General features: G+C 43.6%; 2 protein-coding genes and 1 long non-coding RNA gene across 4 annotated transcripts; 1 reads left to right on the top strand and 2 right to left on the bottom strand.

The window, feature by feature from the left end:
• The first annotated feature begins 18,560 nt into the window (after positions 1-18,560).
• On the top strand, positions 18,561-52,009 carry LOC115146472 (phospholipid-transporting ATPase IA-like). Its single transcript, XM_029688572.2, has 34 exons — positions 18,561-18,884; positions 20,640-20,754; positions 20,913-21,012; positions 21,249-21,347; positions 21,602-21,647; positions 21,806-21,846; positions 24,474-24,547; positions 25,041-25,110; positions 25,236-25,363; positions 25,782-26,059; positions 26,912-27,039; positions 27,933-28,099; positions 29,927-29,999; positions 30,103-30,208; positions 31,485-31,567; positions 31,729-31,778; positions 31,890-31,959; positions 34,566-34,650; positions 35,140-35,279; positions 35,649-35,787; positions 35,940-36,004; positions 36,830-37,002; positions 37,973-38,156; positions 38,689-38,799; positions 39,178-39,252; positions 39,382-39,504; positions 39,790-39,868; positions 39,954-40,015; positions 40,239-40,295; positions 40,400-40,507; positions 40,643-40,731; positions 40,843-40,935; positions 45,564-45,643; positions 50,600-52,009. The coding sequence occupies exons 1-34, from the start codon at positions 18,839-18,841 to the stop codon at positions 50,701-50,703; spliced, it is 3,441 nt and encodes a 1,146-aa protein (XP_029544432.1). The 5' UTR covers positions 18,561-18,838; the 3' UTR covers positions 50,704-52,009.
• LOC115146473 (uncharacterized) lies at positions 30,293-36,836 on the bottom strand. 2 transcript variants are annotated; one of them, XR_010459802.1, is made up of 3 exons: positions 35,925-36,836; positions 32,732-32,926; positions 30,293-30,747 (listed from the first exon to the last, which is right to left on the bottom strand). It is a non-coding gene; the product is annotated as an uncharacterized LOC115146473 (long non-coding RNA). The 2 variants fall into 2 exon arrangements; XR_003866161.2 differs by having other exon boundaries at positions 32,732-32,870.
• A 4,934-nt stretch (positions 52,010-56,943) lies between the features above and the next one.
• Positions 56,944-63,158, bottom strand: LOC115146470 (GTPase IMAP family member 7-like). The gene is made up of 3 exons (XM_029688571.2): positions 63,000-63,158; positions 61,326-61,364; positions 56,944-59,295 (listed from the first exon to the last, which is right to left on the bottom strand). The coding sequence occupies exons 1-3, from the start codon at positions 63,037-63,039 to the stop codon at positions 58,373-58,375; spliced, it is 1,002 nt and encodes a 333-aa protein (XP_029544431.1). The 5' UTR covers positions 63,040-63,158; the 3' UTR covers positions 56,944-58,372.
• Between the last annotated feature and the right edge of the window lie 8,931 nt (positions 63,159-72,089).

The raw sequence follows: 72,089 nt of genomic DNA, 5'->3' as shown, positions 1-72,089 counted from the left end.
TCACTACATATTTATGACATGTTCATTACATATTCACTAAATATTTATGACATCTTCACTACATATTCACTATGTCATGACGTTGCCCTCTTTGGGTACAGCAAGGCCCATCCCCCTCTCCCTGTCTCCTACACCCAGGCTGCTGTGGTCAGAGAGAGGTCATAAATTCCTGGAGGAGATTAACTCCTCATGGCCACAGTATAGAGACAGAGTGAATTTTCACAGAAGAGAACAAAGGAATTTCTTCCACCTCACAGAACTGGAGGTCCGAACAATATTTATGTTCTGGAGAAGGTATAAAAGATTGGTGAAGAATCCAGCTACGAACTGGTCCATTTGTTACAATTTTGTGAAACTCATGGGAGACAATATGGCCACATTACCATAACGCTGTTTATATAATAGCCTCAGATATGAGTTTTACATCTAATTGTTGTATAAGATGAATGAGTGAAGATGATACTGTTTGTAAAATGGTGTAATGTGATTTTGGACTGTTTAAAGAAGAAACTCCAATTCCCTTTTGAGTTTAACTAAATCAGAGGACCGCCCATGAGCCTAGTTCGGACCAGGAGTCATGAGACAGCCTTTTTCTGCTCTCCCGAATAAAACCCCTACTTTGAGAATTTCTCAACAGACCATGTTTCCTTCAATTACGAGAGGACAAAGGTTGCAGACCAGCTTACCTTGATAACGAGAGGGCCAAGGTGTGAGTAGATGGCTGAATCTTTTAACCATACCATGTGGTTAAGACAATTGATGTATGGATGATTCATAGTGAAGACTGGGTTTGTGCAGATAACCAACAATTCACAACGTTTGGAATGAGACTAACGTGAGGTAAAATAAATTATTCATTAATTCAGAAGACTATTGATCAGATATGAAAATATCTGAAAAGTTATATTCTGAAAATTATAACTTTGTAATCTGAATATTTTCCTTGGTGCCCCGACTTCCTAGTTAATAACAGTTACATGATTAATCAGTTTAATCGCGTAATACTAATTACAGAGTATCTTTGATAAAAACTAAAAGTCTTCATTTAATGATAGTAAAGACACGACAACTACATGTTCACTACATGTTCACTACATATTCAGTACATGTTCAGTGCATGCTCACTACATGTTCACTACATGTTCAGTACATGTTCACTACATGTTCACTACATGTTCACTACATATTCACCACATATTCACTACATGTTCACCACATATTCACTTGTAACCACACTTTAAATAATCTATTCCAGAACAGAATATGCACTGTTTAATTAGTTGTTAAATTAATCAAAGCAATGGATTGAAACCTTTTACCTCTACAATTCCAATCATGTACAAATCTGTGATTTTTCCAGGAAAGACGTAAGGATCCATTCACATTTAAATACTAGTCATGTAGCGGAAGCTCTTATCCAGATTGACTTAGAAAGTACATACCAGGTTATTGGGTGATTTCAAACGTCAAGTTGTTGATACAGGTAAAGTACCTTTAATAACATATTGTCTCAACCCTGAGACTTCTATGGAGATAAACTACCACTTTAATAGGGGGGAGTTGGCGAACCACAGCTTCACTTGCCAATTGGTATCACAGTCTAGAGAACATGGGGATATGCCAACTAATCAGCTTCTTACCCTTATGGTAAAGAGGACTATGGAGATCCTACAGCAGCACCCCCTAACACACCACACACACACACCACACACACACACACACACACACACACACACACCACACACACACACACCACACACACACACACACACACACACACACACACACACACACACACACACCACACACACACACCACACACACACACACCACACACACACACACACACACGCCACACACACCACACACGCACACAGGCACACACACACACTTTTACATGACCATCTGCCAGGGGAGCCGACTCAGATTCTCAAAGGGACAACCTTGCTGAAAAACACACACCGCATCCAGATTAAGACTCCTTTGATTTGGATGTGGCCAATTTAACAAGTGCCCCATAAACATGTTATTTTCTTGCCAGGTTGTTTCTTATTCCATGTTTTAATTACTTGGACGGTAATGGTTACTAACACATGCTACCCAGCTGCAACAGATCAGCATTAATTATTACATAAGGGTTTGCTAACCTGGGGTGTATTCATTATGTCTCGCAATGGAGACCATTTACTGTTTAAGAACTTAACAGAAGCAAACAGAGCAAACCTGTATTCGTCCAATAGAAGCTCTTGTTTTCATTGCAAAATGTTTTCGGTTTGGAGTAAACGGTTTCTGTTGCAAACCCTTTTTCGCAACAGACTAAACATTTTGCAACTGAATCCTAGTGAATACACCCCTGGCAACCTATACTGTAATACATGTATTACCGCTTTTACATAGCTATATGCTGAAAGGCATGTTTCATGTTGTAATGTCAAAATATTTCTTGTAAATTTTATCACGTCATTAAAATACAGTACGGTATTGATAAACATGATATATTGGCCTGTTATAGCTGATTCGGGATCTCAAGACCCACCATTGCTCAGCATCACATCAGCCCAACATCAACAAGTTTATAAACATACCCCATATAAAAAAACCTGGTGGGGGAACAAACAAGCAATGCAAACAAACAATGCTGAGACTATGCACCTGATTACCTGAAGCTCCAAAGCTGTAGACCTACTGGGACATTTGTCTTTAAATAAACTTAAATATAATGCCTTTCTATCATTAAAAACAATTCAAATAAAGACGCATCTTCTGTGTATGGTCTACATCTTCAACATCTTCTGTGTATGGTCTACATTTTCAACATCTTCTGTGTATGGTCTACATCTTCAACATCTTCTGTGTATGGTCTACCACTTCAACATCTTCTGTGTATGGTCTACATCTTCAACATCTTCTGTGTATGGTCTACATCTTCAACATCTTCTGTGTATGGTCTACATCTTCAACATCTTCTGTGTATGGTCTACAGCTTCAACATCTTCTGTGTATGGTCTACATTTTCAACATCTTCTGTGTATGGTCTACATTTTCAACATCTTCTGTGTATGGTCTACATCTTCAACATCTTCTGTGTATGGTCTACATTTTCAACATCTTCTGTGTATGGTCTACATCTTCAACATCTTCTGTGTATGGTCTACATTTTCAACATCTTCTGTGTATGGTCTACATTTTCAACATCTTCTGTGTATGGTCTACATCTTCAACATCTTCTGTGTATGGTCTACATCTTCAACATCTTCTGTGTATGCTTTGAAATGAACATAGTTGCTTATACAGGAAGGTGGACTGATACAGGAAGGAGGACTGACACAGGAAGGAGGACTGATACAGGAAGGAGGACTGACACATGAAGGTGGACTGACACAGGAAGGTGGACTGACACAGGAAGGAGGACTGATACAGGAAATTGGACTGATACAGGAAAGTGGACTGATACAGGAAGGAGGACTGATACAGGAAGGAGGACTGACACAGGAAGGTGGACTGACACAGGAAGGTGGACTGACACAGGAAGGAGGACTGATACAGGAAATTGGACTGATACAGGAAAGTGGACTGATACAGGAAGGAGGACTGATACAGGAAGGAGGACTGATACAGGAAGGTGGACTGATACAGGAAGGTGGACTGATACAGGAAGGAGGAATGATACAGGAAGGTGGACTGATACAGGAAGGTGGACTGACACAGGAAGGAGGACTGATACAGGAAGGAGAACTGATACAGGAGTGTGGACTGACACAGGAAAGTGGACTGATACAGGAAGGAGGACTGACACAGGAAGGTGGACTGATCCAGGAAAGTGGACTGATACAGGAAGGAGGACTGGTACAGGAAGGTGGACTGACACAGGAAGGAGGACTGGTACAGGAAGGAGGACTGGTACAGGAGTGTGGACTGACACAGGAAGGAGGACTGATACAGGAAGGAGGACTGTTACGGGAACATGGACTGACACAGGAAAGTGGACTGATACAGGAAGGAGGATTGGTACAGGAAGGAGGACTGTTACAGGAAGGTGGACTGGTACAGGAAGGAGGACTGTTACAGGAAGGTGGACTGACACAGGAAGGAGGACTGGTACAGGAAGGTGGACTGACACAGGAAGGAGGACTGGTACAGGAAGGAGGACTGGTACAGGAAGGAGGACTGGTACAGGAAGGAGGACTGATACAGGAAGGAGGACTGATACAGGAAGGTGGACTGACACAGGAAGGAGGACTGTTACAGGAAGGTGGACTGACACAGGAAGGAGGACTGGTACAGGAAGGTGGACTGACACAGGAAGGAGGACTGGTACAGGAAGGTGGACTGACACAGGAAGGAGGACTGGTACAGGAAGGAGGACTGGTACAGGAAAGTGGACTGCAGATGGTGGTCTAAAGCTTCGACATCATGCAACAAGGTAGGTGTGGGGGGAGAATAAGTTGACATTACATTCACCCCTCTTGATATGGTTGTGTTCGAGAGAAAACATGTTGCATTCCATTTTCCGACTGTGTCCGTGACCTATACACGACAGATGTTGGCACTAAATGCTATTGTTTTAACCTTTGGAGTGTTTATGAATCACCTATAAGCAGTACAGTGTGTGGTTCATGTCATCCAGCTCTTTATTATCCCTGGATTTCTGCCCTAGAGATATTAATAGCCATTTTAATCACAAGAGTGGCATTGCTTTTCAAAACTGAGACATTTGATCAAGCCAACATATTACTAACAGCGTATTTCTGGTAGGGGGGTAGGGATTCAGCTGGGGAAAGTGCCCTAACTTAACTTTGCATATGTTTTCATTTAATATAATGGAATGATTTTCAAAGATCAAATCAATTTCATGGTTTCCGGTCCAAGCGAAGTCCAAAAACTATAGGAGCAGTCAGCTTTACGCATATCAAGAATCATTTAGAATTTAACCTTTGGCAAACACCAGAGTAGTGATGCTTGGTGCAAAAGATGATGGAAATTGGAACACTGGTCAGAGTCTGGGTCACACTGTCTGCTGTAGTCCTCGAATGTTCCATTCTTAGAATGACCCATTCTAATATCTAGAATTACCCATTCTAATATCTAGAATTACCCATTCTAATATCTAGAATTACCCATTCTAATATCTAGAATTATTCATTCAAATAGAACAAATTACCCATTCTAATATCTAGAATTACCCATTCTAATATCTAGAATTATTCATTCAAATAGAAAAAATTACCCATTCTAATATCTAAAATTACCCATTCTAATATCTAGAATTATTCATTCAAATAGAAAAAATGACCCATTTTAATATCTAGAATTACCCATTCTAATATCTAGAATTATTCATTCAAATAGAAAAAATGACCCATTCTAATATCTAGAATTATCCATTCATTGTTACATCTAAAAAAGGGATGTGAAAAAGAGCACCAGCATGTCATAGCCGTAGGAAGTAGGGCTGCTGAGGGTGTACACCCCCTGATAAATGTGACTCAGGCCTTTATCACTCCTGTATGAGTGGAGAAAGATACTCCTCAGCACCTCCCCACATCCTTCCGAGGGCCATGCACCAAGTGGTGGTCTCTGAGAGAGGTACCGATTTCCATTGGAGGTGTCCTGGTAAGAGGACTGATAATGACCAGCTTGTGACAGGGGTACAACTCACACTTTACTGCCACACCGAACAGACAGGCACACACACACACAGGCACACACACACACAGGCACACACACACACACACACACACACACACACACACACACACACACAGAGAGAGAGAGAGAGAGAGAGAGAGAGAGAGAGAGAGAGAGCCAACCAGAAGAGGGAGACTAGTAGTAGTGTTAGTGGAAGCGTTGTAGTTGTTTTCTGTAGAACAGAATAAACAGGGAATATACTGTACTACCAGTGTAATAGCAATGTAAGGCTATAGAAAGGGAATTGGCAGTCTGCCGCCTCACGGCCCGTTGCAGGTGCACATGAGCAGCGTCCCAGGTCTCCTCCTTGCGCTAAAACCATTCGTCCACTGCAGGAGCTTCGATCTGGCTCTGATTCCAAGGTTCCAGTACCTTGTGATACCCCAGTACGCACTGGAAGGGGGAGAGGTTAGTGGAGGAGTGAGTTTTGGGCCATCTCTGCCCAGGGAATGGACGCTGCCCACTCCCCTGGCCGGTCATAAGCAGAAACCTACCCACATCCTGGTTTACTCTCTCCACCTGCCCGTTACTCTCGGGTGAAAACCTGAGGTGAGGCTGACTGAGAACCCCAGACGTTCCATGAATGCCCTCCATACTCTGGACGTGTCCTCAGGCACCCTGTAGTGCAGGAAGATGTGAGTGAACAGGGCCTCCGCTGTCTGTAGGGCCGTAGGGAGACCGGGCAAAGGGAGGAGACGGCAGGACTTAGAAAACCGATCCACAATGACCAGGATCGTAGTGCTGCCCTGTGAGGGAGGAAGATCCATCAGGAAGTCCACTGACAGGTTCGACCACGGCCGTTGTGGAACGGGTAAGGGTTGTAACTTCCCTCCGGGCAAGTGCCTAGGGGCCTTGCACTGGGCGCACACCGAGCAGGAGGAAACATAAACCCTCATGTCCTTGGCCAAGGTGGACCACCAGTACTTCCCACTAAGGCAACGCACCGTCCGCCCGATGCCAGGATGACCAGAGGAGGGTGACGTGTGGGCCCAATAGATCAAACGATCGCGGACAGCAGACGGAACGTACAGACACCCAGCTGGACACTGGGGAGGAGTGGGCTCTGTGCGTAACGCCCGCTCAATGTCCGCGTCCAACTCCCACACCACCGGTGCCACCAGGCAAGAGGCCGGAAGTATGGGAGTGTGATCCATGGACCGCTCTTCTGTGTCATACATCCGGGACAGTGCGTCTGCCTTAGCGTTCTGGGAACCTGGTCTGTAGGACAGAGTGAAAACAAAACAGGTAAAGAACATGGCCCATCTTGCCTGGCGAGGGTTCAGTCTCCTCGCCGCCCGGATGTACTCCAGATTGTGGTGGTCAGTCCAGATGAGAAAAGGGTGTTTAGCCCCCTCAAGCCAATGTCTCCACGCCTTCAGAGCCTTGCCAACAGCCAACAGCTCCCGTTCCCCTACATCATAGTTTCGGTCAGCCGGGCTGAGCCTCTTCGAAAAGAAAGCACAGGGGCAGAGCTTTGGTGGTGTGCCCGAGTGCTGAGAGAGCACGGCTCCTATCCCAGCTTCGGACGTGTCCACCTCCACTATGAACTCCACTATGAACGCCAACGAGGGATCCGGATGAGCCAGCACGGGAGCCGAGGTAAACAGAGCCTTCAGGTTACCAAAAGCCCTGCCTGCCTCAGCCGACCACTGCAGTCATACCGGTCCCCCCTTCAGCAGTGAGGTAATGGGAGCCGCTACCTGACCAAAGCCCCGGATAAACCGCCAGTAGTAGTTGGCAAACCCCAGAAACCGCTACACTTCCTTTACCGTGGTGGGAGTCGGCTAATTACACACGGCTGAAATGCTGTCACTCTCCATCTCCACCCCTGAAGTGGAAATGCGGTACCCTTGGAAGGAGACGGACTGTTGGAAGAACAGACATTTCTCAGCCTTGACGTACAGGTCATGCTCCAACAATCTACCAAGCACCCTGCGCACCAGGGACACATGCTCGGCGCATGTAGCGGAGTATATCAGAATATCGTCGATATACACCACTACACCCTGCCCGTGCAGGTCCCGGAAAATCTCTTCAACAAAGGCCTGGAAGACTGATGGAGCATTCATCAACCCGTACGGCATGACGAGGTACTCATAGTGCCTTGACTCGCACTGGCGATGAGAGGCAGCGGGTATCTGCGGGTATCTGTACCTCACAGTGACCTGATTGATACCCCGATAGTCAATACATGGGCGCAGACCTGCATCCTCCTTCTTTACAAAAAATAAACTCCAGGTGGCAGGTGAAATGGAGGGCCGAATGTATCCCTGCCCCAGGGATTCGGAGACATATGTTTCCATAGCCGCCGTCTCCTCCTGTGACAGAGGATACATGTGACTCCTGCGTCTACCAGGAGATTTATCTCACAATCCCCCCGTCGATGGGGTGGCAATTGAGTCGCCTTCTTCTTACAGAAGGCGAGAGCCAAATCAGCATATTCTGAGGGGATGCGCACGGTGGAGACCTGGTCTTTCCTGGGGTCATGACAGGCCAACCAGGGTAGGCCCAGCACCACGGGGAACGCAGGAGAATCAAAAAGAAAGAGACTGATTATCTCCTTGTGACCCTCCTGCGTAACCATGTCTAGTGGAGCTGTGGCCTCCTTAATGAGCCCTGACCCTAGTGGTTGACTATCTAGGGCGTGCACAGGGAAGGACATATCCACAGGAACAAGGAGATCCCTAAACTATGGGCAAAAGAACGATCAATAAAATTCCCAGCTGCGCCTGAATCTACGAGTGCCTTATGCTGGGAATGCGGGGAAAACTCAGGAAATGTAATAAACACATACATGTGAGCAACAGGGGGCTCTGGGTGAGCCTGGTGCCGACTCACCTGGGGTGACACAACTCCCTGAGGAACCCCCCCAGCACCGACCAGCAGTGTGCCCTCTGCAGCCACAGATGGTGCAGGGAATGGCCCCTTCTCTGGTCGTAGCAAGCGCAGCAACTCCCAGCTCCATGGGCGTCAGAGCGGAGGTGCTGGGGATGGAACTGACAGGCCCCAATCAGGACGTCAGCGAGCAGCAGGTAGTCAGCAGGTTGTCCAGCCGGATGGACAGGTCCACCAGCTGGTCCAACGTGATGGTGGTATCTCGGCAGGCCAACTCCCGATGGACGTCCTCGCGCGCTGGCAGCCAGGGTCCGGAAGTCCAATGCGAAATCCTGCGCGCTCCTCGTCCCCTGCCTCAGGTGGAACAGATGTTCACACGCCGCTCGACCCAAAAACTGCCCAAAATTGACGGGTGAACTCTGCGTAATGGGCTTTGCCTGAGAGGTAGGAGACGAGAGCAGACAGAAGGAGCCGGGTGGACGGTCGCCAGGTAGATTTCCAGCAGGAGTAGGAACCCCTGGCATCCGGCAGCCGTCCCATCATACTCCCTCGGGAGCGTGAGCCGAATCCCGCTGGGACCGGGTGAAGGAGGTGTGGACAGTGGGGTCGGCGATAGTGGGGCTGGGTGAGGCGCTGGAAATCCTCCTCCTCTCTCCCAACAATCCATCGTCTGCAGCACGCGATCCATGGCGGTGCCCAGGCATTGCAACATGGTTGCGTGCTGCTGGACGCGCTTCTCTATCGCCAGAGAGTGGGTGTCTGCTCCTGCTGACTCCATTCGTGGGTGAGTGATTCTGTAATCGGCCTGTGTGTAGCTGGTGTGGAGGAGTCAGGCGCAGGACAGCAGATATGAGTAATGAACGTACTTTCCTCAAGACTATCAAATATATACAACACAATAAACTAGCCCACAATAACGAACCGTATACATACAAACAATCACTCCCAAAAAAACATGGGGGAACAGAGGGTTAAATAATGAACAAGTAATTTGGGGATTGAAACCAGGTGTGGAAAACAAAGACAAAACAAATGGAAAATTAAAAGTGTATCGGCGATGGCTAGAAGGCCGGTGACGTCGACCGCTGCCCGAACAAGGAGAGGGACCGACTTCGGCGGAAGTTGTGACATTTATTGAACTTACAGGCAACAGATGATCTAATCATTATGGTAGGAGACTATAACACAGTGTTACGTACCTCAATGGACCATAAAGGTAATCACTCTACAAACTATCATCACCGTGCCCTTAAGGAAATCACACATTTTATGGACACATTAGAAATAGTGAATATTTGGCGACTAAAACACCCTGACCTAGTGAGATATACATGGAGAAGACTTAATCAAGCTAGTCGTCTTGACTACTTTCTTGTTTCTTGCATCAAAGGTTAAAAAAGTTTTAATAGGAGACAGAATGCGATTGGATCATCATCTAATTGGCCTTCACATACGTCTTATGGAATTTCCACGTGGACGGGGATATTGGAAATTTAATCAAAGTTTACTGGAGGACAACTTATTTTTAACTAAGACAAAATAATTTATAACTGAATTTTTCCAGTATAATATAGGTTCAGCAAATCCCCTTATTGTTTGGAATACCTTTAAATGTACCTTCAGGGGTGATTCAATGCAATATTCATGAATAATAAAAAAGCAGTTTCTGGCGAAAGAGACAAGACTAACAAGGGAAATCCATGAACTAATAATACAGGTACATAGCAATAAAAACAATACTACAGAGATACAAAATAAGTTGGAGGAAAAACAAAAAGAACTTGAGGAACTTATTCAAGAACGATCTAATGTAATCTATTACAAAAATAAAGCAAACTGGATGGAATATGGAGAAAAATGCACAAAATTATTCCTGAATCGCCAACACAGGAACGCTAACAAAAATAATTTGCAGAAACTCGTTACTGAAGACGGAGTCATCTATGATTCTCCGAATGATATTTTAAAAGAGGAAGCTAATTATTTTAGGCAGATGTTCTCTTTTCCATCTCATCCTCTCCCAATGAATGAAGATTATGGTAAGGAATTATTTCCAAATAATAAAAAAAATGGAAAACTAACAAATGTACAGAAAGGTCAGTGCGAAGGCCAAATTACAGAAGAAGAACTTGTTGAGGTGATTAAATACTTTCAGTCTGAAAAAACCCCAGGGCTTGATGACATACCGGTAGGATACAGGTATATCAAGTATTTTTTTATATACTAAAAGCTCCATTGTTAGATTGTTTAAACTACTCCTATAGAGATGGTAGTCTGTCAGGTACTCAACAGGAAGGTCTGATTTCTCTATTATTAAAACAAGACAGATGGAAAATACAGTATAAAGACCCAGTCTATTTAAAAATATACTGGAGGTCCCTTACACTTCAATGTTGTGAGGCAGCAGGGTAGCGGCAGGGTAGCGGCAGGGTAGCGGCAGGGTAGCCTAGTGGTTAGAGTGTAGAGGCGGCAGGGTAGCCTAGTGGTTAGAGTGTAGAGGCGGCAGGGTAGCCTAGTGGTTAGAGTGTAGAGGCGGCAGGGTAGCCTAGTGGTTAGAGTGTAGAGGCGGCAGGGTAGCCTAGTGGTTAGAGTGTAGAGGCGGCAGGGTAGCCTAGTGGTTAGAGTGTAGAGGCGGCAGGGTAGCCTAGTGGTTAGAGTGTTAGACTAGTAACCAAAAGGTTGCAAGATCAAATCCCTGAGCTGACGAGGTAAAAATCTGTTGTTCTGCCCCTGAACAGGGCAGTTAACCCACTGTTCCTAGGCAGTCATTGAAAATAAGAATTTGTACTTAACCTGTCTAGGACAGCCAGTGAAAGTGCAGGGCGCCAAATTCAAAAATCTCATAATAAAAATTCCTCAAGCATACAAATATTTTACACCATTTTAAACATAAAATTCTCGTTAATCCAGCCACAGTGTCTGATTTCAAAAAGGATTTACAGCGAAAGCACCACAAACGATTATGTTAGGTCACCACCAAGCCACAGAAAAAAACAGTAATTTCTCCAGCCAAAGAGAGGAGTCACAAAAAGCAGAAATAGAGATAAAATTAATCACTAACCTGAATGAATGATGACGTAAAGGCCTAATCATGAGTGTAACTTGGCGTGCTTCTCTTACCGATGCACTCAATGTCTTAAAACTTATTAGGGTTGCAATCCCATTTACGGGATCGATATGACAACAGCCAGTGAAAGTGCAAGGCGCCAAATTCAAAACAACAGAAATCTCATAATTAAATTCCTCAAACATACATGTATCTTATACCGTTTTGAAGGTAATCATGTTGTTAATCCCACCACAGTGTCCGATTTTAAATAGGCTTTACAGTGAAAGCACCACAAACGATTATGTCAGGTCACCACCAACTCACAGAAAAATTCTGCCATTTTTCCAGCCAAAGCGAGCACTCAAAAAAAAAAGCACAAATAGAGATTAAATTAATCACTAACCTTTGATAATCTTCATCAGATGACACTCGTAGGACTTCATGTTACACAATACATGTATGTTTTGTTTGATAAAGTTCATATTTATATAAAAAATCTGAGTTTATATTGGCGCGTAACGTTCAGTAGTTCTAAAACATGCGGTGATTGTGCAGAGAGCCACATCAAATGACATAAATACTCATAATAAACATTGATAAAGATACGACTATGGAACTTTAGATAAACTTCTCCTTAATGCAACCGCTGTGTCAGATTTCAAAAAAACTTTACGGAGAAAGCAAACCATGCAATAATCTAGGTACAGCCTTTAGACAACAAAGCAGCCAAAAAGATACCCACCATATTGGGTAGTCAACATTACTCAGAAATAGCATTTTAAATATTCACTTACCTTTGATGATCTTCATCAGAATGCACTCCCAGGAATCCCAGTTCCACCATAAATGATTTGTTCGATAATGTCCATCATGTCCAAATATCTTCTTTTGTTAGGGCGTTTGGTAAACAAATCCAAAAACGCGTTCAGGTCGCGCCGAACGTCGGGCGAAAAGTTCAAACATTTCAGTTACAGCCCGTAGAAACATGCCAAACTAAGTATGGAATCAATCTTTAGGATGTTTTTAACATAAAACTTCATTAATGTTCCAACCGGACAATTCCTTTGTCTGTACAAATGAAGTGGAACGTAGCTACCTTTCACGTGAGTGCACCAGACTGAGGCTGTGGGAGGGATCTCAAATGGTGTTGGGACAGCTATTGGGGAACTGTGGGGAAGGGATCTTGGAGGGTTGGGGTTCACGTTTTTTGGCCAGGTGGCAGATTTGTCAACGTGCCCTTGAGCAGGGCATTGACCCTGGATGCTTCTGTGTGTCGCTCTGAATGGGAATCTGTTGGATGACTGGTATGATGTAGTTGTTGGATGACTGGTATGATGTAGTTGTTGGATGACTGGTATGATGTAGTTGTTGGATGACTGGTATGATGTAGTTGTTGGATGACTGGTGTGGTGTAGTTGTTGGATGACTGGTATGATGTAGTTGTTGGATGACTGGTATGATGTAGTTGTTGGATGACTGGTATGATGTAGTTGTTAGATGACTGGTATGATGTAGTTATTGGATGACTGGTATGATGTAGTTGTTGGATGACTGGTATGATGTAGTTGTTGGATGACTGGTATGATGTAGTTGTTGGATGACTGGTATGATGTAGTTGTTGGATGACTGGTATGATGTAGTTGTTGGATGACTGGTATGATGTAGTTGTTGGATGACTGGTATGATGTAGTTGTTGGATGACTGGTATGATGTAGTTGTTGGATGACTGGTATGATGTAGTTGTTGGATGACTGGTATGATGTAGTTGTTGGATGACTGGTATGATGTAGTTGTTGGATGACTGGTATGATGTAGTTGTTAAGCGGTCCTACTGCAAGTATATTGTATTTTTTTATTTTTTTATTGCCCTATGAAACATCAGAATAAAGACCCACACTTTATCCTGCCCTATGAAACATCAGAATAAAGACCCACACTTTATCCTGTCCTATGAAACATCAGAATAAAGACCCACACTTTATCCTGCCCTATGAAACATCAGAATAAAGACCCACACTTTATCCTGCCCTATGAAACATCAGAATAAAGACCCACACTTTATCCTGCCCTATGAAACATCAGAATAAAGACCCACACTTTATCCTGCCCTATGAAACATCAGAATAAAGACCCACACTTTATCCTGCCCTATGAAACATCAGAATAAAGACCCACACTTTATCCTGCCCTATGAAACATCAGAATAAAGACCCACACTTTATCCTGCCCTATGAAACATCAGAATAAAGACCCACACTTTATCCTGCCCTATGAAACATCAGAATAAAGACCCACACTTTATCCTGCCCTATGAAACATCAGAATAAAGACCCACACTTTATCCTGCCCTATGAAACATCAGAATAAAGACCCACACTTTATCCTGCCCTATGAAACATCAGAATAAAGACCCACACTTTATCCTGCCCTATGAAACATCAGAATAAAGACCCACACTTTATCCTGCCCTATGAAACATCACAATAAAGACCCACACTTTATCCTGCCCTATGAAACATCAGAATAAAGACCCACACTTTATCCTGCCCTATGAAACATCAGAATAAAGACCCACACTTTATCCTGCCCTATGAAACATCAGAATAAAGACCCACACTTTATCCTGCCCTATGAAACATCACAATAAAGACCCACACTTTATCCTGCCCTATGAAACATCAGAATAAAGACCCACACTTTATCCTGCCCTATGAAACATCACAATAAAGACCCACACTTTATCCTATGAAACATGTTCAGTTGCTGCCCTCTGAAACCTGATAGATGTGTTGGAGCTCTGCTCTTATGCTACACATGGTGTATATCTTTCTTTTTAGTTCCATTATCCTATTGAGGGGATACATGCACAATGTGATCAAATGCTCTACTTTCATGGTTTTGATATGTTCTATATTTTTCACCATGTTAACAGGCAATTAATAAATGTACAGCCTTTTGAGTGTTGTCTATTTTCTGAAGATGCATATGATTATAGTAGACTATATTTTGTGATATTCTTACTTTATCTGATCATAGGGCAACAGAACATAAGTACTTGCCTATACAATGTTTTACAGACATCAACCATAATGTAAGAGTTACTTAATGGTGTTCAACAGCTCGATAAATTACTTTGCAATGATCCAGTGTCACAAATAGCTTCTATTGATTGTGCAGCTTGGATGTAATATGGCTGGGCACAATGGTAAACTAATGTTAGCTAACCATGCTGCCTCATGCTAGTTGTGTTAAAACCAGCTCTAGATTTGTTTCATTACTGGTAGCTAGCATGTTTTATCCAACAGTGATCATAGCTTTGGTGATTAATTATATGGGTTGTCATGGATACAGCCCACTACTGATTACACAGCCAACGATGTGGGTCTCACCATGCAATAATTACTCCAATTGCATCTTCTCATTATGTATTACATACCTTTCAACATCTGTTGGAAACTGGAAAAGGGATTTTTCTCCCTTTCCATTTTACAATAAACAAAGTATTTATTGATGACAAATGTTTCTTATTGTGAAAAAAAGTTGATTGACAGAGGGAGTACTAGTAGTGGGAAAACTTGAAAATAAATCGATTTCTAGCTATTTAAGCCCAGTACGTTTTGTTTTCGCTTTTTTTGTGTGTGTGTGAATTAACTAGCCAGCTATATATCTACTTGGGACAAGCTAGGTACAGCCAAGAAGAGGATGAAGACCATTTGTGCCTTACGGAATATGCATGACGTTCATTAGGAAAACGGCCACTGTCTCGTGCACTCGTCCTAAACAAAGTAATCTCTATAAGCAATTAGGTAAGTCAAGTCTACCAAATTTAGTGCACTCTGTTTGATATAGATTCTAGTTTTGGAAAAAGAAAACTGTATGGAGATCAAATGTTTTATTTATGAGAATAATAACAGAATCTCGGCCAAAATCCATCTAGCTCAGTCTTCTCCCACTGCCAGACACTGGGCTTCCTCTCACTACCATATTTGGCAGGGAAAAGAAACTTCAACCGGATGTCTCACATTTATACATCCAGTGAATTATCTGTCTCATATATCTGTGATATTAGCGTCATGGCAGCAACATTCATCCATGTAGCAGCATTAAGACTTTCGGTATTCCGGTTTTGCCTTCAAAATAAAAGTCTGCATTAAAAAGCTATGATGAAAAAATATATTTTTGCAACTTAACATAGTTCCTTATGCTGAAATGAAATTATAAAATTATAACGGCATCAGGGAAAAACCTAAACTAAAGATAATTACTACTTTATATAAGATAAATAATATTATCTATCAAATGTATGTATAAAGCCATTTCTACATCAGCAGTTTTCACAAAGTGCTTATACAGAAACCCAGCCTAAAACCCCAAAGAGCAAGCAATACAGATGTAGAAGCATGGTGGCAAGGAAAAACTCCCTAGAAAGGCAGGAACCTAGGAAGAAACCTAGAGAGCAACCAGGCTCTGAGGGGTGGCCAGTCCTTTTCTGGCTGTACCGGGTGGAGATTATAAGAGTACATGGCCATTAAGGCCAGATTGTTCTTCAAGATGTTCAAACATTCATAGATGACCAGCAGGGTCAAATAATAATCACATTGGTTCTAGAGGGTGCAACAGGTCAGCACCTCAGGAGTAAATGTCAGTTGGCTTTTCATAGCCAAGCATTTAGAAGTCGACACAGGACGTGTGGTAGAGAGAGAGAAAGTGGGAGAAAGCGTGAGAGAGGGGGAGAGAGAGGCTCGAAACAAGGTAGCACGACCGGTGAACAGGTCAGGGTTCCATAGCTGCAGATGTAGCATGATGTTGTTCCCCTAGATTATGCACCAAATTGCACACAAGGACCAATTCAAATAGGCCAGGTCAAGAGGGGATGTTAATAATAATAATTCAGTGTGTTTTGTTTTATTACAGCTGCATAGCTAATGTTATTATTTAGTGTACAAACACTTTTTCATATCAATATTGTACATACATGTGATTGTAAAAGTTTTGTATATTTTGGTTTGGTCCATCGCGGGTTCTGTATTTCCATACCCCCTTATTGTTCTCTTTTGCCTGACCTTCGGCATAGCAAGGTATGTTGTCCTTGGCTCCGAAATGGTTCTATATAAAACCGTGGTAATGTTACACAATGTGCTATTATGCAACCATAAGTTTTTTACAATGTGGACAATATAAAGATTTATGTTAACAAGTTTCACCAAGCTCGCTAACTAGGGTATCTATTGTAACTTTTGAGTACTTGGGACAGTGTTTGAGTGAGTGTCCATGTGCTTGCGCAGGTGCCTGAGAGCTATGACTGCGCCAAGGGCTAACATATTGTGTGTTGTCTCTTCGTGTGCAGGGCAAATAAAAAATAATTCAACCAGCAGACCGCCAGTTGTGACAGTGTCTTAATTAAAAAGTACACAACGCAGAACGTACCACGCTACACAGACATAACAGCAGAAACTGGATCAGCAACAAGACCAGGTGGATTGAGGACAGGGACAGCCAGGAGTTGTCAGGCCAGGTAGTCCTGAGGCATGCTCCTAGGGCTCAGGTCCTCCGGGAGGAGAGAGAGAGATGGAAGAATTAGAGGGAGCATACCAAAGATCACACAGGAACCAGATAAGACAGGAGAATTGGATCAGACAGGACAACTACTCTGTCTGATAAGTAGTTGGTGAACCAGGCGAGGCAGTCATTTGAGAAACCAAGGCTCAAGTGTAGATGATGGGTAGGAGACAGATGAAAATAAGATTTTTTTTGCATTGAGACAATTGAGACATGGATTGTGTATGCCATTCAGAGGGTGATTGGGCAAGACAAAAGATTTAAGTGCCTTTGAACAGGGTATGGTAGTAGGTGCCAGGTTCAACAGTTTGAGTGTGTCAAGAACTGCAGCGCTGCTGAGTATTTCACGCTCAGCTGTTTCCCCGTGTGTATCAAGAATGGTCCAACACCCATCCAGCCAACTTAACACAACTATGGGAAGCATTGGAGTCAACATGGGTCAGCATCCCTACGGAACATTTTCGACACCTTGTAGAGTCTATGCCCGGACAAATTGAGACTGTTCTGAGGGCAAAAGGGGATGCAACTCAATTCCAGCAAGGTTTTTCCTAATGTTCTGTACACTCAGTGTAGTGTATTGAGACCAAATGAGTGGGTGGAGTAAAATGTGTTGATGGGAATATAGAACTCAGTCCCTCATGAAATAACACCATATATATATATTCTATAGACCCTACTGAGTAATTTCAATCCCACATTTACTTTGGCACCTAGAATAGTTTTTGCTCTATAATTTTTTTCATTGTAGCTTTATTTTACCAGTTAAGTTGACTGAGAACACATTCTCATTTACAGCAATGACCTCGGGAATAGTTACAGGGGAGAGGAGGGGGATGAATGAGCCACTTGGAAGCTGGGGATTATTAGGAGGTCATGATGGTATTAGAGCCATATTGGGAATTTAGCCAGGACACCGGGGTTAGTACCCCTACTCTTACAATAACTGCCATGGGATCTTTGGTGACCACAGAGAGTCAGAACACCCATTTAACGTCCCATCTGAAAGACATAAGCATTCCATATAAATGGAATCGCATTGTATCGAATCGAATGGGTGGAGTAAATTATTCACTCCGTATTATTCAGTGCCCCATGAAATGACACTATATATACATTCCACAGACCCTACTGAGTATTCCTTACAATACCTTTAATGTGGCACGTAGAATAGTTTTTGCTCTACACGCCAATATGTCTTCCATATACAGTGATGTGCATTGGGGACATTTATTTGACTTTGGAACATTGCAAATGTCACTTAAATATGAATACATTTTAATCATTGTTAAATGTTTATCCAATTATTTTGCATATACCATGAATAAACACAGGTTATTGAAAGTGTTATACTATTACGTGGGGGGGGGGCTTTTATTTTGAACATTTGCGGGAATTCCGTGACACGGAAGTACTTTTTGTTGTTGTTGAGCATTGTTGATAAAATGCTGATATGATAATGCATTTTCACTGAAATCTACAAAATGAAGGGAACGGGGGAAAAAATGATTTAACGGCTCAGGTCGACTTGATATTGTAACGAATGAACTCCTACTAGCTTCATTACCTAAGTTCGTAGTGGTAGTTCAGAAAGGAGTGTTTTTGGCGTAGCTGACGTTAACGTTGCTAGCTTGGCTACCGTAAACAAGCCATCTGGCGCCCTGTCACTGCTGGTTGTGGTCACTGTCAGGTGCTTTTCACTGTGGTGAGATGCCTATCGAAAGAACTCTCTCGGACCTCCGTTCACGGTTGGGGGGTAGGTGTTCTTCGTCTTATCATATACTCCATTGATGCACTACTACTCCTAGACTGGCTAGCTAGTTTTAGGATATGTTAAAAAAAAAAAAATTAAATTAAGATCTCAATTAACATAATGTTCACTGACTAGCTAACGTTAGTTACCGTTTCTCTAGCTAGATATGATTGTGAATTAGCTAGCTGGGTTGATAGAAAATGTTTTTTCATATCACATCATTGTGAAAATTAGTATGCATGGTGTTTGCTAGAGAATTGAACAATATACAGCATTTCAACTTGCACTACACTTTCTGTCTAATGTCTAGCCTATTTCTGTGCTGCTTTTCCAACCCACACCTTAAGGGTCGAAGGGCAAAGGCTCCTCCACTACTGATTACACATTAATCTGAAGGATCATGCTCCTAAACCCTGCTGTCCTTCCCTGTGTTTGTCAGAGACGTAGCTAGTCACTGAACCAGTCTGATGAGGAAATGCAGTTCAGACGGTCATCAGTGCATGTGTCTATATGGACTCGCTCAAGATATTATATCCTGTTAAGGATTTTCTGAACTGAAGCACAAAAACCCTCAGAAGTTATTGGCTGTATTTTATATGGTCATGTTGATGACCGTGATCGTCTATTCAATTCACTCCGTTGTCTCCAAATCTTGCATTCACTAAGAAAGCAAGGGCTGTACCAGCTAATGACAGAGGCCCTTGATTTCTCCCCCAATTTCCTCTTGAAGACAGTGCAGTGACAGAGTAATGCATGAGTAACAGTGGAATCAATTGTCTTTGTCATGGTTATACTGTACTGTATGAGGATTCTGTGTGGGCAAAATCGCTCTTCGTGTCTCATGAGATCACACCATGTTTATGTGGGCATGAGCACTGAATTAAGCTCTTTGTTGTCTGTTGACTGTTAAATGGGCCTAGCTAGGTTTTGAAGGTTCCACAGCCTTTGCAGTGAAAGTGTCGTTGGTCTAACTAAAGATTTGAATTAAAATTATTATGATTCAGGTTTGCATTGATGTCAATGGAAGATTTGTGTGTAGTGTAAGCTTCTGTAGCTCCTGCAGATAGTCAGGATTAGGCCCAATGATTTATATATATACACTAGATGACTGATGGGGGTGCTGTTTTGATTCCACCGTGCCTCCATCTTGGCACTTCCCCAAAATTCATTCATTAATGTCTACATTTGTTTTTGCCAAAAAATTTCTATTGCAAACACCTTAATGCATACTTTAAAATTATATTATATGAGCTAAACATAAAAAAATAAATTTAAAAAAACATTTTCCTTCATGTATATTTTTCTGAGATTACTAATGTTACTGTCCCCGCTACAACAAAAATATTTAAATACTGTACATGTGATTTTTGTCCCTCAAAATTTTAATTGAAATACAGTATAATTCTATTTATTCCTATGACAGACTGCTCCTACTAGGGAGGGCCAATATGGCCGATCGTGCGTTCAAATCCTCCTAATGGCCAATACATAGCAAAATGCAATCTAGGGCTTATATACATCATTGATTGTGTCTAAATGAGTTTACACTGTAGGAGTGCGAGAAGATGCACTGTTTTTCTTAGACACTCTAATCTATTTAGCCTATAGGCCAGTGCCATACAGGGTGGCGATGGTCTTGCAACATGGTTGAATGTGCAGGAGAAAGTAATTACACACAGAAACCTGGTATGTTAAAAGCCTATCAGTTGTTTTAAAGCCTTGATGGGGCAAGATGTCTTTTTTACCGTTATCCCATAGGATATGAGAAGATTGAGGAAGCTACATCGAGGACCTCTATAGCTGACCTTGAGGATGCCAGACTTATATTCATCAATCAGCCTCAACTCACTAAGTTCTGCACCAATCACGTCAGGTAGCCTGAGTGTTTACATTTTATAAGTAAACTAATTTGTAGGCCTGTGTTATTAGTTTGTAATGACCATTTTGCCCAGTCAATTCTAAGTAAACACCTGATAATTTCTCTACCGTGCTGCTGAATATTGTTGTGGGTTTCTCTCTCGCCTTTTCCAGCACAGCCAAATACAATGCGCTTACCTTCCTGCCTCGATTCCTATACGCTCAGTTCAGGAGGGCTGCTAACTCATTCTTCCTGTTCATTGCACTACTGCAGGTGGGTCTAAATAATTACACAGTGTATTTTGCACATTTCAGCACTGTTTAGCAGACAGAAATTCTCACCTATCAGACACACATTGTGGTTGTTAAATGGATAGTTAACTTTTTTTTTTTTTAGGTTTTACCTTATTAAACGACTTAATCGAAATTCGGTTTTGTAAAAAAAAAAAAAAGGGTTAACTATCGATTTAACACACAGACTAACTATGTCTGTTTCCATTCTCCTGGTAGCAAATTCCAGATGTTTCTCCCACAGGACGGTGGACTACCCTGGTTCCTTTGATCCTCATCCTGTTGGTGGCAGCCCTGAAGGAGATCGTTGAGGATCTGGTGAGGACCATAGAACTAGAATGACATTAAATATATCTCTATTTATATAGAGAGGACATCCGTTATGTGGTCTCTGAAAACGTGCCCAAGTGGGCATGGGCATGTCTGAAAGTCATGCTTGTACTCGACTGACCGTGTGGTTTTTGATTTTCTTGAAACTGATTCCATAAAAAGGTCCTTTGGATGAAGGATGCTTGACATACAATAAAACATTGGACAGAGATAATTTCACTTTTGAATGTTCTTCCCAACAGAAACGTCACAAAGCAGATAGGGTGGTCAACAGGAAGGAGGCCCAAGGTAAGAAACTGTTGAAATGATTGATCTTATTACTGCTTTTCAAACAGGTGTAGGTTATTGGACAGATTTTAATATCAGGATTTGCTAACATAGTTTTCTCTCTGTCCCCCCCTCTCCTCTTCCTGTTTCCCTATTTCTCCCTTCTCTCTCTTTGTCAGTTCTGAGAAATGGAACATGGGAGATTGTTCACTGGGAGAAGGTATGTCACTCAATATCAGGCCAGAGTCAGGTCTTTTCTGCTTACGTTCCTCTGCCTTCAGATGGGCTAAACCCTAATTGTTGTTTGATGTCTAGTGATTCAATGGTTAAGTTGAGCAACAGTCTGTCACTGAATAGGGTGTACATTTTAAGTTGTCATATTTTATGTTGTCATATTTTACATTGCCTAGTAGTTTATTCTTCATTAGGGGGAGAGACTTAGGATTTAGACCTAGCTAATGATTTAAACACATGTAAACTCAGGGGAAAAAAGAAACGTCCTCTCGCTGTCAACTGCTTTTATTTTCAGCAAACGTAACATGTGTAAATATTTGTGTGAACATAACAAGATTTAAGAACTGAGACATAAACTGAACAAGTTCCACAGACATGTGTCTAGCAGAAATGGAATAATGTGTCCCTGAACAAAGGGGGGTCAAAATCAAAGTAACAGTCAGTATCTGGTGTGGCCACCAGCTGCATTAAGTACTGTAGTGCATTGCCTCCTCATGGACTGCACCAGATTTGCCAGTTCTTGCTGTGAGATGCTATCCCACTCTTCCACCAAGGCACATGCAAGTTCCCACACATTTCTGGTGGGAGTGGCCCTAGCCCTCACCCTCTGATCCAACAGTTCCCAGATGTGCTCAACGGGATTGAGATCCAGGCACTACGTTGGCCATGGCAGAACACTGACATTCCTGTCATGCAGGAAGTCACGCACAGAACAAGCAGCTTGGCTGGTGGCATTGTCATGCTGGAGGGTCATGTCAGGATGAGCCTGCAGGAAGGGTACCACATGAGGGAGGAGGATGTCTTCCCTGTAATGCACAGCGTTGACATTGCCTGCAATGACAGCAAGCTCAGTCCGATGATGCTGTGACACCCCGGCCCAGACCATGAGGGACCCTCTACCTCCAAATCGATCCCACCCCAGAGTACAGTCCTCGGTGTAACGCTCATTCCTTTGACGATAACGCGAATCCGACAATCACCCCTGGTGAGACAAAACCGCGACTCGTCAGTGAAGAGCACTTTATGCCAGTCCTGTCTGGTCCAGCGATGGTGGGTTTATGCCCATAGGCGACATTGTTGCCTGTGATGTTTGGTGAGGACCTGCCTTACTACAGGCCTACAAGCCCTCAGTCCAGCCTCTCTCAGCCTATTGCGGACAGTCTGAGCACTGATGGTGGGATTGTGCATTCCTGGTAGATGTTGTTGCCATCCTGTACCTGTCCCGCAGGTGTGATGTTCGGATGTACCGATCCTGTGCAGGTGTTGTTACACGTGGTCTGCCACTGCGAGGACAATCAGCTGCCTGTACGGTCTCCATGTAGCGCTGTCTTAGGCGTCTCACAGTACGGACATTGCCATTTATTTCCCTGGACACCTCTGCAGTCCTCATGCCTCCTTGCAGCATGCCTAAGGCACGTTCACGCAGATGAGCAGGGACCCTGGGCATCTTTCCTTGTTTTTCAGAGTCAGTAGAAAGACCTCTTTAGTGTCCTAAGTTTTCATAACTGTGACCTTAATTGCCTACCGTCTGTAAGCTGTTAGTGTCTTAATGACCTTTCCACAGGTGCATGTTCATGAATTGTTTATGATTCATTGAACAAGCATGGGAAACAGTGTTTAAACCCTTTACAATGAAGATCTGTGAAGTTATTTGAATTGTTAGGAATCATCTTTGAACGACAGGGTCCTGAAAAGGGGACGTTTCATTTTTTTGCTGAGTGTGTGTTTATCTACATAATGTCTAGTAACTGCCGTAGTGTTCTTTGCAGGTATAGGTGGGAGATGTAGTCACATTAAATGGGAGAGAATACATCCCTGCAGACTCGATCGTGCTGTCCTCCAGGTAGCGCTAGAATCACAGACGGTAGATTGGTAGTTTGTTGTGGTTATGCCTCTCTGCTTTAGGCTTCAGTAACCTCTGTTCCCTTCTAGCTTCAGTAGGTCACGCTATCTGTGTTAGTGGTTCTGATATCTTGTTTTGAAGTAGTCTCACTCTTTCTTTCCCTTCCTCTCCCCTTCCCGACATTCCCTGTGTTCTGTCTGTCAATGTGTCTCTGTGTGCCCATGTCTCTGTCTGTCTGTCTGCCTGTGTGCCCATGTCTCTGTCCCCACCCCGACCGTTCCCTGTGTTCTGTCTGTCTGCCTGTGTGCCCATGTCTCTGTCCCCACCCCCCACCCCGACCGTTCCCTGTTTTCTGTCGGTCTGCTTGTGCCCCATGTCTCTGTCCCCACCCCCCACCCCGACCGTTCCCTGTGTTCTGTCTGTCTGCCTGTGTGCCCATGTCTCTGTCCCCACCCCCCACCCCGACCGTTCCCTGTTTTCTGTCGGTCTGCTTGTGCCCCATGTCTCTGTCCCCACCCCCCACCCCGACCGTTCCCTGTGTTCTGTCTGTCTGCCTGTGTGCCCATGTCTCTGTCCCCACCCCCCACCCCGACCGTTCCCTGTTTTCTGTCGGTCTGCTTGTGCCCCATGTCTCTGTTCCCACCCCCCACCTCGACCGTTCCCTGTGTTCTGTCTGTCAATGTGTCTGTCTGCCTGTGTGCCCATGTTTCTGTCCCCACCCCCTACCGTTGCCTGCTCGCTCCTGGTACGTTCTTTTGCGGGTAACTTAGGTGACGGTCGGGGACGTAGTCCGAGCCAGTGACGGGGACCACCTCCCGGCAGACCTCGTCCTGCTGGCGTCCAGGTCGGGGTCTTGTAGTCTACTGGCATTGGGGCTGAAATCAAACCCTTTGTACAGTGTTGCACCTATCACCTTTTTACTAGTCCACGTGGTTGTAAAGGACACAAGAGGAAGAAAGGATCCTACTTAATTATTTGAACATGCTAAATGCCAAATGCCCCGTGTCATACTTGAATCCTGCGGAGCGGGACTGCTCCCCTTGTTGGCACGATCTCTGTTTGTACCAGGCATCTCTTCCTCTTTACGTTACTATCTAAAATCAAAGGACTAGCTAGGTTATTGTACTGATAACAAACCTAGTTATTAGACCACAGAGCACACTCATCTTGGAGTTTAGTGCTTTACTGTCTCCCTGTTGCTATGGCTACTGTAGCATTGTTGTTCTCTCCCTGGACCTATTTTCTTACCCATCTCTGTCCCTATTGTTAGATAACTTCTGTGAACACCATTCTAGATGCATTCTAGATTGTTTTGACGGCCACTTTCTTTTCACCAGCGAGCCACATGCTATGTGCTACATCGAGACTTCCAATTTAGACGGGGAGACCAACCTAAAGATACGACAGGTGAAGGTTCTTAATTCATCCACACAGACACACCAAACATACCACTTATTACGTTACATTGTGGCCCAGATAGGAGGAGTCAAGCTCGTCAACTCAACCCCTGCACCTCTTCCTTCCCCAACCAGGGTCTTCAGGTCACAGCGCATGACAAGGATGTTGATAGTCTGTCGCGGCTGAGCGGGTGCATGGAGTGCGAAAGCCCCAATCGCCACCTCTACGACTTTGTAGGCGTCATCCGATTAGAGGGTCATAGGTGAGAGAGATCTACCTGTCTATCAATCAATCAATTATTTATATATATATATATATATATATATATATAGGTCCTAGCCCTTTCTACAGCGACAGTAACCCAGCCTAGACCTCCTAGAGCATTCAACAGCACAGTGCCAAGGAAAAGTTCTGTCTCAGTATTCTTTCATACAGTCCTTTCAGGAAGTTTAATATAATATATATATATATATGTATAGGTCCTAGCCCTTTCTACAGCGACAGTAACCCAGCTAGACCTCCATAGAGCATTCAACAGCACAGTGCCAAGGAAAAGTTCTGTCTCAGTATTCTTTCATACAGTCCTTTCAGGAAGTTTCCACCCTCTGACACAGCTTCGTGTGAATCACTACTTCCTAGGGTTGCAATAAATCTGATATCCACCGATTCGTTCTCCCCAGTCCCGTCCCTTTAGGTCCGGAGCAGATCCTTCTCCGTGGAGCCCGGCTCCGGAACACCCAGTGGGTGAACGGCATGGTGGTGTACACAGGGCACGACACCAAGCTGATGCAGAACAGCACGCGGCCTCCGCTCAAGCTGTCCAGCGTGGAGCACATCACCAACACCCTGATCCTGGCGCTGTTCGGCTGCCTGCTGGCCATCTCCCTGGTCTGCTCGGCCGGACAGACACTCTGGAAGACCCAGTACGGGGACTTCGCCTGGTACATGGACCTCAACTGTGAGTCACGTTACTTTATGTTAAGTTACTTTATGTTAAGTTACTTTATGTTAAGTTACTTTATGGTAAGTTACTTTATGGTAAGTTACTTTATGGTAAGTTACTTTATGGTAAGTTACTTTATGGTAAGTTACTTTATGGTAAGTTACTTTATGTTACGTTATGTTTTATTACTTAAAGTTAAATTCTACTTTGCGCTATTCTACTTATTTTACTTTGCTTTACTTTATTCTATTTGTACAACGTGATGTAGGATGGATATGGTCATGGAGGCACTTTCTATCAGACTGATATATTATTGGATAATACCAATGAATTAATACCAATTATTGGATAATATCAACTGTAACTTGTGTATGATCCCAATTTAGTACCCAGCAAATGTCTGATATATAATAATTTACATGAACCATTACCCTCTCAGTAAATGTAATGACATGTTGTTTTTATTTCTTTACCACTGTAATCTTAGCATCTCCAGGTAACAACCTTTCTCTGAGGCCTGTAGAAATGTTTTTGGTTGTATCCCCCAGACTAGTGACTTTGACCCCGTTGCTCATTAAAATAGAGCTTGTTTAGAAGTAAGAGCTTGTTAAAATAGAGCTTGTTTAGAAGTAAGAGCTGTAGATTATTTTATATGTGAATTCCATGGCCCATGGTAAACAATGTGTCCACCTAGCTAGTCATGTTTTAAAGGCATACTGTAGCAAAACCAAAAAACGAGTGTTTGCACCGTTTTATCCCTAGTGAACATGTCCCAGGTCTAAATAAAGGGTTTTTATGTGGCACCTGTATTCAAATTAGATTAAAGGTAACTTCTCTGTGTAACTTGCTCTAACTCCTTCCTACCAGATGGTGGCGCTGCCAACTTTGGCCTCAACTTCCTCACCTTCATCATCCTCTTCAACAACCTCATCCCCATCAGTCTACTGGTCACCCTGGAGGTCATCAAGTTCATCCAGGCGTACTTCATCAACTGGGTGGGAAAATCACTGCACTACACAGCCTCTTACTTCATCAACTGGGAGGGAAAATCACTACACAGCCTCTTACTTCATCAACTGGGTGGGAAAATCACTGCACTACACTTCATCCTCTTACTTACTTCATCAACTGGGTGGGAAAATCACTCAACCTGGGGGTGGGAAAATCACTGCACTACACAGGCTCTTACTTCATCAACTGGGAGGGAAAATCACTGCACTACACAGGCTCTTACTTCATCAACTGGGAGGTAAAATCACTGCACCACACAGCCTCTTACTTCATCAACTGGGAGGGAAAATCACTGCACCACACAGCCTCTTACTTCATCAACTGGGAGGGAAAATCACTGCACTACACAGCCTCTTACTTCATCAACTGGGTGGGAAAATCACTGTACTACACAGCCTCTTACTTCATCAACTGGGAGGGAAAATCACTGCACTACACAGCCTCTTACTTCATCAACTGGGAGGGAAAATCACTGCACTACACAGCCTCTTACTTCATCAACTGGGAGGGTAAATCACTGCACTACACAGCCTCTTACTTCATCAACTGGGTGGGAAAATCACTGCACTACACAGCCTCTAACTTGGTATCTCAGAGTGGCGGTCTATTTCAATTTAATTCTGGTAGTGAACACTCTAAGTAGACGTTCAAATGGAATAATACCACAGGAGTAAATGTATCTACTTCAAAAGCTTGGTGAGAAGTTTTGGCAAATATGGAATTTGATCTAGTACACGTGAGTGAGCATAGAAATTGATGTCCGTACTATGGTAGATTTGGGACATTCAATTTATGCAATGACTTTCTCCACATCTTGTTTGTACTGCAAAGCCTATTGGGGATGTGAATGTGTTTGTGTGTGTGTGTGTGTGTTCAGGACATGGATATGCACTATGAGCCTACGGATACCTCTGCCGTGGCACGGACGTCCAACCTAAACGAGGAACTGGGTCAGGTCAAATACATCTTCTCTGACAAAACAGGCACCCTCACCTGCAACGTGATGCAGTTTAAAAAGTGCTCCATCGCAGGTGTCGCCTACGGGTGAGAAGGACCTGCGTTAATCCAACCATTTTATAGGCATGAATTAGCATGAATAATACTATGTACTTTGCTGGATAGGTACAGTTGAAGTCGGAGGTGTACATACACTTTAGCCAAATACATTTAAACTCAGCTTTTTACCGTTTCTGACATTTAATCCTAGTAAAAAATAACCTGTTTTAGGTCAGTTAGGATCAGCACTTTATTTTAAGAGAGTGAAATGTCAGAATAATAGTAGAGAGTGATTTTTATTTCAGCTTTTATTTCTTTTATCACATACACTCAATTAGTATTTGGTAATATTGCCTTGAACATTTTTTAACTTGGTCAAACGTTTTGGGTAGCCTTCCACAAGATTCCCACAATAAGTTGGGTGAATTTTGGCCCATTCCTCCTGACAGAGCTGGTGTAACTGAGTCAGGTTTGTAGGCTTCCTTGCTCGCACACATTTTACAGTTCTGCCCACAATTGTCCTATGGGATTGAGGTCAGGGCTTTGTGATGGCCACTCCAATACCTTGACTTTGTTGTCCTTAAGCCATTTTGCCACAACTTTAGAAGTATGCTTGGGGTCATTGTCCATTTGGAAGACCCATTTGCGACCAAGCTTTAACTTCCTGACTGATGTCTTGAGATGTTGCTTCAATATATCCACGTACTTTTCCTGCCTCATGATGCCATCTATTTTGTGAAGTGCATCAGTCCCTCCTGCAGCAAAGCACCCCCACAACATGATGCCGCCACCGACATGCTTCATGGTTGGGATGGTGTTCTTCGGCTTGCAAGCATCCCCCTTTTTCCTCCAAACATAACGATGGTCATTATGACCAAACAGTTATTTTTGTTTCATCAGACCAGAGGACATTTCTCCAAAAAGTATGATCTTTGTCCCCATGTGTAGTTGCAAACCATTGTCTGGCTTTTTTATGGCGGTTTTGGAGCAGTTGCTTCTTCCTTGCTGAGCGGCCTTTCAGGTTATGTCGATATAGGACTCGTTTTACTGTGGATATAGATACTTTTGTACCTGTTTCCTCCAATATCTTCACAAGGTCCTTTGCTGTGGTCCTGGGATTGATTTGCACTTTTCGCACCTAGGTACGTTCATCTCTAGGAGACAAAACGCTTCTCCTTCCTGAGCGGTAGATGGTTGCGTGGTCCCATGGTGTTTATACTTGCGTACTATTGTTTGTACAGATGAATGTGGTACCCTCAGGCTTTTGGAAATTGCTCCCAAAGATGAAGCAGACTTGTGGAGGTCTACAGTTTATTTTCTGAGGTCATGGCTGTTTCTTTTGATTTTCCTATGATGTCAAGCAAAGAGGCACTGAGTTTGAAAGTCGGCCTTGAAATACATCCACAGGTACACCTCCAATTGACTCAAATTATGTCAATTAGCCTATCAGAAGCTTCTAAAGCCATGATATAATTTATTGGCACTTTCCAAGCTGTTTATAGGCACAGTCAACTTAGTGTATGTAAACTTCTGACCAACTGGAATTGTGATACAGTGAATTATAAGTGAAATAATCTGTCTGTAAACAATTGTTGGAATAATGATGTGTCGTACACAAAGTAGATGTCCTAACCGACTTGCCAAAACTTGCTTGTTAACAAGAAATGTGTGGAGTGGATGAAAAACGAGTTATAATAACTCTATGTAAACTTCTGACTTCAACTGTATCTCGTTGTCTTTTACTGTAGTGCTTGTCCACACAGTTATGTGGTGTAGGACAGATCTTTATTCTCATCCCAATTGTAAACATATTTAAAATTGTAGATAAACCAAACATGTCAGAATGTAATATTAGTTTTTGTTGTTGTCTGAAAGGCACAACACAGACAGTCCTGAGGAAGAGGGCTTTGGCGATCCGACCTTACCGGAGAATCTCCACAATGATCACGTCAGTACATAACATTAGACGATGTACTAGCTGTCAGTATCAACGTGGTTTTTGTTTTTTAAAATCTCTTTTTTTTGTGTATTAATTGTGTTTGTGCGCCCAGCCCACAGCCACTATTATCCAAGACTTTCTGACCATGATGGCTGTGTGCCACACTGCTGTTCCTGAGAAGACTGAGGACACTATAGTCTATCAGGCCTCTTCCCCAGGTAGCTCTCAAATGCATTGGATTACACCCCTTTTACTACATAACACCTCTTCTACCTCTACTATATTACAACTCTTCTACTAAATTGTCAATCAATCAAATGTATTTATGAAGCCCTTTTTACATCAGCCAATGTCACAAAGTGCCGTACAGAAACCCAGCCTAAAACCCCAAACGGCAAGCAATGCAGATGTAGAAGCACAGTGGCTAGGAAAAACACCCTAGAAAGGCTGAGGGGTGGCCAGTCCTCTTATCTGGCTGTTCCGGGTGGAGATTATAGCAGAACATGGCCAAGATGTTCAAACGTTCATAGATCACCAGGTAGGTCAGATAATCAAAATCACTGTGGTTGTAGATGGTGCAACGGGTCAGCACCTCAGGAGAAAATGTCAGTTGGCTTTTCATAACCGATCATTCAGAGTTAGAGACGGCAGGTGCGGGAGCACGTCCAGTGAACAGGTCAGGGTTCCATAGCCGCAGGCAGAACAGTTGAGACTGGGGACAGCAAGGAGTCATCAGGCCAGGTAGTCCTCAGGTCCTCTGAGAGAAGAGAGGGAGAAGAAGAGAAAGAGAGAGAATTAGAGGGAGAATACTTAAATTCACACAGGACACCGGATAAGACAGGAGAGACACTCCAGATATTACAGACTGACCGTAGCCCCCCGACATATAAACTATTGCAGCCTAAATATTGGAGGCTGAGACAGGAGGGAGACACTCTGGCCCTGTCCGACGATACCCCCAGACAGGTCCAAACAGTCAGGATATAACCCCACCCACTTTGCCAAAGCACTACTATATACACCCCTTGTACTATATTACACCTCTTGTACTATATTACACCCTGTGTACTATATTACACCCCGTGTACTATATTACACCCCTTGTACTATATTACACCCCTTGTACTATATTACACCCCTTGTACTATATTACACCCCGTGTACTATATTACACCCCGTGTACTATATTACACCCCTTGTACTATATTACACCCCGTGTACTATATTACACCCCGTGTACTATATATATTACACCCCGTGTACTATATTACACCCCGTGTACTATATTACACCCCGTGTACTATATATATATATTACACCTCTTCTAGTGTATTACACCTATTTTAATATATTCCACCTCTTCTTCTATTGCCTTTATGACGTTGTACAGTGTAATCTTTGATTCTAGAATGATTCTACAGCTTCACTCCTGAATTTGAAAATCCCCAACAGTCTCAAGTTGACTTTATTACGATGTTCCTTTCCCCTGTCTAGATGAAGCGGCCCTGGTGAGAGCAGCCAGCAGCCTGGGCTTTGTGTTCTCTGGACGAACCCCAGACTCAGTCATCATACACGCTGTAAGTGGAACCAATGTATTATGTGATGCAGAATTAGAGTTAAACAATGTTTGTTTGAATCAGAGCCATTATATTTAGATGAATAGTTTGGATTTATAGCTGCTATTTATGCTACACATTACTGTATAGGAACACATGCCATTGTTTGTCTTTGTTTACAGCTGGGAACAGAGCAAAGGTTTGAGTTGCTGAATGTCCTCGAATTTACAAGGTAGTTTTTGTATGTATTTGATGAGTCGTTGTAGATGTGTCCTGTCTATTGTTGGACTGTATTTGTCTCTTGGTTCTCATTTGTAAACCCTGATCTTGACTCTTTCTTTAGCGATCGCAAAAGGATGTCGGTCATCATGCGTACACCGTCCGGGAGGATCCGACTTTACTGCAAAGGAGCGGTTAGTATGGAGGACCAAGACTACACACACATTTATATTTTTTATGTGTTCCTCAAATGAACATAATGCAACTGCAGAGTTTGCTTTTTACACATTCTTTGAAGGGCGATTGTACTTCCTGATTTGGCCTCATTTTAGATTTGGTTAATTAAGAAATGCTAGCTGCCATGACTGAATCCAGACTACGCTGGTCGTGTGGAATACCATGGGAACAATGGGAGTGACTCCATGCTGGCAATTTAAAGGCCTGAGAGAGTGACTCAGCTGAGGTACAGGTTCAGATTAGGAACAACACTTTCTGAGGAATACGCTGCCAGTCCTGGGGTTATCCTGACTGTCACAGACCTCCTGTTTGCGATGGATCCTACGTCTGTGTCCGAGGAGGAGAGAGTTGTCCTAAGATGCCGTATCAAATGTACTCTGGATCTCAACACAAACTTTATTTGGTATAAAAACAGACAGCCTGTACCAAAGAGTGATGCCTACTCCAACAGCCTGTACCTAGACCCGGTAAGCGTTGAGGATACAGGCCGCTACTCCTGTGCTGTAAAGGGCGGTGAGGATCTCCACTCTCCTGAAGAGACTCTATGTCAGATATGGCCAAAAAAACACATTTTGTGTCAATCGGTCCCTCTGGTGAAGTAGTGGAGGGCAGTTCAGTGACTCTGAACTGCAGCAGTGATGCCAACCCTGCAGTGGACATTTTATACTTGTTATTTCAATAATACAACTTAGGCAAAGTGTATTCGGACACAGTTATCTCATCACTAACCTCCGCTCTGAGGACAGTGAACTCCAGCGCTGAGATGATATCATTGTAGCATCTCTCCAGATTCCAGTGTCTGCCTGGGTTCCTGTGGTGGGGGTCTGTCCTGGATGCCGGAGCTCTTCTAGTCCTCATCTACTGGATTCTGAAGAGGCGGTCCACAGGAGGAGTGGATACCATAAGTCACACGTAGTGTTCACCCTGACCCCAACAATGACACGTACACAGCTGTGAACATAATGTCCAGGTCCCTTGAGTACGACACACTGGCAAGTGTGAGGGACTACGCCATTGACACGTACACGTCTCCTCAGAGAGACACTCAACCCCCACTGTATGCGAACATGCAGAGGAGAGAATAACCACAGAACCCGGACTGAAGAGGATCAGCACCAGGACTGAAGGGTCTTGGCACAGAGAGTCACTGCAACAAACCAAAGCTAGTCCTAACATTTATCTACCCCTGCTATCGTAACGACCTATCTGGACATTTGATTTAATATTGAATTTTAATGATCTTCTCTTGACATTCTCATTATCTATGTTGATGAATATAGTATATTGGATTATGTGGCCTACCTATTTATGTCTATAGTAGTTTATGTTCTAACGTTGGGATTTGCTATTTCTGCATTTTTTTATTGCAACATACTTTTCTCAGCTGCTAAAATGGATTATATTAGTAAAAGCCTTTTTTAATGTTTTTTGCTTCTGGAACAAATTGCTCTTGATATACACTCAGAGGCCAGTTTATTAGGTACACAACCCTGTTCGCAAATGATTCACTCCTACAGACATTGAGTTGTGGCTTGCTATATAAAGCAGGCATTGAGGCATTCAGTTACTGTTTGATTGAACTTTAGAATGGGAAAAACGAGTGACCTAAGCCACATTGAGTGTGGAATGATTGTCGGTGTCAGGTATGCCGGTTCCAGTATCTCAGAAACAGACGGCCTTCTGGGCTTTTCACACACACGAGCGTCTAAGGGTTTACTGAGAACGGACAAACACAAAAAACATCCAGTCAGCGGCAGTCCTGTGGGTGAAAACAGCTCGTTGATGAGAGGTGGACGGAGAAGGACAAGAGTCATGCAAGCTAACAGGCGTCCCACAAACAGGCAAATAACGGCGCAGTACAACAGTGGTGTGCAGAACGGCATCTCGAAACGCACAACTCGTCGGTCCTCGTCACAGATGGGCTATTGCAGCAGACGACCACACAGGGTTCCAGTCCTATCAGCATGAAACAGGGCTCCAGTGGGCACGCGATCACCCTCACTGGACAATTGACGAGTGGAAAAACATTGCCTGGTCTGATGAATCTCGGTTCCTGTTGTCATGCTGATGGCAGAGTCGGGATTTAGCGTCAGCAGCATGAGTCCATGGCTCCATCCTGCCTGGTGTCAACGGTACAGGCTGGTGGTTATGGTGTAATGGCTTGGGAGCAACGGTTCAACTCCACAGCGTATCTGAACAAAGAATTCAGGCTGTTCTGGAGACAAAGGTGTGTCTGACCTGGTACATAATAAACTGGTCACTGAGTGTAAATTATATATTTTGTTGCTTTCAGATACAATGCATTTGAAGGAAATAATTGTTTGCCATATTCTTCTTTCTCATGATAGTCACACTTGTTTTCTTATTCTATTACAAACTATTAATGAGGACCTTTTGGAAAAGTTCAGTGTAAATTAAATGCATGTTGTAAATTAGCTCAAAGTTAAATGTTCGAAATATACAAAAAATAAAATGAGTTTGCAGCAGTGCAATGTCCATTTGTGGTTAAAAAACAAAGAATTAGCCACGTTTGTTGCAACAATCTGGGTGGGTTTTCTGACAGGACTCTGTCATCTACGAAAGACTGGCGGACAGCTCCAAGTACAAAGACATCACTCTCAACCACCTGGAGCAGTTTGCCACAGAGGGTGAGCCACAGTTCCACTGTTCTCACGCATTCCAACTGCATTGTTATTTTACCTTTTATTTAACTAGGCAAGTCAGATAAGAACAAATTCTTATTTTCAATGACGGCCTAGGAACTGCCTGTTCAGGGGCAGAACGACAGATTTGTACCTTGTCAGCTCGGGGATTTGAACTTGCAACCTTTCGGTTACTAGTCCAACGCTCTAACCACTAGGCTACCCTGCCGCCCCAGAGTAGAGTAGGACTAGCTAGCCAATGAACCTCTTCACATGCAAGTATAGTGTTGTTATTTCATGTTTTCGTAATGATCTGGTTAGATCTGATAGGTTTAACCTATATGGTAAAAGCTCCACCTTGCCCTCTGATTGGCTGGGCTGAATTTATCACTATGTTTGTTATACGTATCCAATTCTCTCAGATCTGTACTGTACAGGAGCATTGTATTATCTCTCTCTGTCTGTCCCTCTCTCGCTCTGTGTGTGTTTTGTCAGGACTAAGGACGTTGTGTTACGCTGTGACCAACATCTCAGAGGAGTCATACGAGCAGTGGGCTGAGTTGTACCAGAGAGCCGCCACCTCCCTTACCAACCGAGCTCTGAAAATGGAGGAGAGTTATGAGCTCATCGAGAGGGTAACCAATAGAAGAACCCATCTTTACAATAAAATAAAGACACACCGTAGACCTACAACTGTTTTTTTTCTTCTAAAGGACCCTGTGCCTTCTGTCTGTCAGAAAATACTATCATAAAGTGACAGAGTTTCCCGTAAGACGATACAAAATGCATTCTTTCTCTAGAGTTTTCATGATGTAGCTACGATGTGGCATGGGTGTAGGCTGCCTCCATATCTTTACGTGTTTGATTTAAGCTTGACTGAAAGCAGGGTGGGAAGAATTTGTACTTTTCGCTGCTGCTCCACCGGTTCCATTGGACCAGGTAAGCTATATCAAGTGCACCTCAAGTATTTGAAATGTATTTCACTTGTATTTTTTATTCTCCAGAACCTGCAGTTGCTTGGTGCCACGGCCATAGAGGACAAGCTACAAGACAAAGTCCCCGAAACCATAGAGACTCTGCTCAGAGCTGGCATCAAGATCTGGATCCTCACCGGAGACAAGCAGGAGACTGCCATCAATATAGGTGAGGAGGCAGACCGACTGACTGGCACACACACACACACACACACACACAACTCCACCTGCCAATACACACTAAAAGTGCTTCAGACCCACTTAGGTCCACTATGAATCAGTACCGTCAAATTAAATTCTTCTTACCCTCTGCCTCTCAAGGTCACTCGTGTAGGCTGCTGAGGAAGAACATGGGGCTGTTGGTCGTGAACGAGGAGACACTAGAAGTAGGTGTCAATCCCAATCTCGCCCTCCTGTTGTCAACAACAGAAAACAAACCACAGCAACTGGATATGACGCCTTTTCTGTTCTGAGCATGTCGTTCATAAATGTACTATTATGACGCTAGCAACACCACGGACGAGAATTCCATTCCCAGAGGAACCACATGTACAAAAAAATCTATGTTTGTCTAAGTTGCTTTGTATAAAGGCATCTGCATCACAGTGCTAGCTGTGCCACCAGAGATTCTGGGTTCGAGCCCAGGCTCTGTCGCAGCTGACCGTGACCGGGAGGCCCATGGGGCGGCGCTCAATTGGCCCAGCGTCGTCCGGGTTAGGGAGGGTTTGGCCTGCAGGGAAATCCTTGTCTCATTGCGCACTAGCGACTCCTGTGGCGGTCCTGGTGCAGTGCATGCTGACCAGGTCGCCAGGTGTACGGTGTTTCCTCCGACACGTTGGTGCGGCTGGCTTCCAGGTGTACGGTGTTTCCTCCGACACGTTGGTGCGGCTGGCTTCCAGGTGTACGGTGTTTCCTCCGACACGTTGGTGCGGCTGGCTTCCAGGTGTACAGTGTTTCCTCCGACACGTTGGTGCGGCTGGCTTCCAGGTTGGACGTGCATTGTGGCTAGGTTGGGTTGTGTTTCGGAGGCCGCATGGCTCTCGACCTTCGCTTCTCCCGAGTCCGTACGGGAGTTGCAGCGATGAGACAAGACAGTAACTACTACCAATTGTCACTAAATTGGGGAGAAAAAGGGGGTAAAAAGAAAAAGCTACAAAAAAAATAAAGGCATCTGCTAAATGGCATTCATTCAATATCTTACTATATCCTAGGGGACGCGAGCGGCTTTGAGTCATCACTGTGGCATGCTGGGAGAGGCGCTCCACAGGGAGAACGACGTTGCCTTGGTGATGGATGGCGAGACGCTGAAGTACGCCCTCAGCTTCGAGGTGCGCCAGTACTTCCTGGATCTGGCCCTATCCTGCAAGGCCGTCATCTGCTGCAGGTAGCCAATCACAGCATAGGAGCCCTCCATTCAGACTGTTGTTAAAGATGGAGAGAAGCCCTCCTGTCGGTGTTCACTCCAGCCCTGTTCCTGGAGAACCACCCTCCTGTCGGTGTTCACTCCAGCCCTGTTCCTGGAGAACCACCCTCCTGTCGGTGTTCACTCCAGCCCTGTTCCTGGAGAACCACCCTCCTGTCGTTGTATTCACTCCAGCCCTGTTCCTGGAGAACCACCCTCCTGTCGGTGTTCACTCCAGCCCTGTTCCTGGAGAACCACCCTCCTGTTGGTGTTCACTCCAGCCCTGTTCCTGGAGAACCACCCTCCTGTCGGTGTTCACTCCCCTGTTCCTGGAGAACCACCCTCCTGTCGTTGTATTCACTCCAGCCCTGTTCCTGGAGAACCACCCTCCTGTCGGTGTTCACTCCAGCCCTGTTCCTGGAGAACCACCCTCCTGTCGTTGTATTCACTCCAACACTCCTGTTCACTCCAACTCCAGTTGGAACTAACCTGATTCAGCTAATTATTAGAATCAGGTGCACTAGTTTAGGGTTGGATTGAAAATCTACAGGACTGTAGCTCTCAAGGAACAGGGTTGGAGTTAAAACCTACAGGACGGTATCTCTCAAGGAACAGGGTTGGAGTTAAAACCTACAGGACGGTATCTCTCAAGGAACAGGGTTGGAGTTAAAACCTATCTCTCAGGAACAGGGTTGGATCTCTCTCTCAAGGAACAGGGTTGGAGTTAAAACCTACAGGACGGTATCTCTCCATGCACAGGGTTGGAGTTAAAACCTACAGGACGGTATCTCTCAAGGAACAGGGTTGGAGTTAAAACCTACAGGACGGTATCTCTCAAGGAACAGGGTTGGAGTTAAAACCTACAGGACGGTATCTCTCCATGCACAGGGTTGGAGAGCCCTGCTATAAACAATCATATTCAGTGATGATTCAATATCACGTGTGTGCCCAGGGTGTCTCCACTGCAGAAGTCGGAGGTGGTGGACCTGGTCAAGAGGCAGGTGAAGGTGATCACCCTGGCCGTCGGTGACGGTGCCAACGACGTGGGCATGATCCAGACGGCTCACGTTGGCGTGGGCATCTCTGGCAACGAGGGCCTGCAGGCCGCCAACTCCTCAGACTACTCTATCGCCCAGGTAACCCCTCTTATCACCCAGGTAACCCCTCTATCGCCCAGGTATCCCCTCTATCGCCCAGGTAACCCCTCTATCGCCCAGGTATCCCCTCTATCGCCCAGGTAACCCCTCTATCGCCCAGGTAACCCCTCTATCGCCCAGGTATCCCCTCTGTCGCCCAGGTAACCCCTCTATCGCCCAGGTATCCCCTCTATCGCCCAGGTATCCCCTCTATCGCCCAGGTAACCCCTCTATCGCCCAGGTAACCCCTCTATCGCCCAGGTATCCCCTCTATCGCCCAGGTAACCCCTCTATCGCCCAGGTAACCCCTCTTATCACCTTAACACATCATTACTTCTGGATGTAGTTGAGGACTGGTTTTTAGGGGGAAATAATATAATTTATGGCATTATTTAACAAGGGCAAATCGCCGATATGATATTGTGGATATCACCTAACCCTAATATGTGGCATCTGGTCTCTGTCTCGCTCCGTCTGTCTCGCTATGTCTCTATCTTTATGTCTCTCTCTGTTTCGTTCCCTGTCTTTTCAGTTTAAGTACCTGAGGAATCTTCTTCTAGTCCATGGGGCGTGGAACTACAACCGAGTGTCCAAATGCATCCTGTACTGTTTCTACAAGAACATAGTGTTGTACATCATAGAGGTAGGGCTGCTTCGGTAGGGCTGCTTCGGTAGGGCTGCTTCGGTAGGGCTGCTTCGGTAGGGCTGCTTCGGTAGGGCTGCTTCGGTAGGGCTGCTTCGGTAGGGCTGCTTCGGTAGGTCTGCGTCAGTAGGGCTGCTTCAGTAGGACTGCTTCAGTAGGACCGCTTCAATAGGGCTGCTTCAGTAGAATTCTGGTAAATTTCCAGAAGTCCCGGTTGGAAGGAATAAGCAGGAAATCCTCTAACCAGTTTTTTTTTTTCTTCTAATGTCTCATTGGGATTTTGTGAAAGTTCCCATAATTCTGCAACCCTTTGAGATCAACATGGATGTCAGTGTGTAATAGAGAACCTCAGTCACTCATTCATCTTGTTTTTTTTAGATCTGGTTTGCGATCGTGAACGGGTTCTCTGGTCAGATTCTATTTGAACGTTGGTGCATTGGTCTTTACAATGTGGTAAGTGTGTGTACACTCCTTATTCAATCCTTACATGGAGTTCTTCTGATTTACCCCCTGGTAAAATACGACTGTATCACTTTTTAGTCTTTGTGTGTGTGTGTGTACGTGTGTGTGTGTGTGTGATAGATCTTCACAGCGATGCCTCCTCTGGCCCTGGGTATATTTGAGCGCTGCTGCAAGAAAGAGAACATGCTAAAATACCCAGAACTCTACAAGACCTCCCAGAACGCACTGGGTTTCAACACCAAGGTACAACCTCCACCCATTTAACCCCGGTCATTATTGCCTTGTGAAAAGGAGACGAGGGGCCTTTCTCATTTATCAATCCTGAGCAGCACGCATTTGGGCGTGTAACATTTGCATAATCATTTTTTTTTTCTTCACATTTCAACATTTGGGCATTTACCAAGTTTTCAAAGATAAACGAATAATGCCTGCACAATCAAAATGTTTATAGCATTAGGGACTTTAAGTCCATTTGGAAGTTGGAACTGGGCCCTCTTGGTTCATTTGTTTCCCCCTGTCCCACTGCAGGTGTTCTGGGCTCACTGTCTCAACGGCCTCCTCCATTCTGTCATCCTCTTCTGGCTACCCCTGCTGATCTTCCAACACGGTGTGTGTTTCTGTCCCGTCTGTCCAGCTGTCTCGGTCCGTTCTAGTATTAAACAGTCCTGCATGTTTGGTTTCTTTTATTCCAGATACTGTGTCTTGGAACGGGAAGACTCCAGACTATCTTCTCTTAGGAAATATGGTTTACACGGTAGGTTGACTGCATGCCCAAAAGAAAGGTCTGGTTTGTTTTTGGATAGCCTTCCCAGCTCTCAATGAAATATCTGAAAACACTTTGGTAAAATTGTTTCTGAATTTAGTATACACACAGTAGCAAGACTTCGATAGAGAAGACACGACACCTCTGATTTTCTATATCCTCATTAAATGTTGCCTGGTAAAGTGACTTGTTTTCTCTCTTCTCCGTCCTCCAGTTTGTGGTGATAACCGTTTGTCTCAAAGCTGGACTGGAGACTTCATCATGGACACTGGTGGGTTCAGTAGGCTTCCCATTTCTGTCATTCAGAATATGACGATGAGAAACAATTGCAAAGTGTGATGTTTTTCCTGACCTGCTCTGTTGCTCCCTCTGTAGTTCAGTCACATAGCCATCTGGGGCAGTGTGTTCCTGTGGGTGTTGTTCTTCTGGCTCTACTCCACCTTGTGGCCAGTTATAGCTATTGCACCAGACATGTCTGGTCAGGTAAAGTACGGATCACTCTATGTTCAACAATATGCATTTGTTGGACAAATATGTTGCACAATAAGCAACACAGAAGCAAACTTACCATTCACGTGTCGAAAGTTTTAAGTGTGTGTGTGCGTGTGTGTGTTGCAGGCAGAGATGCTGTTCACCTCAGGAGTGTTCTGGATGAGTCTCCTCTTCATCCCTGTCACCTCACTGCTGTTTGACGTGGCGTTCAGAGTGTGAGTCCAGACCTTAATACATACAGTGCTAGCTTCAGAGGAACAACTACTCTTTACACAGCCCTTTCATTCTATAATAGAATTTACATCTCTCTCTTCTCTCTCGCTCAGGGTAAAGAGGTCTTTCTGGAAGAACCTGGTTGATGAGGTGCAGGAGCTTGAAGCTAAGGCTCAGGACCCTGGAGTAGTGGTTCATGGGAAAAGGTATTTTTATACCATCTAACTGTATTGAGAAAATAAAATTCAAACAATGTCACATGCGCCGAATTCAACAAGTGTAGACCTTACAGTGAAATACTGAATTCAACAGGTGTAGACCTTACAGTGAAATACCGAATTCAACAAGTGTAGACCTTACAGTGAAATACTGAATTCAACAAGTGTAGACCTTACAGTGAAATACTGAATTCAACAGGTGTAGGTAGACCTTACAGTGAAATACCGAATTCAACAGGTGTAGACCTTACAGTGAAATACCGAATTCAACAAGTGTAGACCTTACAGTGAAATACTGAATTCAACAGGTGTAGACCTTACAGTGAAATACTGAATTCAACAAGTGTAGACCTTACAGTGAAATACTGAATTCAACAGGTGTAGGTAGACCTTACAGTGAAATACCGAATTCAACAAGTGTAGACCTTACAGTGAAATACTGAATTCAACAGGTGTAGACCTTAAAGTGAAATACTGAATTCAACAGGTGTAGACCTTACAGTGAAATACTGAATTCAACAGGTGTAGACCTTACAGTGAAATACTGAATTCAACAGGTGTAGACCTTACAGTGAAATACTGAATTCAACAGGTGAGGACCTTACAGTGAAATACTGAATTCAACAAGTGTAGACCTTACAGTGAAATACTGAATTCAACAGGTGTAGGTAGACCTTACAGTGAAATACTGAATTCAACAAGTGTAGACCTTACAGTGAAATACTGAATTCAACAGGTGTAGACCTTACAGTGAAATACTGAATTCAACAGGTGTTTCACCTTACAGTGAAATACTGAATTCAACAGGTGTAGACCTTAAAGTGAAATACTGAATTCAACAGGTGAGGACCTTACAGTGAAATACTGAATTCAACAGGTGTTTCACCTTACAGTGAAATGCTTACTTACAAGCCCTTAACCAACAATGCAGTTTTAAGAAGAAAAAAAAAGTAACAGATAAGATAATAACATAATTAAAGAGCAGCATTATATACCAATAGCGGGGCTATATACAGGGGGTACCAGTACAGAGTCAATGTGGAGGCTATATACAGGGGGTACCGGTAGAGAGTCAATGTGGAGGCTATATACAGGGGGTACCGGTACAGAGTCAATGTGGAGGCTATATACAGGGGTACCGGTAGAGTCAATGTGGAGGCTATATACAGGGGGTACCAGGTACAGAGTCAATGTGGAGGCTATATACAGGGGGTACCGGTACAGAGTCAATGTGGAGGCTATAGACCAGTACAGATCAATGTGGAGGCTATATACAGGGGGTACCGGTACTGAGTCAATGTGGAGGCTATATACAGGGGTACCGGTACAGAGTCAATGTGGAGGCTATATACAGGGGTACCGGTACAGAGTCAATGTGGAGGCTATATACAGGGGGTACCGGAGTCAATGTGGAGGCTATATACAGGGGTAGTCAGAGTCAATGTGGAGGCTATATACAGGGTACCGGTACAGAGTCAATGTGGAGGCTATATACAGGGGTACCGGTACAGAGTCAATGTGGAGGCTATATACAGGGGTACCGGTACAGAGTCAATGTGGAGGCTATATACAGGGGGTACACAGAGTCAATGTGGAGGCTATATACAGGGGTACCGGTACAGAGTCAATGTGGAGGCTATATACAGGGGGTACCGGTACAGAGTCAATGTGGAGGCTATATACAGGGGGTACCGGTACAGAGTCAATGGGAGGCTATATACAGGGTACCGGTACAGAGTCAATGTGGAGGCTATATACAGGGGGCGGTACCGAGTCAATGTGGAGGCTATATACAGGGGTACCGGTACAGAGTCAATGTGGAGGCTATATACAGGGGGTACCAGTCAATGTGGAGGCTAGAGTCAATGTGGAGGCTATATACAGGGGTACCGGTACAGAGTCAATGTGGAGGCTATATACAGGGGGTACCGGTACAGAGTCAATGTGGAGGCTATATACAGGGGTACCGGTACAGAGTCAATGTGGAGGCTATATACAGGGGGTACAGAGTCAATGTGGAGGCTATATACAGGGGGTACCGGTACAGAGTCAATGTGGAGGCTATATACAGGGAGTACCGGTACAGAGTCAATGGGAGGCTATATACAGGGGTACCGGTACAGAGTCAATGTGGAGGCTATATACAGGGGGTACCGGTACAGAGTCAATGTGGAGGCTATATACAGGGGTAGGAGTCAATGTGGAGGCTATACAGGGGGTACCGGTACAGAGTCAATGTGGAGGCTATATACAGGGGTACCGGTACAGAGTCAATGTGGAGGCTATATACAGAGGGTACCGGTACAGAGTCAATGTGGAGGCTATATACAGGGGGGTACAGAGTCAATGTGGAGGCTATATACAGGGGTACCGGTACAGAGTCAATGTGGAGGCTATATACAGGGGTACCGGTACAGAGTCAATGTGGAGGCTATATACAGGGGTACCAATGTGGAGGCTATATACAGGGTACCGGTAGAGTCAATGTGGAGGCTATATACAGGGGGTACCGGTACAGAGTCAATGTGGAGGCTATATACAGGGGTACCGGTACAGAGTCAATGTGGAGGCTATATACAGGGGTATACTGAGTCAATGTGGAGGCTATATACAGGGGTACCGGTACAGAGTCAATGTGGAGGCTATATACAGGGGGTACCGGTACAGAGTCAATGTGGAGGCTATATACAGGGGTACCGGTACAGAGTCAATGTGGAGGCTATATACAGGGGTACAGGGGGTACCGGTACAGAGTCAATGTGGAGGCTATATACAGGGGTAGTACAGAGTCAATGTGGAGGCTATATACAGGGGTACCGGTACAGAGTCAATGTGGAGGCTATATACAGGGGGTACCGGTACAGAGTCAATGTGGAGGCTATATACAGGGGGTACCGGTACAGAGTCAATGGGAGGCTATATACAGGGGGTACCGGTACAGAGTCAATGGGAGGCTATATACAGGGGGTACCGGTGGAGGCTATATACAGGGGGTACCGTCAATGTGGAGGCTATATACAGGGGGTACCGGTACAGAGTCAATGTGGAGGCTATATACAGGGGGTACCGGTACAGAGTCAATGTGGAGGCTATATACAGGGGTACCGGTACAGAGTCAATGTGGAGGCTATATACAGGGGTACCGGTATAGAGTCAATGTGGAGGCTATATACAGGGGGTACAGAGTCAATGTGGAGGCTATATACAGGGGTACTGGTATAGAGTCAATGTGGAGCTATATACAGGGGGTACTACAGAGTCAATGTGGAGGCTATATACAGGGGTACCGGTACAGAGTCAATGTGGAGGCTATATACAGGGGTACCGGTACAGAGTCAATGTGGAGGCTATATACAGGGGGTACCGGTACAGAGTCAATGTGGAGGCTATATACAGGGGGTACCGGTACAGAGTCAATGGGAGGCTATATACAGGGGTAGGTACAGAGTCAATGTGGAGGCTATATACAGGGGTACTGGTATAGAGTCAATGTGGAGGCTATATACAGGGGGTAGTCAATGTGGAGGCTATATACAGGGGTACCGGTACAGAGTCAATGTGGAGGCTATATACAGGGGGGTACCGGTACAGAGTCAATGTGGAGGCTATATACAGGGGTACTATAGAGTCAATGTGGAGGGGGTACCGGTACAGAGTCAATGTGGAGGCAGAGTCAATGTGGAGGCTATATACAGGGGTACCGGTACAGAGTCAATGTGGAGGCTATATACAGGGGTACCGGTACAGAGTCAATGTGGAGGCTATATACAGGGGTACCGGTACAGAGTCAATGTGGAGGCTATAGAGTCAATGTGGAGCTATATACAGGGGTACCGGTACAGAGTCAATGTGGAGGCTATATACAGGGGGTACCGGTACAGAGTCAATGTGGAGGCTATATACAGGGGTACCGGTACAGAGTCAATGTGGAGGCTATATACAGGGGGTGCCGGTACAGAGTCAATGTGGAGGCTATATACATGGGGGTGGAGGCTATATACAGGGGTACCGGTACAGAGTCAATGTGGAGGCTATATACAGGGGGTACCGGTACAGAGTCAATGTGGAGGCTATATACAGGGGTACCGGTACAGAGTCAATGTGGAGGCTATATACAGGGGTACCGGTACAGAGTCAATGTGGAGGCTATATACATGGGGTACCGGTACAGAGTCAATGTGGAGGCTATATACAGGGGGTACCGGTACAGAGTCAATGTGGAGGCTATATACAGGGGGTACCGGTACAGAGTCAATGTGGAGGCTATATACAGGGGTACCGGTACAGAGTCAATGTGGAGGCTATATACAGGGGTACCGGTACAGAGTCAATGTGGAGGCTATATACAGGGGTACCGGTACAGAGTCAATGTGGAGGCTATATACAGGGGGTACCGGTACAGAGTCAATGTGGAGGCTATATACAGGGGGTACCGGTACAGAGTCAATGTGGAGGCTATATACAGGGGGTACCGGTACAGAGTCAATGTGGAGGCTATATACAGGGGGTACCGGTACAGAGTCAATGTGTGCATGCTTTTTGTTTGTCTGATGTACTCTTCTCTCTGTGTGTGTGTGTGTGTGTGTGTGTGTGTGTGTGTGTGTGTGTGTGTGTAGCTTGTCAGAGAGAGCTCAGCTCCTGAAGAACAGCATATCGTCGGCATACAGCACAGAGTCCGTCCCTCAGAACATGCTACGTAAGTCACACGCCTTACAGAATGTGGTGCTTCACACTTGTCCTCTTCCTTCTGTAGTAACAGTAAAACATCACCATCTATGATAGTGTCTAAACCCAGAAGGCACAACATCACAAAACGTCCGGAAACGCTTGCCAAACAGACCAGGCCGGGGTTTGAGAAGTCAATCAGAGAAGTGTAAAATTCATCCTAAAGGCACAACCAAGATTGGAGCCAATGTCTTAAGTAGTTGAACATGTTATTACTCCAACCTCGTGAAAGTGACAAACTGACATGTTTTTCTTTTAGTCAAAAAACAACTATATATCGAAGGAGGGCCTTTTGATATTGACGGCCTGCACATGGGATAGATAGAAGACCGTTAGACTCGATGACGTGCTTCTTCGCATGAGCTTTGCTAGCCAACGTCGCCATGACATCGCCTACAAGTGTGATCGGGGATTTCTATTGGAGAATCCGTTTGTCTAACTTCCTACTGTACTGCCTTTGACAACACTCTGACTACATTTCCCACAATGCCATGTGTCCCTCCCTCACTGCCTCCATACACATGCAGGCATGGAGGGGGTGAGATTGTCGTTGTCACTCGAGGTGTGAAGGTTAGTGAGCCCCTCACAAGGTTGGATCTGTGTAAAGTAGGTAAACTTCCCTGGAGTCATAGAGCTTTGACAGCGGTTAGAATCGTCCCTGTAGTTTGAATAGATGGACCTGTGGGCTAGAAGAATAGAAATTGTTCTTAATATGAGAAGAAACTATTGTGTAGGATATGTATTGTGTTAGGATATACACTATACAGTGGCTTGTGAAAGTATTCACCCCCTTGGCATTTTTCCTATTTTGTTGCCTTACAACCTGGAATTTAAATTGATTTTGGGGGGGGTTGTATCATTTGATTTACACAACATACCTACCACTTTGAAGTAAATAACTACTCAAGCAAAATATGTTTTATTGTGAAATAGGCAACAACAAAATAAACTTGAGCGTGCATAACTATTCACCCCTCCAAAGTCAATACTTTGTAGAGCCAACTTTTGCAGCAATTACAGCTGCAAGTCTCTTGGGGTATGTCTCTATAAGCTTGGAACATCTAGCCACTGGGATTTTTGCCCATTCTTCAAGGCAAAGCTGCTCCAGCTCCTTCAAGTTGGATGGGCTCTGCTGGTGTACAGCAATCTTTAAGTCATACCACAGATTCTCAATTGGATTGAGGTCTGGGCTTTGACTAGGCCTTTCCAAGACATTTTAAATGTTTCCCCTTAAACCACTCAAGTGTTGCTTTAGCAGTATGCTTAGGGTCATTGTCCTGCTGGAAGGTGAACCTCTGTCCCAGTCTCAAATCTCTGGAAGACTGAAACAGGTTTCCTTCAAGAATTTCCCTTTATATAGCGCCATCCATCATTCCTTCAAATCTGACCAGTTTCCCAGTCCATGCCGATGTAAAAACATCCCCACAGGTTGATGCTGCCACCAGCATGCTTCACTGTGGGGATGGAGTTCTCGGGGGATGAGAGTTGTTGGGTTTGCACCAGACATAGCGTTTTGCTTGATGGCCAAGAAGCTCAATTTTGGTCTCATCTGACCAGAGTACCTTCTTCCATATGTGTGGGGAGTCTCCCACAGGCCAAACATCTTTGCTTATTTTTTTCTGTACCACTTTTGCATTTTCTTTGAAATAAGTGAATTTTTTTCACTTCACCACTTTGGACTATTTTGTGTATGTCCATTACATGAAATCCAAATAAAAATCCATTTAAATTGCAGGTTGTAATGCACATTTTTGGGGGGGGAAATGCCAAGGTGGGTGAATACTTTTGCAAGGCACTGTATATACAAAGTATGTGGACACCCCTTCAAATTAGTGGATTTGGGTATTTTAGCCACACCCATTGCTGACAGATGTATAAAATCGAGCACGCAGCCATGCAATTTCCATAGACAAACATTGGCAGTAGAATGGACATACTGAAGAGGTCAGTGACTTTCAACATGGCACCGTCATAGGATTCTACCTTTCCAACAAGTCAGTTTGTAACATTTCTGCCCTGCTGTATTTGTGAAGTAGAAACGGCTCAGACGCGAAGTGTTAGGCCACACAAGCTCACAGAACGGGACCACCGAGTGCTGGAGCGCGTAAAAATCGTCTGTCCTCGGTTACAACATTCACTACCGAGTTCCAAACTGCCTCTGGATGCAATTTCAGCACAAGAACTGTTCGTCGGGAGCTTAATGAAATGGGTTTCCATGGTCAAGTAGCCACACACAGCCTGAGATCACCATTCGTAATGCCAAGTGTCGGTTAGAATGGTGTAAATCTCTCCGCCATTGGACTCTGGGGCAGTTCACTGGAGTGATAAATCACGATTTACCATCTGGCAGTCTGACGGACAAATCTGGGTTTGGTGGATGCCAAGAGAACGCTACCTACCCTAATGCGTAGTACCAACTGTAAAGTTTGATGGAGGAGGAATAATGGTCTGGGGCTGTTTTTCATGGTTCAGGCTTGGCCCCTTAGTTCCAGTGAAGGGAAATCTTAACGCTACAGCATACAATGACATTCTATACGATTATGTGCTTACAACTTTGTGGCAACAGTTTCGGGAAGGCTCTTTCCTGTTTCAGTATGACAATGCCCCCATGCACAAAGCAAGGGCCCCATACAGAAATGCTTTGTTGAGATCGGGTTGGAAGAACTGGCCTGCACAGAGCCCTGACCTCAACCCCACCTGAACACTTTTGGGATTAATTGAAACGGCAACTGCGAGCTAGGCCTAATCGCTCGACCTCACTAATGCTCTTGTGGCTGAATGGAAGCAAGTCCCTGCAGCAATGTTCCAAAGTCTAGAAGAGTGGATGCTGTTATAGCAGCAAAGGGGGGACCATCTCCTTATTCATGCACATGATTTTGGAATGTTCGACAAGCAGGTGTCCACATACCTTTCGTCATGTAGTGTACGGTGCATTCGGAAAGTATTCAGACCCCTTGACTTTTTCCACATTTTGTTACGTTACAGCCTTATTCTAAAATGTATTTAAATTGTTGTTTTTTCCCCTCTTTACACACATTACCCCATATTGACAAAGCAAAAACCGTTTTTTAGAAATGTTTGCTAATCTATTAAAAATAAAAACTGAAATATCACATTTACGTAAGTATTCAGACCTTTTACTCAGTACTTTGTTGAAGCCCCTTTGGCAGCGATTACAGCCTCCAGTCTTCTTGGGTATGACGCTACAAGCTTGGCACACCTGTATTTGGGGAGTTTCTCCCATTTCTTCTCTGCAGATCCTCTCAAGCTCTTTCAGGTTTGATTGGATATTTTCAGGTCTCTCCAGAGATGTTAGATTGGGTTCAAGTCCGGGCTCTGGCTGGGCCATTCAAGGACATTCAGAGACTTGTCCCGAAGCCACCCCTGCGTTGTCGTGTTGGAAGGTGAACCTTTGACCCAGCCTGAGGTCCTGAGCACTCTAGAGCAGGTTGTCATCATGGTTCTCTCTGTACTTTGCTCCGTTCATCTTTCCCTCGATCCTGACTAGTCTCCCAGTCGCTGCCGCTGAAAGACCACCCCACATCATTATGCGGCGTTCACCATACTTCACCGTAGGGATGGTGCCAGGTTTCTTCCAGACGTGACGCTTGGCGTTCATGCCAAAGAGTTAAATCTTAGTTTCATCAGACCAGAAAATCTTGTTTCTGATGGTCTGAGAGTCCTTTAGGTGCCTTTTGTCAAATTCCAAGCGGGCTGTCATGTACCTTTTACTGAGGAGCGGCTTCCATCTACTGTAAAGGTTTGATTGGTGGGGTGCTGCATAGGTGGTTGTCCTTCTGGAAGGTTCACCCATCTACACAGAGGAACTCTGGAGCTCTGTCAGAGTGACCATCGGGTTCTTAATCCCTGACCAAGGCCCTTCTCCCCCAATTGCTCAGTTTGGCTGGGCAGCCAGCTCTACTAAGAGTCTTGGTGGTTCCAAACTTCTTCAATTTAAGAATGATGGAGGCCACTGTGTTCTTGGGGACCTTCAACGCTGCAGATGTTTTTTGGTACCCTTCCCCAGATCTGTTGCTCGACAAAATCCTGTCTCGACAAAATCGACAAAATCCTTCAACCTCATGGCTTAGTTTATGGTCTGACCACTGTCAACTGTGGGACCTTTATATAGACAGGTGTGTGACTTTCCAAATCATGTCATATCAATTACATTTACCACAGGTGGACTGCAATCATGTTGTAGAAATATCTCAAGGATGATCCATGGAAACAGGATGAACCTGAGCTCAATTTCAAGTCTCATAGCAAAGGGCTGAATAATTATGTAAATAAGGTATTTCAAAAAAAAAAAAAAAAAGTTTTTGCTTTTTCATTATTGTGTGTAGATTGATGAGGAAAACATTTTAATTTAATCAATTTTAGAATAAGGCTGTAACAAAATGTGGGAAAAGTCGAGGTGTCTGAATACTTTCTAAAGGCGCTGTGTAGGTAGCTGCTGGATCCCTCCCCAGTCTGAGTCATCCATCACATCCTGTGTTAGACATTTTACCTTCACCTAGTATTGAGTTATTAGATCTATATGTCTAATTTAGCTGTGGGTTGTTCTAACTGTCCTGGATTTCTGGTAATGTAGTGTGTGATAATGTACTATGTGCAGTAGTGCTTCGCGTGTAGCCTGGTTTTTGTAGAGGAGAAGGGATCAAAGTTTGCTACAGGATTTGTATGTGTTCGAGTTGATTGCACCTGTGGTGAATTGTGGGTAAATTGTGACAGACTTACTGATCTACAAATAATAATGAGTAGTTATTTATTGTAGACCAGTCTGTAGGCTGTCGGCTGAACAAGTCCTTTGAGATGGGTGGGGTTATACATCCTTATTTGGAAACTCTCACTAGGTGGTCAGCGTGAGATTTTCTAATGGCGTCTGAGATTTTGATATAAGTATCATGTGCTTGTTTTCCCTTAGACGGCTATGCCTTCTCTCAGGAGGAAAACGGAGCGGTGTCACAGTCTGACGTGATCCGGTCGTACGACACCACCAAGCAGAGGCCTGCTCAGCCCCAGTGGTGAAGCCCCTCCCCCTCAGCCATGCCCTCCTATCACATGCTGCACTCAGCCATCCCCATTGGAGGAGGTTGACAGGAAGTCACCTCACAAAGTGTGGCCGGTCAACTTCCACCAGAAAGTCTGGAGTGAAGACCCCGTCCAGAAACATCCCCCAAAACCCATAACCTCCTGAGGAACTTCTGTTGATCTGAGAAGACTGGAAAGGTGTCAGCAATATGGGGCAAATTCCCCTCGAGGGGCAGTGGTATGTATGTCATATTGGTTATACCTGACCTATCTTTCAGATCTACTGAAGTGCAGAGGAGGTAGGAGGTGGAGCTAAGGGCTGTTTCTGGAATGCACAGAAGAGAGAAAAAAAATAACATTGCAAGATGACATTTACAGAAAGTGTTTTCACTGTTGGTTTGTCCCCAAGCACTGACTTTTTAATGTGTCTTTGTCCTGAAGACTTGACCTGTTTTTATATTTGTATGTGGAAGAGTTCCCATTCTAAGCAACGGGTGGCCTTGGAAGAGGGAACGTCTCATATTTTATTTTTTGGTGTGGCATAAGACCAAACTCGAACAAGATGTACGTGCCACATAAAGAGCAGTGTTGGACCAAAACGATCCACGAATCATCCCTAAACCTGACATTTGTAAGAGAATGGGAAACCCTGTGATGTTGCTTGCCAAAGAGTAATGTGTGTAACCAATGGGGGTTTGAATGTAGTCTATGATGATTGAATGCAAATGGCATTCAATCATTGCACTCCAGAATGATACCGCGAGTAAGCACTACGGGTTAAGACTTGATGATGGGCTTCTCATTTTAAGATTTATATCTCTGAAAGATTCCTTGCATTCCATGTTTCTCTCTAGTCAATCCATCCCAACAGTGCCTTTCAGAGAGTTTCTCTCATGCAGTAGTGTAATGCTATAGCGTGTGTGCATGTGTTTCTTCGTCTTCTGCATGGTTTAAAATCCGTCCATGGCTCTTTTCACTGCAATGCAAATGTTCTCTCACTGACCGGGAAAAAGAAGAATGCGTTAATTTGTTCATTTGAATTGTATCCTTGTTGTGTGAGGGATGAATGTTCCCGAGTATTTCTGGGGAAACAGAAATATCACTCAAACTTCATGTCCGTAAAAGCTGGAATATACCTTGGTTTTTGTTCAGAGAAAAAAAAAATGTATTAATGTGTTCTTATGTTCCTTGAGTCAAAAAGAAGAATTCATAATTTAACAAGTTTACTTTTTCTATAACTTATTTAATATTTCATTCTCAGATGCATAAAGGGACTACTGAATAAAACCACTGCAACACTCAAGTGCATCCTTTCTTCTAGTCTGTGCACTCCGTTTTCTTTGCTCACACTTTTCACAGATATTTTAAACACTAAAACAATAACGATGAGTATACAAGTGTACCTCACTCACATATCTGTATAAGCAGTGTGTGCTTATTGAGTTGGAGGTATGTTGAACTTGTACAGGATGTGGCAATGTCCAACCACATGTTTAGCCCAGAACCTGTACCAGAGTAGTTTAGTTTCACTTTTGTTGTGTGAACATTCATTGTTTCGTTCAATGCTTGTACGCACTTGAGAAAAACAAACAATGTAAATTGTCCCCCACGAATGGCACAGCGCTCCCCTTGGGCCAATCAGTGTAATTTTGTAAATGGCGGATCTCTACGGCAAGACACATTCACCCAAGTTGAATCAAAATCAGGCCAGTCGTGTCTGATATATCACGTGGGTTAGCTAGACTCATATCCCTGAGCAAGTGTGCCATTTTCTTTTCGGAGTCAAATAGATCAAGAGATCTAAACATGTGCCCGTTATAGCAGCCCCATTTGGTCGATATGAATGTTCTTGCATATGTTGAGGCTTGGCAGTGTTTGTAACATGTGTACCAAATTGTTACAATACCAATATCTGACTGATTTATGTGCCAGACCACGTCCACATGAATGTTTATTGGTTAATAGTCTGCAAAATATTGCATTGAAAGACCTACAGTGAGGGGGGGAAAAGTATTTGATCCCCTGCTGATTTTGTACGTTTGCCCACTGACAAAGAAATGATCAGTCTATAATTTTAATAGTAGGTTTATTTGAAAAGTGAGAGACAGAACAACAACAAAATCCAGAAAAACAAATGTCAAAAATGTTATAAATTGATTTGCATTTTAACGAGGGAAATAAGTATTTGACCCCCTCTCAATCAAAAAGATTTCTGGCTCCCAGGTGTCTTTTATACAGGTAACGAGCTGAGATTAGGAGCACACTCTTAAAGGGAGTGCTCTAATCTCAGTTTGTTACCTGTATAAAAGACACCTGTCCACAGAAGCAATCAATCAATCAGATTCCAAACTCTCCACCATGGCCAAGACCAAAGAGCTCTCTAAGGATGTCAGGGACAAGATTGTAGACTTACACAAGGCTGGAATGGGCTACAAGACCATCGCCAAGCAGCTTGGTGAGAAGGTGACAACAGTTGGGGCGATTATTTGCAAATGGAAGAAACACAAAAGAACTGTCAATCTCCCTCGGCCTGGGACTCCATGCAAGATCTCACCTCGTGGAGTTGCAATGATCATGAGAACGGTGAGGAATCAGTCCAGAACTACACGGGAGGATCTTGTCAATGATCTCAAGGCAGCTGGGACCATAGTGTCGTGTCTCTGGCTATGCTGGATTAAGTGATATTACATGCTATTCTATAAAATAATATATCTGTAATTAATATTACCTGATTGAGCTAATCATGTAATTAACTAGAGAGTCGGGCACCACAAAATAATATTTATAGAGCTGTTATCTTCCGAATAAACTCTTAAAGACCTAGTAATATTTTACATCAATAGCAGTCAATATTAATCGTCACCTTAATTCAGTCTCATCTGAAAGTTGTAAATTCTTGTTTATCTTCACGAACCCTGGGTAACAAGTTGAATCAGCAATACAATATTGAGTTGAATTATTTATTTACTAAATACCTAACTAATCACACAGAATTACACATACACATAATTAGTCATAACTTGATTACAAATGACGTCATAAAGGAAAACATCCCTAGCGGGCGAAACCGATGACGGCTTGTTACACAAAAGAAAAGGGGCTGGGTTTGAGTGAAAGAGCGGGAAGACTGAGTAACAAAGGAAGAAGCTATGCTATCGTAAATACAGTATCTTATGCATTCTAAATTACCGCCCATTTGGAAAAGGAAAATGCAATAAATATTTACTCTGAGCTGCGCTTCAGTAGGTTGGTGGTAGATGGAAGGCTGTGTTGCCAAACCGAGTCCTTTGTCCTTTGAAGAATGTCTGGTGGTCAATTGGATACATTGTAGTAACATTGTTGTGTGATAGACGGGATACTCTGTCTGTTCCTTCCTAACCCTCGTTTGCAGCTGCTGTTGCTAACTCAACGGCTAGGAGGTATCACTTCTGTAGTGAATAAGAGTTCAAAGTTCATACCATTCGCAACCAAAGCTCACGCTGATGTTGGCTTCGCTCTGTAGTTATTATCTGAACTATTCTGACCGTCGTCCTCACATCCTCGGAACAGGAGGTTATATTGTCGTCAAGGCTTTATATAGGAAGGGAGAGGAGGACGTGTTTTAAAAGTTTTATAACCCATGTCCCTTCACAGGGGCGGGCCACTGATTGAGCAGAGCCCTAACCTTATGAAAACCCAAATCGCACATTTTAGAAGCTAAAATCACATTTCATCCCATCACGAATCATTTCATATTCAAACAATAAAATTTAACAACAATTCCATGTGAATCCGATAACACTACGCCGTGAAGGAATGAAATCCTGCAGCGCCTGCAAGGTCCCCCTGCTCAAGAAAGCACATATACATTCCCGTCTGAAGTTTGCCAATGAACATCTGAATGATTCAGAGGACAACTGCGTGAAAGTGTTGTGGTCAGATGGGACCAACATGGATATCTTTGGCATCAACTCAACTCGCCGTCTTTGGAGGAGGAGGAATGCTGCCTATGACCCCAAGAACACTATCCCCACCGTCAAACATGGAGGTGGGAACATTATGCTTTGGGGGTGTTTTTCTGCTAAGGGGACAGGACAAGTTCACCACATCAAAGGGACGATGGACGGGGCCATGTACAGTCAAATCTTGGGTGAGAACCTCCTTCCCTCAGCCAGGGCATTGAAAATGGGTCATGGATGGGTATTCCAGCATGACAATGACCCAAAACACACGGCCAAGGCAACAAAGGAGTGGCTCAAGAAGAAGCACATGAAGGTCCTGGAGTGTCCTAGCCAGTCTCCAGACCTTAATCCCATAGAAAATCTGTGGAGGGAGCTGAAGGTTTGAGTTGCCAAACGTCAGCCTCGAAACCTTAATGACTTGGAGAAGATCTGCAAAGAGGAGTGGGAAAAATCCCTCCTGAGATGTGTGCAAATCTGGTGGCCAACTACAAGAAACGTCTGATTGCCAACAAGGATTTTGCCACCAAGTACTAAGTAATGTTTTGCAGAGGGGTCAAATACTAATTTCCCTCATTAAAATGCAAATAAATTTATAATATTTTTGACGTGTTTTTCTGGATTTTTGTTGTTATTCTGTCTCTCACTGTTCAAATAAACCTACCATTAAAATTATAGACTGATAATTTCTTTGTCAGTGGGCAAATGTACAAAATCAGTAGGGGATCAAATACTTTTTTCCCTCACTGTATGTCCATAGATGCCACATATCAAGTTTTGTGCAGATCGGCCATACGGTGCCAGAAGAGTAGCATTTTAAGTGTTTTAAACAAAATTATAAATGCCGGAAAATTTTCCCTGAGGAAAATGTATTCCTTTGTGAGGAGAGTGACCTACAGTATGTACTGAATTTCATGACTTAATGTCAAACGGGGTGAGGGGTGTGACTTTTCAAAGTTTGTATTTTCAACCTCTTGTTATAGCGCCACCATCTGGTCAATTTTATAAATGCTGGATATCTATGTGAAGACATCATTCACATAAGTTTTGTCAAAATTGGGCCAGTACTGTTTGAAATATTGCGTGTGACTAACGTGTGAATGTACGACCGGAAGGAGACCGGTCCACAGTCCCCTCCCTAATTTTATTGTTGTGGACAATGAAGCGGCCTTCTCAAAACATAAATACATTCATCAATACTGAAAAAATTATCGAAAGGTGCAGAAGGTGCAGAATTATGGGTGATTACTCTTCTTTCATGCATATTTCACCAAACAATTTGATACACATCAAATATTATTCCTGATAAGCATATTGTGTGCAGGATTCATTCACTGTTTTCATCACAAACCAACTGCATGTATTCAGTTGAGAGGCTTGTCTGCTCATATGTTTGTGTTCCACTGAAGCAGAAACACAATCCACATAACAGATAAGAAAAGGTAATACAGTGGTGGAACACAACTGGTATGAATGTCTAGGCCTCAACCCAAACCAAAGCTCTGCCATGTTGGAGATAATGACTTCATTCTCTGCATTGTCTGCAATGTTGTAAAACAATTCCTAGAAATTAGACAGTCCCCTTTGCTAGATCTTTCTCTGTATTGTATCTGTTTCAGACCTACTACGGATAAAGACATGAATCATTTTGTGCAGTAGTATTTACTGACTGCCGGATACAGTGAACACATTTGCAATCTTTTTTTCTTATGATGAAAACAACGTGTTGGCATTCTATGAAGAGAACGCTTTACAGTAAATTTTGTATTTATTGATGACAATTGTATTTTAAAGTTTTGCAAAAGGTGGTTTAAGATATACAGCCCAGGTACAAAAGCAAGACATTCTGAAAATGTGATTAAAGCATTAGAACATTGTTGTTCTGCCATAGGTACGTTTAACGACAGTCCATAAAAATGCCTCTACGCCATTTAGAAAAATTGTAAAGTTGTGAATTGTAAAGTTTTGAAAAACAATCAGCATCCTTTTTTTCTCCTTCATTATGCTTCGACAGACAATACAATGATGCTCAGATGGGGTTTCTAGTTGTTTTTCTTCCTCACAACATTATAGCCTCCTGTCATGGCAGTGAGAGCTAAGCTACCCACATCTGTCCTTGAACCTTCCATGGTGAACACTTCATCCTGGCTACAGTTATATCAAGGCTACACCTGGGGACAGACACCTGGGGACAGAATAGAACTGTCACCGATGTTGACATTTTGACCTGTACAGGGACCTAATCCTGACCCCTGAAAGCTAAGTAGCAGGATTTTTACACAGGAGACAACAGAGACAGTTTCACTTCCACTTTTTATTTGTTTTAAACAATGTGCAACTAGATATATAAAACATATATAAAACATATTCCACTGGAAATTCAGCTAAAGTCACAAACATTTCATAATTCCCTTTTGTTAACAAAAACAATTATGAATTCCTGTTTTTACTAACATGAGTGGCGCAGCGGTCTAAGGCACTGCATCTCAGTGCGACAGGTGTCACTACAGTCTCTGGTTGGAATCCAGACTATATCACATCCGTCCGTGAATCGGAGTCCCAAAGGGCGGCGCACAATTGGGCCATCGTCCTCCGGGTTTGGCCGGGCTAGGCCGTCATTGTAAATAAGAATTTGTTCATTAACTGACTTGCCTAGTTGAATAAAGGTTCAATAAACATGTACACACAGGGATGTTTATTTGGTAACTTCATTGCTATTTAAGCTTCTACACCCAAAATATTTTCATTATTATTTTATGAAAATGAAGGCACTGTTAAAGGACTAAAGAATAATTGAACAAAGTGGTAAACAAAAGTAAGTTTCCAAAGCTGTAACAACTAAAACATTGGTAAGTGTTTCCCTGGATTTTTTTTGTAGCAATGTTGGCAAGGTCGCAGAAGGACCTAAAAAACGTTTTGTAGAACGAAGGTCCGTTCTGGGGACTTTTCAAAAGGATTCTACTCCAAAATGAATAAAAATGCAATTATGCTGTCACCATCTATAATATAAATACCCCCTCCAGAAATGATCCAATAACATATTGGTTCATTTTAGCAAGCAGGTGTGCTATTTATCAATAACAAGTTTTACCTGTAGCTGATGATATAGTAGCTATATCATTAGCTAGATCACAAACTATAAACCTTATCTTATTGCTAGTTAGCAATGTATTGATGAATTGAATGTCCCCGGAAAAAAAACATTCCACTGGCACTCATTCAAGTTACATATAGCATCGGACTCCCTTATGCATTCAACGCCATTGGCGAGCTCTAAAACAGATCATCCCAGCTGTTGCTAAAAACTCCGGTTTTAATAGGGTGCAGTCCGCACATTTTCTGGAGTTCAGAAATAAAATGTAGATGCACTAGAAAGCTGTGATCCTCCTCTTTTTAACAGTAGTCATCAAAGCTGAATGTTGTGCAATGACTGGGACATGCAAGTTTCTTTCCTTGTGGCACTCTCAATTTGAAAACACCTCAAGATAAATATTATTTTCTCACATAGAATGCGGCAAGTTGACCAATTGAATAGGTAAACTATTCCACAATGGGGTTGTCTGATTTTGAAGTTGATTACTTGTGTTGTTGGAAAAATGTATGTGGACCAAAGAAATTCATTATAATAAAAAATGTGGAAAAGCCAAAGCTGCAAGGGCACAGCTCCGCCTGGCTCTCATTAGGTTCATAGGTGCCAGGTTTCAGATGTGTCTGGAACAGGCCCAATTTTACACTGAGGCAAGTGTGCCAGCTCCACTTCTTTGTGTCTTGAAAGTCTTAGCTATTATGACACCTGCTATTATGACACTTGCTACTCCTACAATAATGAATGGTATTCCAATAGCATTTCCCACGGTTCCCCCTACAGTAGCTACTATATTCACCCCTCCTATGAATAACAGAATAGCACCAAGCAATATCGCAAAGTACATCTTCTTTCTCCTCCCCTTCTCTACTCCCTCCTGTCTTATTCGTTGCTCTATGATTCTTTCCTGCTCCTGCCTCTGCTTTTCTTCCTCCGCTTTCCTCTTCTCCTCCTCCTCTTTGATCTTTTTCTGAGCTTTCTCATACATGTCATTGGTGTAGTAATTTCCTCCATTGTTTTCCACCATGTCTTTGATCTTCTCCAGAAGCTCTGTAACCTGAGTAGGGTCTTTATCGTTGTTATTGAACGAGTGATACCTGCCCCCGCAGGTGTTGAGAAGTTTCTGGATATCCTTGGACTTTCTCAGAACGTTGACTACTTCTTGACCATTCAGCTGATCTTTACAGGTGAACAGCAAGAGGGTGTGCAATGAAGCGTCCTCTCCAAAGTTCTCCTGGATCCACTTCACGGTGTTCCTCTCCTCCTCTGTGAACCTCCCCCCCAGCCTGATCACCAGCAGGAATGCGTGGGGTCCCGGAACAGACAAGTTGACACACTCCCCTACTGTCTTTTTCACTTCTTCATCTGTCTTCACTGTGTCGAAGATGCCAGGAGTGTCAACAATATGCACCCGCATCCCACAAACCTCTCCAATTGTTTTGTAACACTTGTCTGTCACAGAATTAAGAGAGGCGTTCACTTCAAACACCTTTTTCCCCAGGATGGTGTTTCCGGTTGCACTCTTCCCTGCTCCAGTCTTACCCACCAGAACAATCCTAAACAAATCTAAAAAGACAGGACTGTTCACTACAAGATGCTCTGTTGTTTTATTCTTCATTAGAGAGGTACAGTGCATTCGGGAATGTATTCAGACCCCTTGACCTTTTCCACATTTTGTTATGTTACAGCATTTTAATTACATTTTATTATTTTTTCCTCATCAATCTACATCAATATACACACCGTAATGACAAAGCAAAAACTTCAAATAAAAAAACTGAAATATCACATTTACATAAGTATTCAGACCCTTTACGCAGTACTTTGTTGAAGCACCTTTGCTAGCGATTAAAGCCTAGAGTCTTCTTGGGAATGACGCTACAAGCTTGGCACACCAGTATTTGGGGAGTTTCTCCCATTCTTCTCTGCAGATCATCTCAAGCTCTGTTAGGTTGGATGGGGTGTGTTGCTGCACAGCTATTTTCAGGTCCCTACACAGATCTTCAATCGGTTTCAAGTCCGGGCTCTGGCTGGGCCACTCAAGGATATTAAGATACTTTTCCCAAAGCCATTCCTGCGTTGTCTTGGGGGTGTGCTTAGGGTCATTGTCCTGTTGGAAGGTGAACCTTCGCCCCAGTCTGAGGTCCTTAGAGGTCTGGAGTAGGTTTTCATCAAGATTCTATCTGTACTTTGCTCCATTCATCATTCCCTTGATCCTGACTGGTCTCTCAGTCCCTGCCGCTGAAAAACAACCCCACAGCATGATGCTGCCACCAATATTTATTTATTTTTTATTTCACCTTTATTTAACCAGGTAGGCCAGTTGAAAACAAGTTCTCATTTACAACTGTGACCTGGCCAAGATAAAGCAAAGCAGTGCGACACAAACAACAACACAGAGCAACACATAAACAAACGTACAGTCAATAACACAAAAGAAAAGAAAGATATGGTTCACCGTAGGGATGGTGCCAGGTTTCCTCCAGACATGATGCTGCCACCACCATGCTTCACCGTAGGGATGGTGCCAGGTTTCCTCCAGACATGATGCTGCCACCACCATGCTTCACCGTAGGGATGGTGCCAGGTTTCCTTTACACGTGACGCTTGGCAATCAGGCCAAAGAGTTCAATCTTGGTTTCATCAGACCAGAGAATCTTGTTTCTCATGGTCTAAGAGTCCTTTAGGTGCCTTTTGGCAAACTCCAAGTGGACCGTCATGTGCCTTTTACTGAGGAGTGGCTTCCATCTGGCCACTCTGCCATAGAGGCCTGATTGGTGGAGCGCTGCAGAGATAGTTGTGCTTCTGGAAGATTCTCCCAACTCCACAGAGGAACTCTGAACCTCTGTCAGAGTGACCATCAGGTTCTTGGTCACCTCCCTGACCAAGGTCCTTCTCCCCTGATTGCTCAGTTTGGCCGGGCAGCCAGCTCTAGGAAGAGTCTTGGTGGTTCCAAACTTCCACTGAGGCCACTGTGTTCTTTGGGACCTTCAATAATGCATAAATGTGTTGGTACCCTTCCCCAGATCTGTGCCTCGACACAATTCTGTCTTGGACTCTACGGACAATTCCTTCGACCTTATGGCTTGGTTTTTGCTCTGACATAGACTGTCAAGTGTGGGACCTTATATAGACAGGTGCGTGCCTTTCCAAATCATGTCTAATCAATTGCATTTACCACAGGTGGACTCCCAAGTTGTAGAAACATCTCAAGGATGATCAATGGAAACAGGATGCAACTGAGCTCATTTTTGCGTCTCATAGCAAAGGGTCTGAATACTTATGTAAATAAGTTATTTAAGTTTTTTATTTTAATAAATTTGCCAAAAAAATCTAAACCTGTTTTCACTTTGTCATTATGGGGTATTGTGTGCAGATTGATAATCGGTTTTAGGATCAGACCAACGTAACAAAATGTGGAAGAAGTCGAGGCGTCTGAATACTTCCCGAATGCGCTGTAGATTGAGTATAGATCTGAATACTTTCTGAATGCGCTGTAGATTGAGTATAGATCTGAATCGGCTCAGTTGATGGAAATGGGAAATATCAAAGTCCTTATAGTCTGGGGTGGTATTTTTGGAGATTAATTAACTCACCAGTAGAGGAGGTCTTGTCTTGGGTTACCAAGGGAACAACTGAATGGTGTAAGACAAAATAATACACAGTGAGACATTTTTTAAATAATGGCAATAGGAAAAAAAAGAATAACTCATTATATACAGCAATCATTTTAAGTGGACCACGGTTTATTCTACTTGTAAGATATACTTTATGTGAAGATTGTTCCATAGAATTAGATCTGCTTTCATATTGTTCAGTAATAGGATAAAGTTACCTCAATATATGTGTGGTTTGTTGTCACTTAATTAAGCATCCTAAGTATTTGATATTTTGTTGTAATACCAATTACCCCACCTGGGATATTCTTTAAAAAGTATACTCAGTCATAACAGACGTTATATAGGCAAATAAAACTCATAGAATAAAAAAAGGGAAATGGTGGTTTTAATTTTGCAGGTTTGGAATTGTATCATCTCGCCACCCAGGGCTTTTACTTGCAACATATCGTTAAACGCACTAAAGAGGAACAACGGGTACATATTTTCATGCATCTGTTTTCAAAGGATAAACCTAAGAACATGACCAACTTCATAGTTAATAACACTAAAACAATATGGGATAAAATGAAACGTATTCTGCAAGAACCAATATCACTTCCTGAAAACACAACCCTATGGAACAGCCCTTGGATAGCTATTCAGAGATAAATTGGCCCGCGTGGAAATGAAAGGAATGGATACCATAAATGACTTGGTAAAAGGAAATATATTTATTTCCAAGACATAATTAAGAAGCCATTTTGGTTGACCAATGTAGATATTTTCAAATACATGCAATTTAAAAGTGTAATATCAAGAAATGTCTATTTGAAATCTTTTGGACATCAGAGCAATCTTGAGGGATTTGAGTCAGAAAAGGATGTTCATATGATAAGTAAACTGTACAACTACCAAGACATAAACATATCTGATATTGGCACAAATTGGAGGGAATGCTGAAAATAACGAACGAGATTACAGCAAACGAAAATGTTGCAGCACAACGGTGTCTTAAGTGTAAAACTAACAACGACTGAATAAGTATTACAGTGCAAATCTAATTGTAATGTGTCTGTCTGCATATTTCCAGACATAGCGTATGAGGGTGCAGTGAAATACCCGATGTATTGGACGATACTTTTCTCGTCAATCATTTTGAAAAAAACAACAACGTATACTTAAAAACAGAAAATCAACTAATCTTCCATCGTTAACACAATGGAAAGGTCAATGCTTTGTTATCTAAACGTTGAAAGTGCGTTGGCAAGGGGAATTATTTTGTGGTGGCACAGTTTGTGGCCATGTTCCGGAGTCTGATACGGAGTCTGATACGGGCGCTGGATACGGGGATGTGAGCAGGTGATGTAGTTGATGTTTGTGTGCGTCTGGTCTGTACGTTGTCGTTTCTATGTGTATGTAAAAAAAAAAAAAAACATGAATAAAATCTTACTAAAATTTTAAATACATGTCACATGCAACACATGCAATAATCAGATGCGTTGAACAGGTCCTGGCTTGACTTCAGGCTCTGTTTAATGTCCAATATAAGAGATCAAATTTAAACTACTCAATTCAGTACATTTGGAAGCATGACAACATTGAATCAGTTTAACACGGAAAATATTGCAAAATGTAAATATTTATACTGTACAGTTGCTGTTCAATACTCACTCTCGTCCTCAGCTATTCTTTCAGTCATTCTTTCAGTCATTCTTTATCTCCGATATTCTACACACACCAAGGCAATAATATTCTACACACACCGAGGCTATACACCGAGGCTATACGTGACTATACCTCACTCCTTCCTCTACAGATATACAGTATGATATCAGAACTGTCATGTGACGTTGTTGTGGCCAACCCCATGTTTCAATGCAGGTGCAGAGGGACAAATATAAACCCTGTACAAAGCAGAGGTTTGACTTTCAGTTTTGCGAACACTTGATGTTAACAAGGTCTATTTCATAGTCCTAACATTTTAGTCATTATTTTTTTTACACCAATCAACATGATTAACATTGTCATCATCTGTCTTCCTCCTCCTTTTTTACAGACACATCAACACCGATCTTTCTTGCGTCTCTCACCTTTATGTCAGGTGATATCATTCAACTCTATACATGACATAAAAGCAACAACAGGAAATGTAAAAAACAAAAAAACAACACATACAGTGGCTTCAGAAAATATTCATACCCCTTGGCTTTTTTCAACATACACACAATACACATTAATGTCAAAGTATAATTATTTTTAGTAATTTTGACAAATTAATTAAAAATGAAAAGCTGAAATGTCTTGAGTCAATAAGTATTCAACCCCTATGTTATGGCAAGCCTAAATAAGTGAAACTGTGCTAACAAGTCACACAAGTACAGTTGAAGTTGGAAGTTTACATACACTTTAGCCAAATACATTTAAACAACATTTATCACAATTCCTGATATTTAATCCGAGTAAAAAATGCCCTGTTTTAGGTCTGTTAGGATTACCACTTTATTTTAAGAATGTGAAATGTCAGAATAATAGTAGATAATTATTTAATTCAGATTTTATTTCTTTCATCACATTCCCAGTGGGTCAGAAGTTTACATACACGCAATTAGCATTTGGTAGCATTGCCTTTAAGTTGTTTAACTTGGGTCAAATGTTTCAGGTAGCCTTCCACAAGCTTCCCACAATAAGTTGGGTGAATTTTGGCAAATTCCTCCTGACAGAGCTGGTGTAACTGAGTCAGGTTTGTAGGCCTCCTTGCTCGCACACGCTTTTTCAGTTCTGCCCACAAATTTTCTATGGGATTGAGGTCAGGGCTTTGTGATGGCCACTCCAATACCAAGCCATTTTGCCACAACTTTGGAAGTATGCTTGGGGTCATTGTCCATTTGGAAGACCCATTTGCGACCAAGCTTTAACTTCCTGACTGATGTCTTGAGATGTTGCTTCAATATATCCACATAATTTAACTTCTTCATGATACCATTTATTTTGTGAAGTGCATCAGTCGCTCCTGCAGCAAAGCATCCCCACAACATGATGCTGCCACCCCCGTGCTTCACGGTTGGGATGGTGTTCTTCGGCTAGCAAGCCTCCCCCTTTTTCCTCCAAACATAACGATGGCCATTATGACCAAACAGTTCTATTTTTGTTTCATCAGACCAGAGGACATTTCTCCAAAAAGTATGATCTTTGTCCCCATGTGCAGTTGCAAACCATTGTCTGGCTTTTTTATGGCGATTTTGGAGCAGTGGCTTCTTCCTTGCTGAGCGGCCTTTCAGGTTATGTCGATATAGGACTCCTTTTACTGTGGATATAAATACTTGTATACTTGTATCTTCACAAGACCCTTTGCTGTTGTTCTGGGATTGATTTGCACTTTTTGCACCAAAGTACGTTAATCTCTAGGAGACAGAACGCATCTCCTTCCTGAGCGGTATGACGGCTGCGTGGTCCCATGGTGTTTATACTTGCATACTATTGTTTGTACAGATGAACGTGGTACCTTCAGGTGTTTGGAAATTGTTCCCAAGGATGAACCAGACTTGTGGAGGTCTACAATAGTTTTCTGCAGTCTTGGCTGATTTCTTTTGATTTTCCCCTGATATCAAGCAAAGAGGCACTGAGTTTGAAGGTCGGCCTTGAAATAGCTCCACAGGTACAACTCCAATTGACTCAAATGATGTCAATTAGCCTATCAGAAGCTTCTAAAGCCATGATATAATGTTCTGGAATATTCCAAGCTGTTTAAAGGCACAGTCAACTTAGTGTATGTAAACATCTGACCCACTGGAATTGTAATACAGTGAATGGTAAATGAAATAATCTGTCTGTAAACAATTGTTGGAAAAATTACTTGTGTCATGCACAACGTAGATGTCCTAACTGACTTGCAAAAACTATAGTTTGTTAACAAGAAATTTGGGGAGTGGTTGAAAAACGAGTTTTAATGACTCCAACCTAAGTGAAAGTAGGAAGTAAACTTCCGACTTCAACTGTACATACACACATACATACATACATATATATATATATATATATATATATATATATATATATATATATATATATATATATACACACACACACACACACACACACACACATTATATATATATATATATATATATATATATATATATATATATATATATATACAGTGCATTTGGAAGGTATTTAGACCACTTGACTTCTCCCACATTTTGTTGCGTTACAGCCATATTCTAAAATGGATTAAATCATTTCCCCCCTCATTAATCTACAGACAATACCACATAATAACAAAGTGGAAACAGGTTTTTAGAAATATTTGCAAATGTATACAAATAAAAAATAAACTTCAATACATTATTTATGTAAGTATTCAGACCCCTTTGCTATGCAACTCGAAATTGAGCTCAGGTGCATTCTGTTTCCATTGATCATCCTTGAGATGTTTCTACAAATTGATTGGAGTCCACCTGTGGTAAATTCAATTGATTGAAATTATTTGGAAAGGCACACACCTGTCTATATAAGGTCCCACAGTTGACAGTGCATGTCAGAGCAAAAACCAAGCCATGAGTTTGAAGGAATTGTCTGTAGAGCTCCGAGACAGAATTATGTTGAGGCACAGATCTGGGGAAGGGTACCGAAACATTTCTGCAGCATTGAAAGTCCCCCAAAACACAGTAGCCTCCATCATTCTTAAATGGAAGAAGTTTGGAACTACCAAGACTCTTCCTAGAGCTGGCCGCCTGGCCAAACTGAGCAATCGGGGGAGAGGGCTTTGGCCAGGGAGTTGATCAAGAACCCGATGGATACTCTGACAGAGCTCCAGAGTTCCTTTGTGGAGATGGGAGAACCTTCCAGAAAGACAACAATCTCTGCAGCACTCCACCAATCAGGCCTTTACGGTAGAGTGGCCAGACGGAAGCCACTCCTGAGTAAAAGGCACATGATAGCCCACTTGGAGTTTGCCAAATACAAAAAAAAAAAAACATCACAAGTACCACTCTTCATATTTTCAAACATGGTGGTGGCTGCATCATCTTATGGATGTGCTTGTCAGTGGCAAGGGAGTTTTTTAGGATCAAAATAAACTTTTTTCAGTCTGCTTTCCAACAGATACTGGGAAACAAATGCACCTTTCAGCATGACAATAACCTAAAACACAAGGCCAAATCTACACTGGAGTTGCTTGCTAAGACGACATTGAATGTTCCTGAGTGGCCTTGATACAGTTTTGACCTAAATTGGCTTAAAAATCTATGGCAAGACTTGAAAATGGCGGCTGTCTAGCAATGATCAACAAACAACTTGACAGAGCTTGAGGAATTTTAGGTGTGCAAAGCTCTTAGACTTATCCAGAAAGAGTCACAGCTGTAACATGTATTTCTGTATTTCACTTTCAATAAATTTGCAACAATTTCTTAAAACATGTTTTCACTTTGTCTTTACGGTTTATTGTGTGTAGATGGGTGAGAAAAAAACAATCAATATAATCAATTTTGAACTCAGGCTGTAACAACAAAATATGGAAAAAAATCAAGGGGAATGAATCCTTTCTGAAAGGCACTATACACGTGATTAAAGAACATCACATATCAGGAATCACCACAGGGAGGCTTGAAATCATGCAGCAGTGTCTAGTGTCTGGGTCTTTTTCCTGATCTGACCCACGTGGTTCAATAGTTTGATTGACTGGAGGATGAACGAGTTCCTGTATCGGTTTACTTTGCATAGTGGTTCTCTGAGCGTCTTTCTGAAGGCAGGACTATGTATTCTGAGTGGAGGACATGGTTGGAGTCCGTGGAGATTTTTGATGCTAGTCTGTTCACGTTCTTGATATAATTTACTGTTGAAGCATTGTTATAATTAGTAGTAGTAGTAGTATTATTATTGGTACTATTATAATAATTATTATTATTATGAGTAGTAGTATTATCATTCTTGGTATTATTATTATTATTATTATTATTATGAGTAGTAGTATTATCATTCTTGGTATTATTATTATTATTATTATTATTATGAGTAGTAGTATTATCATTCTTGGTACTATTATAATTATTATTATTATTATGAGTAGTAGTATTATCATTCTTGGTATTATTATTATTATTATTTGTATTAGTATTATTTTTGGTATTATTATAATTATTATAATTAGTAGTAGTAGTAGTAGTATTATTATTGGTATTATTATAATTAGTAGTAGTATTATTAGTAGTAGTAGTAGTATTATTGGTATTATTATAATTGGTAGTATTATTATTATTAGTAGTAGTATTATTATTAGGAGTAGTAGTAGTATTATTGTTATTGGTATTATTATAATTAGTATTACTATTTGTATTATTATAAATAGTAGTATAATAATTTGTATTATTATTTGTATTATTATAAATAGTATTATTATAATTGTAATTATTATAAGTAGTATTATTATTGATGCAGTCTTCAGAAGGCGGAGGATATCTTGTTTGGTGTGGTACGTCATGCAGTGTTGTCATGTAGTGTTGTCATGCAGTGTTGTGTGATGGACTGGATGGTCGGTGATGCTCATGTCATTTTTAGTTGTTGTTTGTCTTGCAATTTAAGACCACAGATGACTGTGTGATCCCGCTCTCCGTAGTCTATGTGACTAAGACATTTTCACAGGTTAACATTCACAAGGCCGCAGGGCCAGGCAGATTACCATGGAACGTAATCAGAGCATGTGCTGACTGGCTGTCAAGTGTCTTCACTGACATTTTCAACCTCTTCCTGACTCAGTCTGTAATACCTACTTGTTGCAAGCAGACCACCACGGTCCCTGTGCCCAATAATGGCAAGGTAACCTGTCTAAATGACTATCTGCCTGTAGCACTCACATCTGTAGCCATGAAACGCTTTGAAAGTCATGGCTCACACCATCATCCCAGACACCCTGGGCCCACTCCAATTCGCATACCGCCCCAACAGATCCACAGAAGACACAATCACTATTGCACTCCACACCTGCCCTTTCCCATCTGGACAAGAGGAACACCTATGTGAGAATGCAGTTCAATGACTACAACTCAGCATTTAACACCATATTCCCCTCCAAGCTCATCACTAAGCTAAGGACCCTGGGCCTGAACACCTCCTTCTGCAACTGGATCCTGGACTTCCTGATGGGCCGCCCCCAGGTGGTAAGGGTAGGCAACAACACATACGCCACGCTGACCCTCAACACGGGGGCTCCTCGTGGGTGGGTGCGTGCTTAGTCCCTTCCTGTACTCCCTGTTCACCCATGACTGCGTAGCCGTGCATGACTACATCATTAAGTTTGCAGACGACACAACGGTGGCAGGACTGATCAACTAATCACAGCCTATAAGGAGGAGGTCAGAGACCTGCTGGTGTGGTACCAGTACACCAACCTCTCCCCCAACGTCAGTAAGATAAAGGAGCAGATCGTGGACAACAGGAAACGGAGGGCTGAGCACGCCCCCATTCACATCGACAGGGCTGAAGTAGAGTGGGTTCCTCATGTTCCTCTGTGTCCACATGACTAAGGATTTAACATGGTCCACACACACCAACACAGTCTTGAAGAGGGCACAACAACTCCTCTTCCCCCTCGGGAGGCTAAAAAGATTTGTCATGGGCCCTCAGATCCTCAAAAAGTTCTACAGCTGCACCATTGAGAGCATCTTGACTGGCTGCATCACTGCTTGATATGGAAACTGCTTGGCATCTGATCGCAAGGTGCTACAGAGGGTAGTGCATACGGCCAAGTACATAACTGGGGCCGAGCTCCATGCCATCCAGGACCTCTATACCAGGCAGTGTCAGAGGAAGGCCCTAAAAAATTGTGAAAGACTCAAGCCACCCAAGACAGACGGTTCTATCTGCTAATGCACGGCAAGCGGTACCCTTTACACCAAGTCTAGAACCAACATGACCCTGAAAAGCTTCTACCCCCAAGCCATAATACTGCTAAATACTGTAGTTAGTTAAATAGTTAACCAATAGCTACCTAAACTATTGACCTTTTCTGCACTAACTTTTTTGACTCCTCACATATGCTGCTACTACTGTTTATTATGTGTCATTTTATTCCTAGTTGTACATATCTACCTCAATTACCTCGTACCTCAGCACAATAACCGGTACTGGTACCCCATGTAAAAGCCAAGTTATCGTTACTCTGTGTATTGATTATTAGTTTTATTATTATGTGTTTATTTTTCTATTATTTCTCTATTTTCTGTCTCTCTGCATTGTTGGGAAGGGCCGATAAGTAAGAATTTCACTGTTTAGTCTTCACCTGTTTGTTTTTTTACGAAGCATGTGAGAAAAAAATGGCTTGTTTTGATTTTGAAGGGAAGGTGACCACAAAAATGTGTGGGTAAAGATAAGTAGAGATAAAGAAACACATGTGCAGAACGTGATTTGAATCTTCAGTTCTGGGGAAAGGGCTTCAAGGGGTGTAGGGATGTAGGGATGTAGGGACTGGGCTGTAGGGATGTAGGGGTGTAGGGACTGGGGTGTTGGGGTGTAGGGATGTAGGGGTGTAGGTGTGTAGGGATGTAGGGACTGGGGTGTTGGTGTGTAGGGATGTAGGGGTGTAGGGATGTAGGGATGTAGGGACTGGGGTGTAGGGATGTAGGGGTGTAGGGACTGGGGTGTTGGGATGTAGGGGTGTAGGTGTGTAGGGATGTAGGGGTGTAGGGATGTAGGGGTGTAGGGACTGGGGTGTAGGGATGTAGGGGTGTAGGGACTGGGGTGTAGGGATGTAGGGGTGTAGGGACTGGGGTGTAGGGATGTAGGGGTGTAGGGGTGTAGGGACTGGGGTATAGGGGTGTAGGGGTGAAGGGATGTAGGGGTGTAGGGATGTAGGGATGTAGGGGTGTAGGAATGTAGGGATGTAGGAATGTAGGGATGTAGGGGTGTAGGGATGTAGGGATGTAGGGGGTGTAGGGACTGGGGTGTAGGGATGTAGGGGTGTAGGGACTGGGGTGTAGGGATGTAGGGGTGTAGGGACTGGGGTGTAGGGATGTAGGGATGTAGGGATGTAGGTGTGTAGGGACTGGGGTGTAGGGATGTAGGGGTGTAGGGACTGGGGTGTAGGGATGTAGGGGTGTAGGGACTGGGGTGTAGGGATGTAGGGGTGTAGGGGTGTAGGGATGTAGGGGTGTAGGGGTGTAGGGACTGGGGTATAGGGGTGTAGGGATGTAGGGATGTAGGGACTGGGGTGTAGGGATGTAGGGGTGTAGGGGTGTAGGGGTGTAGGGATGTAGGGGTGTAGGGACTGGGGTGTTGGGATGTAGGGGTGTAGGTGTGTAGGGGTGTAGGTGTGTAGGGATGTAGGGGTGTAGGGATGTAGGGGTGTAGGGACTGGGGTGTAGGGATGTAGGGGTGTAGGGACTGGGGTGTAGGGATGTAGGGGTGTAGGGGTGTAGGGGTGTAGGGATGTAGGGGTGTAGGAATGTAGGGATGTAGGGGTGTAGGGATGTAGGGGTGTAGGGACTGGGGTGTAGGGATGTAGGGACTGGGGTGTAGGGATGTAGGGGTGTAGGGATGTAGGGATGTAGGGATGTAGGTGTGTAGGGACTGGGGTGTAGGGATGTAGGGGTGTAGGGACTGGGGTGTAGGGATGTAGGGGTGTAGGGACTGGGGTGTAGGGATGTAGGGATGTAGGGGTGTAGGGGTGTAGGGACTGGGGTATAGGGATGTAGGGGTGAAGGGATGTAGGGGTGTAGGGATGTAGGGATGTAGGGACTGGGGTGTAGGGATGTAGGGGTGTAGGGATGTAGGGACTGGAGTGTAGGGATGTAGGGGTGTAGGGATGTAGGGGTGTAGGGATGTAGGGGTGTAGGGATGTAGGGGTGTAGGGACTGGGGTGTAGGGATGTAGGGATGTAGGTGTGTAGGGGTATAGGGATGTAGGGATGTAGGGACTGGGGTGTAGGGATGTAGGGGTGTAGGGGTGTAGGGATGTAGGGGTATAGGGATGTAGGGATGTAGGGACTGGGTTGTAGGGGTGTAGGGATGTAGGGGTGTAGGGACTGGGATATATGGGTGTAGGGATGTAGGGGTGTAGGGACTGGGATGTAGGGGTGTAGGGACTGGGGTATAGGGGTGTAGGGGTGTAGGGACTGGGGTATAGGGGTGTAGGGATGTAGGGGTGTAGGGACTGGGGTGTAGGGATGTAGGGATGTAGGGACTGGGGTGTAGGGATGTAAGGGGTGTAGGGTTGTAGGGACTGGGGTGTAGGGATGTAGGGGTGTAGGGACTGGGATGTAGGGATGTAGGGACTGGGGTGTAGGGATGTAGGGGTGTAGGGATGTAGGGGTGTAGGGATGTAGGGACTGGGGTGTAGGGATGTAGGGGTGTAGGGATGTAGGAGTGTAGGGACTGGGGTGTAGGGATGTAGGTGTGTAGGGATGTAGGGGTGTAGGGATGTAGGGGTATAGGGATGTAGGGATGTAGGGAGTGGGTTGTAGGGGTGTAGGGATGTAGGGTTATAGGGATGTAGGGACTGGGGTGTAGGGATGTAGGGGTGTAGGGATGTAGGGGTGTAGGGATGTAGGGGTATAGGGATGTAGGGATGTAGGGACTGGGTTGTAGGGGTGTAGGGATGTAGGGGTATAGGGATGTAGGGATGTAGGGACTGGGTTGTAGGGGTGTAGGGATGTAGGGGTGTAGGTACTGGGATATATGGGTGTAGGGATGTAGGGGTGTAGGGGTGTAGGGACTGGGATGTAGGGGTGTAGGGACTGGGGTATAGGGGTGTAGGGATGTAGGGGTGTAG

This window comes from Oncorhynchus nerka, linkage group LG18 (genome assembly GCF_034236695.1).
Source record: "Oncorhynchus nerka isolate Pitt River linkage group LG18, Oner_Uvic_2.0, whole genome shotgun sequence".
Classification (NCBI taxonomy): Eukaryota; Metazoa; Chordata; class Actinopteri; order Salmoniformes; family Salmonidae; genus Oncorhynchus; species Oncorhynchus nerka.
The sequence above is the reverse complement of the archived record's forward strand: the minus strand, read 5'-3'. Positions and strand labels throughout refer to the sequence as shown.

Bases quoted from the DNA above. Each gene is read 5' to 3' on its own strand.
- LOC115146472 (XM_029688572.2), top strand. From the start codon at position 18,839: ATGCCTATCGAAAGAACTCTCTCGGACCTCCGTTCACGGTTGGGGG. The intron at 24,548-25,040 runs GTCGGGGTCTTG...TCTTTTCACCAG, and splicing joins CTCGTCCTGCTGGCGTCCAG to CGAGCCACATGCTATGTGCT. The intron at 28,100-29,926 runs GTGAGAAGGACC...GTTGTCTGAAAG, and splicing joins ATCGCAGGTGTCGCCTACGG to GCACAACACAGACAGTCCTG.
- LOC115146470 (XM_029688571.2), bottom strand. From the start codon at position 63,039: ATGACTGAAAGAATGACTGAAAGAATAGCTGAGGACGAGA. The intron at 61,365-62,999 runs GTGAGTATTGAA...TACACCATTCAG, and splicing joins AAGAATAGCTGAGGACGAGA to TTGTTCCCTTGGTAACCCAA. The intron at 59,296-61,325 runs GTGAGTTAATTA...CTGTCTTTTTAG, and splicing joins AGACAAGACCTCCTCTACTG to ATTTGTTTAGGATTGTTCTG.